This window comes from Schistocerca americana, chromosome 5 (genome assembly GCF_021461395.2).
Source record: "Schistocerca americana isolate TAMUIC-IGC-003095 chromosome 5, iqSchAmer2.1, whole genome shotgun sequence".
Classification (NCBI taxonomy): Eukaryota; Metazoa; Arthropoda; class Insecta; order Orthoptera; family Acrididae; genus Schistocerca; species Schistocerca americana.
The window spans coordinates 534,526,457-534,598,545 of record NC_060123.1 but is presented as its reverse complement, the minus strand read 5'-3'; the positions used below and the strand labels follow the sequence as shown (position 1 = coordinate 534,598,545).

The window sequence follows — 72,089 nt, the reverse complement described above, 5'->3', positions numbered from 1 at the left end:
GTAAGATCTGAACTAATTAACAAAACAAGTTAGCTCAAGATAGGCTAACAATTGGTCTTGACTAAAACAGAGATGGGTGATAGTTGATAATGCTATTGGATATATAGATATTTTAAATCTATCGTTGGCCTTGCTGACTACAGACAGAGAGTAACCAGTTTTCGTCGTGTTTCTGAAAATCTAAACATCCTTCAGTTTCACTACACAGCAGCTAGGTCGTGTGTAATTCTATTTAGATTATAGGGCGGGAGAAGGGGCAGTAAGTGTAATATCCCTAGCAGAATTTGGTGATAAACAGCAATTATTAACGTATCCAACAAAATGTATATTCCTAGGAAATTGTCGCTCACAATTAGATTATCTCTGAAGCGAATCTGATGCTGCACTTTCATCTCCTCGTACCTGAATAATGTGGTAACGTAGTATCCCACACTTTGTGAATCCCAACTCATTCTTAGATAAAGTTGCAGCTGTGAACTGTGGATCTGCAGCCATCCATTTTACAAATAATTGTCAGTTCTGTAATCTGACACGGTTGCTTTCTGGCCCCAGAGATAGTTCTGGATAAAGTGAGTGCTCGTGCAGACATACACGTAAGAGTTTGGTTCATGCTTTCAGGAGCTGTAATGGATTGTACACTTATTTCAGTATCACCTTCCAGTCGTCACCTTCCAATCTCCATGGTCCTAGGGCGACCTATGCGAGATCTGTCGGGACCGCTTGTTCTTGCCGTGAATGATTCCCTGTTGCAGGTCGCTGGAATAGCCTGCTGCACATTTTAACAGATGAAATGAGGCGTTGAGGAGAATGTTGGTGTCGAATGAACTTGTCACTCTGCAGCGGAGTGTGCGCTGATGTGAAACTTCCTGGCAGATTAAAACTGTGTGCGGGACCGAGACTCGAACACTGAAACTTTGCCTTTCGCGGGCAAGTGCTCTACCAACTGAGCTACTCAAGCATGACTCACGGCCCGTCCTCCCAGCTTCACTTCCAATAGTACCTCGTCCCTACCTTCTAAATTTCACAGAAGCTCTCCTGCGAAACTTACAGAACTAGCACTCCTGAAAGAAAGGATATTGCGGAGACATGGCTTAGCCACAGCCTGGGTAATGTTTCCAGAATGAAATTTTCACTTTGCAGCGGAGTGTGCTCTGATATGAAACTTCCTGGCAGATTAAAACTGTAGGTACTGACGGAAGTGAAGCTGTGAGAACGGGTCTTGTGTCGTGCTTGGGTAGCTCAGATGGTAGAGCACTTGATTGCAAAAGGCAAAGGTCCCGAGTTCGAGTCTCGGTCCGGCACACAGTTTTAATCCGCCAGGAAGTTTCAATGCTGGTGTACAGGACTACTGTCTATGGATCAACATCTTTGGCTAAATGTTAGCAGGGTACTTGTACCATGTCTGCCGTTTGCCGCAAGAAGTAATAGGACTCCTATTCAGTTCCCTGTTTACGTTACCCATACAAAACGGAATTCATAATTTTATTACTTCGGCAAATCCTCAGAACAATATATACGAAACAGCAGATGTAAGAGACATAACATGCTACATGCGGCCACACTGATCCAGTTCACATTTGCAGTTCGTCAGCTAACAAAGCAGTTCGTATCCAACTCAGTTGCCTCCGAATTCGCTTCTTCGTCAGCTGACTTCATCTTCATACACCACCGTAATAATTAGCCACTGCTTACGAGCTTTTAGCAGACTGTTCGGTGACAAGTGTCAAGTTGTTGTCCAGTGACCGTTCTGAATAACAGTCAAATTTGGAAGGCGCACTAAATAATTTTTAGATTGTCTTCAGTGTGTTAATCAACGTGTTGGACTTTCAATATGGAGCCATATACACAATGTGATGAAAAGGATACGGACACCTGGCTGAAAATTACTTACAAGTTCGTGGCGCCCTCCATCTGTAATGCTGGAATTCAATATGGTGTTGGCCCAACCTTAACCTTGATGACAGCTTCCACTCTCCAGGCATACGTTCAGTCAGGTGCTGTATGGTTTTTTGCGGAATGGCAGCTATTTCTTCACGGAGTGCTGCACTGAGGAGACGTATCGGTAGGTGAGACCTGGCACGAAGTCGGCGTTCCAAAACATCCCAAAGGTTTTCTATAGGATTCAGGTCAGGACTCTGTGCGGATCAGTCCATAACAGAGGTGTTATTGTCGTGTAATCACTCCGCCACAGGCCGTGCATTATGAACAGGTGCTCGATCGTGTTGTGAGATGCAATCGCCATCCTCGAATTGCTCTTCAACAGTGGGAAGCGAGAAGGTGCTTAAAACATTAATGTAGGCCGGTGCTGTGATAGTGCCACCCAAAACAACAAGGGGTTCAAGCCCCTCCATGAAAAACACGACGACACCATTAATCCACCGCCTCCGAATTTTGCTGTTGGGACTACACACGCTGGCGGACGACGTTCACCGGGCATTCGCCATACCCACACCCTGCCATCGGATCGCCACATTGTGTACCGTGATTCGTCGCTCCACACAACGTTTTTCCACTGTTCAGTCCTCCAATGTTTACGCTCCTTACAACAAGCGAGGCGTCGTTTGGCATTTGCCGGCGTGATGTTGGGTTTATGAGTAGCTGCTCGACCATGAAATCTAAGTTTTCTCGCCTCCCGCCTAACTGTCATAGTGAATTGCCCTCTCTGGTTGTTGACTGGATAGCCACGGAATTGCTATTTATTTATTTAATGGGATAATAATAATTATTAAAAAGTGGCAATTTTATTTAAGCACTGTTTTTACTCTTTCGATTGTCACTTGATTACAGTTATCAAGTCTGAAAAAGTAAAGTCCTTGTGCTACCCATAAGAATGTCTTTACACAGTCTAGTTACATAATAATAAATAACTGAATGATTGTACATATCAAATGAAGTACATAATTGTAGTCATTTACAATATAAAAGCAAATCCTAAGTCATATATTTTCTCGAAAAGGTGCTCCTGTACTTACAAGGAATTGTGCAGTGATAAACACAAGTCTGTATATGTTTGTCTGTGTAATGATCTGTTCAGTCATGGAAAACATCTTGTTCGACCTGGTTTAGAGCTCATGCAAGTCCGAACACTAACTTACGGTGGAAAATTTGTTAAATCTATACGTAACTCGCGTAAACTTTACATGTTGTAAGTGTATCCTGTACACAGTCTGAAAGAAAAAAAAAAAAAAAAGAATATAACCTGCTCACCCTAGTGAGTTCAAAATAGTTAACAATCAACAAAATGAAACGTTTATTTTCTATAGTCACTATATCCTACTGTTGTGTGAAATATGCAGATCTGTTCACTGTTCGTAGTTTCACACGCGTAAGTTCCTGAAAGTTTACTAAATCTCAATAAGTTTGTATTATGTTTGATTAAGTGTCTTAGGGTGGAATCATCTTGAAGCAATTCCTCTTCTCCTTGCTGCATCTCGGCGTCCTCTTCTTCGTCGAACTGGAGCTGAAATTTTCTTACAACTAATAGGTATTCTGAGAGTCTAGGTCTCAATAATTCCCCATTCCAGCATTCGTCTAATTTCTTTTGTTACTGCTTCACTTTTCACCCTAGGTATTGAGTACGTTTGATGACAGTAAATTTCATGGGGAGACACTTGCATGTCGTACACGTAACCTTTAATTAGTCCAGGTTTTTTCAAAAATACTTTACGATAATTAGTAAGTGTGTCTAATAACTGCTTTTGTTGCAGACTGTCAAGACCAGAGGATTGTTGCACTTTTTCTACTAGTTCAGAGAGGTCGATATTCTCCTCGTCCTTCACGTCTTCCATGACCGGGAATGTACTGCAACTCAAACTATCTTGAAGCCGCCATAAATGTGCGCCAATCGGTTCTATCTTTAAAATTTGACAATATTTGCCATGCAATTCTTTGGTCTTTACCAAGTCTAACCTGACTCTCGTGTCACCGAAACACATGCTACATTCACCCTTTGCGAGATCGATTATAGTTTCCGTCTCTCGCAAAATATCTAATCCGAGGAGACAGTTCATGGCTAAATTCTTTACAATAAGGAAGGTGCACTCTTTGGCTCCCATTCCAAAATTAATACAAATCCGTGTCTGTTCCCGAACTAGTTGGGCTTTCTGACTAATGGCTCCTGTAACTCGACAATTAGTGACTGGAAAAACCGGAATCTTTCTAATCTTCTTTAAGTGAAGAAAGAACGATTCGTTCAGCACAGAAACAGATGCTCCAGTATCAAAAATCACCGTTGTTTGAATACCATAAATATCACAAACTATAGCTGCTTGTACAATTTCCCGTTCAAACAAATTACACTTCTTCAGAAAATCTTGACATAATTCCTCTGGTATATCGACTCCGTCATTATATCTTAACATCTGCATAGTTGAACTACGTTGCTGAGCAACATCAACAGAATTATTCGCCGGCCGAAGTGGCCGTGCGGTTAAAGGCGCTGCAGTCTGGAACCGCAAGACCGCTACGGTCGCAGGTTCGAATCCTGCCTCGAGCATGGATGTTTGTGATGTCCTTAGGTTAGTTAGGTTTAACTAGTTCTAAGTTCTAGGGGACTAATGACCTCAGCAGTTGAGTCCCATAGTGCTCAGAGCCATTTGAACCAGAATTATTCCTACACACTGCATCTATTGCGTCGTTCGACTCGATCGCTGCTGATTCTATGCGACACACATTGTCATTGTTACTACAGCTGGTTGTCTGCACGCTTGGTTGCTCGTTATTACTAACATCATTCATGCAAGTGCCCCCTAGACACCCTGCGACTGACACACGGGAACAGAATGTCGTCGCATCTAGTTTGACTGACCGGTACCGGTTGATGGTTGCGGTTCACTTACCTCAATGATCTTGATATTTTGATTCGGTGGTTGCCATGGCTGCGCATTCATATGCTGCTGCATGTTATTTGACATATTTGTATTGTACGGGGGTTGTACATGATTGTTGTTGTGATATTGCGGTGGCCTAGGCTGCTGCCGTTGCTGTTGTGCATAATTCTGTGTTGATCAGTTATGTGGTGGTTGCATGTTTTGCTGATTATTTGAAAAATTACCGTTATTGTAATTGGCGTTAGCTCTAAAATCTCGTTTTCGTTTCTTTGAAAAGTTTCCGTTATTGTTTTGTCCACTATTGTTCTGTGGATGATAATTGTTATTCGGTGCACTACCGTACTGTCCATTTGTTTTCATATTATGGTTCTGCCATCCTGAGTAAGTCGGACTATTCCAATGATTTTGATTCCCATAGTAGGTGTTTCTATTACTATTGTTCTTGTGGTTTCGCCTGTTGCCATTACCATTACCATTATTCGACGAATTATTCCCATAATGGTGTCTGTCCTCTTCGATAACCAAATCTAAAGAGTCCAGTACAGATAGAAAATGTTCCACGTTGTCTTCAGGAATGTGAAACAATTTCTCCTTTAGATCACGCGGTAACTTCTCCTTTAATATCTTTAAAACATCACACTCAGGAATTGGTGTGGATAAATATTTCACTTTGTCCAGATACTTTTCGAAATATTTCTGCAAAGTATCGCCTTTTCTATTAAATGGTTCAGCACTATAAACTTCTTTTCTTAATCGTTCTTGCACTCCACGCGACCAATACTTGTTTAGAAAAGCTTGTTCAAATTCATCGAAGGAGCTGCACTGTTCAGCTTTCTGTGTCGCGAACAACGCTGGCTCACCTTGAGTATGGGTAATGGTAAAGGCATTTTTCTCCCTTTGGTTCCAACTTTTTGGCATTATTCTGCGGATTCCTTCGATAAACACAATTGGATGGGGTCCGTTCTTATCATTGGTAAACTTCTGAAACTGTGAATTCTTTACTAAAGCATCCTGAGTCAGCAATGATTGTGTATGGCCTTGATAAACGGATGTTACTCCACGTGTTGGATTGAAATTATTGCCCGTCTGCCCCCTACTGTCAGTTAAAGGCGTTTCATAATGATCAGGGTGTGTTTCTGTGATACTGACACACTCCGGTGAACTGTTAAGAGATGTTTGCATACGAGTTTCATTAAGCACTTTCTGAACGTTTTGTAATTCAGTCTGGAGTTCATGAATCTTTGTGTTGTTTTTATGTATCAGTTGTGTTACTGCTCGTTGTAACATCACAGTTAGTTCCTTCTGTATAACAGTACTAATTTGTTTGTCTTTGTCATTTAGCCATGTGTGAATGTGGTCACAACGCGTTCTTCTTGTTCTTTGCATTTTTGTTCTATTACGTTTTGGTTATCAACCGTAAGGTTTTCTATACGTGTACTAATGTTGCGTATTTCTGCTTCCAAAGAAGTGTGTGTTTGTTGTAATTTGTCCACATCCTGGGTTACTTGCTTTACATTCTGTGGTAAGTCATGGTATGTTTGTTGCGTACTTGAAATGATGTTCTGTATAGCAGACAACTGAGCATCTATTTGCTGTCGCAGCTGGCGATCGTGTTCTTTTAACCGGTTTTCAAGCTTTTGATCTATCTCTTTTGAGAACTGTGAAAAGCTTAACTGCGTACGCTCGTCTAATTGACTGATGCGTCCATCCAAGGTCCTAATCCGTTCATCTACTCTGTTAATACGTTTATCTAAATTATTATTAATCTCAGTCGGAAGCTGTTTAGCAGTTTCTTGTTCACGCTGTATCTGTGATTGTTCCTGGAATTTAAATATTTATTCCATTTTCATCATTAAGAGAGAAAATGGATCCATTACTGTTTGTGTTGGCTCTACCGGTGGTAAATCGACTGTAACTGGTGTTTCTGGTGGTTCTGCTTCAGTATGCACTTGAACTACTGTCTGTATTCTGCCTGAGTGTTCTACAGCAGATGGATCACTGACTTTAATATTAGTGTCCTGTTCTATATCCTGTGTCTGATCTGAAAAAATTTATCAATTTCTACGTCACTAGTTATTACTTCCTCCTCTGAATGTTCTACAGTTACTTCCTGCTGTGTAGCTTTTCTTACACGTCGCACTGTTTTCGCCATGTTTGCAAATGTCTGGGTGCAAGTCTAATCGGGAAAACGTCACACGCAACGCGTCAATTATTCCGTCACACAAAACATAAAATAATAACTACACTGCACCAGATAGGAATCAGTACTGTAAATGTTCACTTTCGTTTGATTATAATTCAATTCCAATCTCGTTCAGTTAACCTCTACTGAAAACACTTGATGCTGTATTTTAATGATCCTTCTCGCAGTTATTTAAATATAATTGACTCTTATAACTTCCTAAGAGAATACACTCAAAATTTTATAATGAAAACACACATTTGCACACACATATAAGCTAGTCCTGTCAATCGGTTGCCACTATTACTCTCTCTGATTATTGATTGGATAGCCACTGGATTGCTATTTATTGATTAATGGGATAATAATTATTAGATTGGATAGCCGCTGAATTGCTATTCATTAAATAATGGAATAATAATAACTATTAAAAGGTGGCAATTTTATTTAAGCACTGTTTTTACTCTTTCGATTGTTGCGAGTCAGCGATAGTGCAATGCTGCTCGCTTTGGAGAATACACATTTTATAAAAATTATTTGGTCCAGGAAACACTTTTGCGATCACGGTTGCGATTTAGACGGTATTCGCTTAATTTTACTGATTAAAAGTTATCGTTTCCGAAAGACGCAGGTTCGATTAAAGCTGTGTGCACTTTAGCGCGTATAATGAAAATATTCGTAACACGTCGCGTAACAAAGAGAAACATGCGAATCACAACCGTGATCAAACGAAGAAAATATATGATAACATAAATGTTCTTCGCTGTTATTCAGGACAGGCTCAGATTAGACCTTGCAATTTTTAGTTGTAGGAAATCACAAGTCGCTACACTTCAGAGATATTTGTTTTGAATAACTTGTATTTACCTTCTCTCTCTCTCTCCTTTTTACAGCCTTTATACCTTCACATCGGTTAAGGAACTTTTCCTTCTCTACCGACCAGTACGAGAACAAAATTCAGACTCAACAAAATGTCTTACATCGAATTATTACATGCTTAACCCTTAACAATCATATATAGTTTCGTAGTACAAACAATGCTAATTTATTCCGTGCACTAGAAAGTATTTGACACACTGAGCACAAAAATTAAAATAATAAAATTATACTTACATTTTTAATATCATGAATACTTCTTTAAATCATGAAAATAAGGTTTGACATCGTCGTAATATTAATTTTCATCGTTGTAGCACTACAATAGTACTTGCATTGGAAGCTGATGCAGTTTGGAATTTCTGTGTGATGGTCTGGATAGGTGCCTGCCTATTAACCATTACGACCCTCTTGTACTTAGGCGGTCTCTCTCAGCCAACAGACGAGATCGGCCTTTACGCTTTTGTGCTGTACGCGTCCCTTCACGTTTCCATTTCATTATCACATCGGAAGCAGTGGGCCTTGGGACGTTTAGGAGTGTGGAAATCTCGCGTACAGACGTATGACACAAGTGACACCCAATGATCTGACCACGTTCGAAGTCCTTGAGTTCCGCGGAGCGCTCCATTCTACTCTCTCACGATCTCTAATGACTACTGAGGTCGCTAATGTGGATTACCTGTCAGTAGGTGACAGCACAATGCACCTAATATGAAAAACGTATTTATTTGGGGGTGCCTGGATGCTTTTGATCACATAGCGTATCTGGCAACGGTGAGTAATATTTTTGCACAGAAAGTTAATATACGTTCGTTAATTGGCTCATTTCGTGCGGACCATCTCATCTAGTGTGCTGTGTTTACATAAAGGTTTTTATTTTTTACTCCTTTTTCTCAAATATTGGCTTGTAGGACGTGCCTATACAGCCATCTCAACAATGAAAAATACGACAGTGTGATTTGACAATTCATGACATTCATTAAGATAAAGCAGTACTCTGGTATTGGTTATAACGGTTGTAGACAACACAACACCCGGACAACGAGCGGAGAAATGCTCCGGCACGGCCGGGAGTACAACCAGGACCCCTTCACTTAGTAGTCTGTCGCGATGACCCTGCAGCTAGCGGGGCGGAAACTACGTAGAGTTGTGTAGCGTACAGGCCAGACACCATGCACAGCAACTAAATATACATAGCTGAAAATTCGTTTACTGCTACTAGTGATGTTGGACATAACAGCTTTCTGATGAATACTACAGTTCTGTTTATTTCATCACGACGAGTTTGTTACAAAGATGACCTCGCTTCAAGCGGTCTTGGAAATATGTAGATAATAAACCGACGGGGCAGCAGCGAATATGAAAACGTTCTGTCCTCTCCACTTGGAAAATCAGTTATAATTTGCATGTATAATGAGAACTGTTGGAGAAGTTTCTAGCTACGAGAAGTATTCATTGCTTCTAGATACCTTGAAAGCAACAAGACTGAACATAAAAGAAATCCGTCCAAGTGGTGGGATGGCTAAGTTTTTTTGTAGCGACCCTGCAACTAAACAAACTCTGTTAGTCAAGTTATTCTGTTACAAGTATTGGCCTATTGCAAATTTTGCTGCACGGACATAACATATTAGGTCATGTATGACGCCATCTTTAAAAGATTAATCTACATCAGTTTTAGCGTCATTCTTAATGCGATTCTTGTATTCGTATACTTCGTGCAGTACAAGGTAAAGGCATAACGATGACGGTATTACGCTGTCTGATCAAAAGTATTTGGGCACATCTGCCTAATGTGGAATTGACCAGTAGATGTGACGTCAGGCGGAGCCGTGTCAGTACAAAACGAGGCGGGGAGTGTTGTGTTGCCATTAGAGAAGCCGTAACAGAATGCTTCTATCAGGAGAGTGCAGTGACAAGAAAACGTGGACATCCAGTCATTGGATGTCAGATCACTGACAAATCCATCAGCAACCCACTGAAAACTGTCCAAGTCGAATGTTGGTGACGTGATTGTGTTTTGGAAACGCATGGGAAGAGCCAAAGCAATAGTAAGACCTCACGTAGTGCCGAATAGACACAGTCAAAGTTTTGTCAAATGCCTTTGTAAAAATTCGTAGGAAATCAGCACGTTGACTCAGCGCAGGGAGTTAAAAAGAATGCAGTACAATGGTCAACCAGCTGCTCATAAACGACACAATACTTTAGTCAATACTAAGTGCGCTTGAGATGGTGTAAGGAGCGATAGTAGTGGATATCAAAACCTTCTTTGGTTTCAGTTCCTGAGGAAGAAAATGCTGCTATTTCTCAACAGAGATTCGAACACCTAGTTTAAAGCGTCCCAAAAAGTGTTGAAGCCGTCATAAAAGTGACTGGTGGACACACTCCTTACTAATGTTCACTAATAAATGCCCGGACACCTTAGATCAGACAATGTATGTTACGTAGTTTTTGAAATATCTGTACCCGAAGTATTTTACAGTCATATCTCACGTCGGGAACGCTAAGTCTTCGTTCGAGACCACGTTTTATTTATTAAGGGCTTATCTTTGCGCCTGCCAACTCTTCCTTGAACGTTTAACAATTACGTCATTAATTCAAATGGCACTTATATGCTGTAAACTATAAAAAAATAAATAAATAAATAAAATAAAATATTAATTATTGTATATGTATGATAGTGATTGAATGTAATTAATATTTGCTTATCTGAATCGTGCACGTTTAATTATTTGGTATTAGACGCTTGACAATGGCTTTTTCGTAAATGCAATGTTATTCGTAGTTGACCGTGAAATGTGATTCAAATAATCGGACTTCGTATTTAAATCGTTTCCAAAGACTGCTGCGGTAGGTGCGGACTCAAATCTAAATCTCAGTATTAGAATAATTTGCCAGCCATGTCAATACGTCGTACAGAGGTGACTGTCTACTAAACATAAAAAGTTTACACAGTTAATTAAATCAGATATATTCAACGAAAAAGCCTACAGTTAAATAACTCTACTTACTTTCACAAATATAAATTCTTTACAGAATCGAGTGCCTAGTAAGATTGCAACTCGCAGTGTTCTTATATAACATCAAATATGGCGGTGTGCCAGTTAATAAAATAGACGTGCTTCACGCACCAGTTACTGTACATGACCTCATTCTTGTTAATGAAACATAAGAGTGTCATAATTGTATTTTGTTTTACCAGCGGCATAGCGCTGCAGTTCTGTGCCATAGGCTTTATTTATTTGTCAGAGATTAATTATTTAATTAAGATTTCGCGTTTCCGAGGAAACTCACGCACGGCATGCAAATGTGCCTTTATAAAACCTAGAATACGCCCTAACATAAACCTCACATCTCCACAGCATTACGTTGCCACCATTATATCAGGCAGCACATTCTTCCTAAATTTTTTTGATTTACCATTCCTTGTCTCCGTGATCCGTTCACTCAGCCTCTGATCTGCAGATATCAAAGACACATTCATCCACAAATATAACACATAGTCATCATAAAAATCTAAACTAAACTCCGTTCGAACAAGCCATGAAGGCCCAAAGATACCTATCGGTCGCCGTGTCATCCTCAGCGGATACGGAGGGGCATGTGGCAGCACACCGCTCTCCCGTTCTTATATCAGTTTACGAGACCAGAGATGCTACTTCTCAATCAAGTAGCTCCTCAGTTTGCCTCACAAGGGATACTTCTGAACTGCCTTTCCCCACATTGTCCTCAAAAAGGTCAGTTCCTACTTCAAATAAAACAAGGCGATGACATCTCCTTATTGTAATATGGCTAGCTTATCTGTGGAGGCGAAGAAGTTCCATCGTAATTTCTCTATAGGAATGTGATGCTGCAAACAGTGGTCTGGTGTGCCTAATACCTCCACTCCTTTCCAATCCAGATCACTTCCATGACTAAGAATGGGTTATATGGACATGTACACATAATCGCTTTTATAAAAAGAATGGAAAAGAAAATTGAGGATCTGTTAGGTGACGGTCAGTTTGGCGTTAGGAAAGGTAGAGGCACCAGAGAGACAGTTCTGACGATATGTCGATCAGCAGAGAGCCTCTGACAATGTCAAATGGTGCCACATGTTCGAAATTATGAGGGAAATAGGAATAAGCTAAACGAAAAGAGGATTAAGATACAATATGTACAAGAAGCAAGGGGGAACAGTAACAGTTGAAGATCAAGAACCAAGTGCTTGGATTAAAAAGGAATGTAGTCTTCGCCACTGTTGTACAGTCTACACATCGAAGAAACAGTGAGGAAAAATAAAAGAAAGGTTCAAGAGAGGAATTAAAAGACAAAGCTAAAGGATATCAGTAATAAGATTCGCTAATAACATTAATATCCTGTGAAAGTAAAGAAGAACTACAGCATTTACTGAATGGAATGAATGGTGTAATGACTGCACAATACGGATTAAAGACAAGTTGTGAGAAGTAACGGAAATGAGAACAGCGAGAAACTTGACATCAGAATTGGTGACCACGAAGTAGATAAAGTTAAGGAATTCTACTCCCTACGCAGCAAAATAATAACGAACGGAGCAAGGAGGACATCAAAAGTATACTAGCACTGGCAAAAACGGCATCTGGGCAAGAAAAATATGTTAGTATCAACCACCGGCATTAATCTGAGGAAGATGTTTCTGGGAAGTTAGGAGCACAGCATTGTATGCTAGTGCAATATGGACTGTGGGAAAACTGAGCAGAAGAGAATCAAAGCATTAGATGTGTGGTGTGACTGAAGAATGTTGAAAGTTAGATCAGTTGCTAAGAAAAGGAATGAGGAGGTTCTCTGCAGAATTGGCGAGGAAAGGAATATATCGAAAACACTGAAAAGAAGAAGTGACAGGATGATAGGACATCTGCTACGACATCCCGGAATAACTTCCCTGGTACCAGAGGGATATCCAGCAAATAACTGAGGACGTAGGTTGCAATTGCTACTCTTGGATTAAGAGGTTGGCACAGGAGAATATTTAATGGCGGGCTGCATCAAACTAGTTAGAAGTCTGATGACTCAAAATTAAGAGAGAGAGAGAGAGAGAGAGAGAGAGAGAGAGAGAGAGAGAGAGAGAGAGAGCGAGAGACAGCAGGGAACTTTAAATAATCTAGAAGGGTTATACAGTGTCCTTATTGAAACACATGCGCTATGTTTACCTGAGTCGGAAAGAAGAATGTCTTTTTCTGTCGTGCTTAAAGAAGGATGATTACTGAGCAACTGTATTTTTCGGGTAAAATGTCGTAACAACAGTGACCTATCCGAGCACCTTACATGTCGCATGGTGTGATTGATTGACGGAAATGCTGTCTCCATTTTGAGGGAACATGTTATCGAGGAGCCAAACCAGCAAGAGGATTCGACAATATGAGTTACACTTGTGAATTCGAATGTGTGTGGTACTCTCTAACCAGAAAGAACGGCCATTAGTCGTCTGAAACATACCATTTTACGTACTGCTCAACTGTCGCCGAACTAGCCAAGTCTAAAGGCTCCGAAATTTCGTATACTCTACTATCAACTTGAGACATTACTACTGATATCCTCATAAGGCAATTCATCGTGTTTGCCGATAGTATTACCATAAATCAATTAGTTTCCTAGAAATCTGATAAAACTTATACAAGCCTTCTTATTTATTTAGAGAGACTAGAGGTCTTTCGGTATGACAGTACGGAAAAATCAGTTTCTGAGCACATTTCGTTACCTCGTGACAGTCTGTCTTCCGCCAGTAACTTGTGGAAGTAGTAAACCAGTACACACACTGTCGCTTTATTCGATTAAGAGGATCAATCGTCACACCATTCTTCCAGAAATTGTAGTCTTGATGACGTAAGGAACTGTGTCGGGAATTACAGCGCGCTGAATGCTCATCCACAATGATGGTCGTGTCCAGCTGTTGTTTGTCCCTGTTTGCCCAGAGGTCGCCTGAAGCAGAGCGGTCTGATCGGCAGTGCTCTCACAGCTGCGAGGAGCCTTGGCTGAAGATAGTTTGTGAAGATCTACCAGGAAGGACAACAGGAGACCTACATAGAGGGCTGTCAACAGTATGGACAGAGCTGAAAGCTTACATAGTTCATGCTCAGGCTCCACAAGGCTTCAAACAGCAAGCTTTCGACAGATTCGGGAATAAAATGTTAGAGTAGTTCACGTGACGTGTAAAGTGGGTTAATGATGTCACATTTGTACCAAATTTCACCACAATTCTGCCTAACGCTATCGTGAACGTGTCAGACGGTAGGGAGTTCGTGAAAGCTCATCGTACCCACATTTCTCTCCTCCTTTTGGTGCCTTTGCGGTGGGAGTCAGGACCGCGACGCGCAACGTCGTAATAGTGCTGTTTTTTATGAGTGGCCTAGAAAAAGTTTTCAGACAGAATGGAAACAACAAGGCTTCACGAGGTGGCATAAAGGGCACCAATGCAACGATCCCTTTCCCTGGTTCGGTGATTTCCACACATTTCGCGACCGTAAACGACAGTTCGAAGTGTGATGAGCAAAAGGACGACGTTCTTGACTTCTTTCGACATGGTTAACATCTCCGGGGAAACCCAACCTTTCTCGACGGCCATCATGGGGCTGCAACTCCACTGAATGTGATCTCACCTCTTCAGGGTACTGTGAGACCTCAGTATTCGATCTCGTGTTCTGGGTGAAGCCACTAGGGATCGGCCGAAACCATTCGACGAAATTTGGACGCTATCCGAAGCAGCAAAGTATCCTTGAAAACCTATAAAAATCTGCTAGGCGCATGCTGGTATTCCACTGGCCTTGGAGGTATTTCTAGTGTTTGCCTACCTGCATGCGCCTCGGACTACTTCGCTGATTTCTCTGTAAAGGCATGTTTTTAAAATTCTCATTAAATGTAGTCGGGTGCCGCTGAGAGTTTTGCCGAACTGGGAAGGGGTGGGGGATCTTAGAGGGACCCTTTGCGTTTTGTTCCTTCATGTGTCAATATCGCACCTCCCCGCTTTACCCCTCCTTGTGATAACGCAACGGGAGTGCGTGAAAAAGGAGCACTGAAGAAGCATAAAGACCCTTCTTCGAATAGTTTAGAACGGTCGCTAGTGTCTCCATCGTACACACGAGAGCAAAAATTTCGGTAACACTGCACTCCAGAGGAGTGTGATCAAGTTCATTGGGGATGAAGTTCCACAGTATCCACAGAAAAGGGTTGAAACATCCGAGGGTGTCAGCAGTGTCAAAAGTTGCTCATTCCACAGCCAACTGTCGTTTTCGACCATGAAATGTGTGAGAATCAAGATCCTAAGGAAAGAAGTTGGTTCATTTACGCCCTTTATGTGGCCTACTGAGGCTTCCTCGTTTCGTTCTTGAGCAGTGGTTCGGCTGAAACCTTTGCCTCGGCAGTGCATAAGAAAACCGTGTTGTTTCAACGGAGGACGTCGCGGTCGTTACCTCCACAGCAGAGGCGACAAAAGAAGTGGTGAAATGTGGGTAGGAGGGGCTGTGTCGGCCTTCCCATTGCGTGACACGTCCACGGTGGAGCTGGGCTGAACTGTGGTGACATTTCGTGCCAATGTGACATCATTAATCCACTTGACAGGTCACATGAACTTCTGAGCTCTGATCACTTTTCCGCATGTGTCTGAAGCGTCGTCGCCCGCATCTCGTGGTCGTGCGGTAGCGTTCTCGCTTCCCACGCCCGGGTTCCCGGGTTCGATTCCCGGCGGGGTCAGGGATTTTCTCTGCCTCGTGATGGCTGGGTGTTGTGTGCTGTCCTTAGGTTAGTTAGGTTTAAGTAGTTCTAAGTTCTAGGGGACTGATGACCATAGATGTTAAGTCCCATAGTGCTCAGAGCCATTTGAACCATTTTGAAGCGTCGTCCAACTTGGGAGTGACGTCACAGGTCGCCACGCTTTTTCATCATTACAGAAGAAGATTGTAGGCACTTTCGAGCCAAATTTCAGGCTTATGCGTCGGAACTGACACAATTATTGGGTTTCCAAAAAATTATCATTTAATTCCGAAGTGTAGATTCTCTGAGTCGTTAGAAGGTTTTTAATTGTGGTGTCTGTGAGACAAATGGACCTGCTGGCAGACTTTGGCGAGAGATCTGTAGTGCACTTACCTGGCTCTGGTCAAGCTGCTATCGGCGTGGAGGAAGACGCGCTGCAGACGGCTAGGAGCATGTGCGCCTGGGACCGTCGCGGATGCAATAGGAGGTGCGTCTATCTTTGGCAGCGGCCGACTCTGGGTGTAGAGCGACGCAGAAACAGCTGACACTCAGACGACAATCAGAAAATGTCCGTTCTGCGTCTGGACGAGGTCATACGCTTGATTAGCTACCTCATATTATTCTTCTGGTCAATCAAATGGTTCAAATGGCTCTGAGCACTATGGGACTCAACTTCTGAGGTCATTAGTCCCCTAGAACTTAGAACTAGTTAAACCTAACTAACCTAAGGACATCACACACATCCATGCCCGAGGCAGGATTCGAACCTGAGACCGTAGTGGTCTCGCGGTTCCAGACTGCAGTGCCTAGAACCGGCTCTCTGGTCAAACATATTATTGTTCCACATTCTTGTTAAATATTTTGTACTCACCACGTTTCTTACGCAAGGAGAGAAACACCACAGACTAACTTTATTGTAGCTGAAATTCCCTTTCTGGGAAAAGTGCATGTGCTGTGCTCTGTCGACTCATCCCGCTCCCCACCCCCTTCCCTCGCCACACCCTCTCACCAACCGGCGTCAAATTTCATTCCATATTGATAATGTGTGGCTGAATCGGAAATCGGTGCCACACTTCTAAGTACAGAGGGCCCCACCGATATTCTAAAAGGTATTCATAAGAAGCGTATCTCTACCTGAAAAAACTGCACTCTGAGAACCTCTTTGAATCAACAGCTTCTCCTATACTCCTTAGACAGACCGCTCGCAAAGTACCAAGAATATTTACTCTCCTGGTGTACAATGTGGACTGCATGGATGCCATGAAAGTCTGTTGCTTCTGGGTGGAAAGCTGCGGTGCGGCCGGACGCTTATCTTACACCAGGCGGAGACCAGACATCCGACTCGGCCAGGCATCTTCCTGACATCCATTGTGTACCGGTAGCGTTACGTCTAAAAGCGAATGTATAGTATGTTCCTTCATCAATCTCCCTTGTTCTTGGGAAGTTACATTTGTTTCAAGAAACAGGAGTTTTACTTGAATGACAATGATAGTTAGCTATTAAGTTCACGTGTGTTTCCGCGTGTTTTTATTATGCTCAACTACTCTGATTTGCTGGATTGTGTTATTAAGTTTAAAAAATTCGTAAATAATATAATCGATCAAATCAGAACACGTGATGAACCGAGGTGACTGAAATGTTGATCATTTCTGCAGAACGTACTAACGTACGTGTCCTGTGAATATGAACGTCCCATCTGTAGTCGTACAAGCTGTTCTGTTTTTTCTTAACATGAGTGTACAGTAAAATATTTGTGATGCAGCAATCGTTGTGAGTGGTAAGTACCCGGGGTTGTAAGGGAGTAATTTTTTATGAAGTTTAACAATATTTATTAATGAGTATTTGTCCACCCTCCATCTTTTGAAAAGCTTTAACTCTGTTTTTGACGCATTCAGTGAGGTGCATTTGTGAAGAAAAACAGCAAGGGCGGAAACCACAGAAGGTTCAAAAGTTGGCTTCTAGGGTGTGGAGCGGTGTCGAATTTCGAACTCATCCCAAAGGCGTCCGCCCCTTAAGGTAGGACTCTGGGCACACCAGGCCGTTTCAGAAATGTTATTTCCTGCAGACTATTGCCTCTTGGAAGCGTTCCTCTAGCGTACGCTGTACATAATGCAGGGAAAAGTGTTCATATATTTACGCACTTAACGTCTTCTTAAGTGCAATAATGGGGCCATAATTTGGTCTTGAAAACACCCCCATACCTTAACACCAACTAATCCGTACTTCATTGTTCGAACGACACCAGGTATACGCCAAGTAAAACCCATTACATCCGATTTCAATAGAGTATAGCGTCCTTCACTATTCCAAATCACTCTTTTCGGCGCAACTCAGCATCAACAAACAAAAAGAATAAATTCATAAGTTGATGTATAAGTGGAACAGAACCTGAGAGTTTTCGGTTATACGAGCACAGTAAGGTGGATGAGGGAGGTGAAATCCAGACTTTTTTAAAAATATGGACAGGGGAAAGAAATTAGAGCCGAACTAAGTGTTTTCAGCATCACAACACACTCTAACATATCTGTTTTCTTTGACCAGTGTAAGTATTTAGGATACTGTCACACGAATCGCTCTGACGTATAAATTATTCATAGCTATGGTGTGTGTTGCAACGCCAATTGAAGAAAATCCCCGTACACACGGGCGGAACTTTGAATTACTCCAATAACTTAATTCGTTCATGTTGCAATATGCAGGAATATTTTAATACTTGCAATATCTCCGGCCGAGAATGACCGTATATTAAAGAAATGCCTTATTTAAAACTGATTTCAGTTTCCTGTCGAATGGAAAAATCTGCACCTAGTAAAAGTCTTTTGAATTTATAAAATGAAGTAATACAATATTTTTAAAGGCAGTACAGAATAATCAGAACACTGATGTAAACGACTGTTTCCTAAAGTAAATGATCTTTCTCTCATTACACGTTTCTTCGTAGTTTCAGTTTTTAGGATTAACGTGTAATACGCCCAACTGATGACATGTAATCATCTTACAGGCGTTATTATAACGGTGACAGTAGACACACAGTTTCCGGCATTTAATAAAAGACAAAACAGGGATATACGTAAGATGATATTTATTCTGACATCTCGACGCAACAGTATTTTCATGGTTAAAATTATATAAAAAAGTAATAAATTAATATTATTATTACATGTAGTTTTCGATTAAAACTGGACAACGCAGATAAACCAACAATCTCAAATATTCATGTAAACAAGCAAACGGAACAAATATTGCAGATCTAGCAGACATCTTCTTAATGCAGTCCTTGATAAACCTAGACAGAACAACCAGCATGTCCAGGGTAATCACACACCCTCAGCTCGGCGTTGTACTGCAGACCAGCTGGGCACGGGATCAACCAGGCTACACCGTTCTCGTCGCACTTGTAGAAGCTGTTACAGTCACTGGGGTTAGGCAGCTGGGTGACGTCGTCTGGATTCCAAGGTGGACAGGTGGGAGCATCTCCGTCTGGTTGCTGTGGGCTTTCACCGTTACTAGAGTCAGCATTTCCGTTGTTCTGGTCGCCATCAGAGGATTCGTCACCAGATGGGTTACTTGGAGAAGCTGATGATGAGCAGCCAGCACTTTCAGGATAATCACAGACTCTCAGCTTGGCATTGTATTCAAGACCAGCTGGGCACGGTATGAGCCAAGCCACACCATTCTCGTCACACTTGTAGAAGGAGCTGCAATCACTGGGATTAAGAAGCTGGGTGACGTCCTCTGGATTCCATGCTGGGCAACTGGGAGCATCTCCAGTTGGCGGTTGTGGATTTATGTCACTGCCTCCCTCTGAATTTCCGTCATCCTGCTCTCCCTCGGAAGGAGTATCATCAGGAGGGTTGCTTGGTGAGGACGACGTCGAGCAACCAGCATTTTCTGGGTAGTCACACACCCTCAGCTCTGCATTGTACTCTAGGCCGGCTGGGCATGGAATAAGCCAGGCAACGCCGTTCTCGTCACACTTGTAGAAGCTGCTGCAGTCCTTCGGATTGGGAAGCTGAGTGACGTTCTGTGGATTCCATGGTGGGCAAGTGGGGACGTCGTCAGATGGTGGCGCAGGTGAAAATCCACTGTCGTTTGAGCCACCGCCAGTTTCACTGCCATCGCCTGATCCTCCACCAGTTCCATTGTCGTCATCAGCAGGATCAGACGAGGATGAGGAGCAGCCAGCTCGGTCTGGGTAGTCGCACACCCTCAGCTTTGGATTGAACTCGAGGTTTGCTGGGCATGGGATGACAGTTGCAACGCCTGATGGCTCGCACTGCAAGAAACTCCTGCAGTTGTTCGGGTTCGGGAAAGGGCCCGACGCTCCCTGGCATGTTGCACTCACCTGAAAGAAATTTGTTTTCAGCGTGCTCAGCTCATTAAGCAGATAGCAGTGCTTTTAATAATTCTTCTATTTCATTGTTAATTAGGTATGGAAATAGTTTATGTGCACACGGAGCGACATTGCGTGTTGCTAAAAAGTAATTACGAAATTTAATATATTGGATTTTCTTCCGTTTACGACCTATTGTTATTGGTATGCACCTCATATGTAAGCCTATACCTAGATCTTAGTTTTTGCCTGAGACTGTAGTAGTCACATAGAGGATATAATCTAGTGGCTCACATAAAATCTTGTAGTGAAGTACCTGCTCGAATTGAGGCATGTCCATTAGTAAGGCAAATGAATGATTTCCACTGCGTTATCGAGATCGAAGCGATCGATTTAGATAACACACAACTGTGATACTTTTCCGTTTCACGGACTCACCAGCATAGTTTATGATTCTTAGTTTCGTATGTAGCTGATTCAAAATATGTATAAGGCTTCTAATTTACGACCAAGGACAGGCAGACTACCTGTGTCCCTAACAAGAGACTATATTTTGTTCTTTCTTTCAGTTAATAGCTGCATGTTTCATTAAAAATGTTGAACGTTTAGGACTCGAAAATCTTTCCAGCAATGGAGGATGTATAAAGCTTGCGCCGTGGGGGGGGGGGGGCATACGCAGAAACCGCGCTGTCGTTTTCCCATTGCGAAAACGGTGTGATTTGCTTTATGTCCAGTAGTGCGTGGTCATAGACTAATGTCCAAGAGTGGAAATATTACAGGAACGGGTAAGTTTGTAAACAGTTCGTTTGCCGTCATTGTTACAGTGCATGACAAAACGGCGCTATTCAAAACCGACGCCGACGCAACAGGCGTGATCGACGGCTGTGGAAGTGTGTACTAGCGAGAAGACGGGCGAGCGTTAAGCGACTTCCCACCCAGATGACCATAGGGCTAAGAACACTGTCTCCTCAGCGACCGTTCAGCGAACATTACTGCGTGTGGGGCTCCGCAGCAGGCTCCTAGTCCTTGCACCGACGCTGACTACTGTTCTTCGACGACGAAGAAATTTGAACGCCTCTACGGCAAGTGGATGTCCACTGAGTGGTGTCATGTGACCTCAGGGGAATCACTTCTTAAGTTCAGTCGGACAGATGGCCGTTCGATCGTCGTAAGGGTCTAATCCGGGGGAGAGAGCGCTATGGTCTTCGGATGTATTCGTCACATTCCCTGGGTGATCACCTCATTCAGGAAGACACGATGGATCAAAGTAAGCACGCATCCACCCTTGGAACCATTTCGTCTCCTACATGCAGCTTGGTTTTCCTCTGCACGATGTTATCTACCAGCAGTCCAGTGCAACGTGCTACACTGCTCGTAGTGTACGTGAGTGACTCGAACAGCACCAGATGAATTTGCCATACTCTTGGCTACCAAACTACCTGGATTTAAACCCAATTGAGATTCTGTGGGACCACTTCGATCGGCTGTTCACGCTGTGAATCTTCAACCTAGAAACCTTGCGTAGCTAGTCACGGCACTCGAGTCTGCAAGGCTCGGCATCCCTGTTGGTACTTTCCCAAACCTCATTGACTTTCTTCCTGTACGTCACCGAGCCGCCCGGTTTGCAAGAGGTTGTTCATTCAGGCTTTTGACAGGTAGTGACAGAGCTGTATATTTTAAACAATGAGTCTTACTAAGTGATGGTTGTTTTGCTTACTAGATGATATTCAGCTACTAGAAAAGTAATCTTTACATAACCAACTCCACTATGTACTGTGAGTATTGCTGGTGAACACTTACCACAGTCATTTTGCGGATGGAAGCTCCACTGCCGCTTCCAATCAAAGTCGCCAGTACGGCAGTCACAAGGAGTGTCAGTCCTGGAAGAATGGCAAAATTATCGCCGCTTCAGTGTAACGACATACCACAGTACTCGTTATAAACTATCAATTTGCCCTCTTAGTAGATAGAAACAATTAATAGCGATCCCTGGGCTGTTCACAAGTTTCATTCACTCGAATAGATAAGATTCATTCCGATTTTGCCACTTGTTGCTCTGAAACTTCATTCTATTATCGCTTTATAGAAAACTGAACAACTGACATCACTCATGGTAAGAAAATTTATACGTAGTAGTATTGATCACAGAGTTTCAGATAGTGGTTTGACATTGTTGCAATTTGGGTACTAGTTGTTATCAACTGGATGTTAAAATATCAAAGGCCTATGCTGAAAAACGAATTCACTCTAACTTCATGGTTTCAGGTGTAATGTCAGCTTGGATGTCTGTTGTAAAGAATAAAAGTCAAGCATTTTCTACGTAAGTGAGATTTTAGAAAGTACACTCTGCCATCAATCGATGATTTGTTTCAGGTCTGTAAAAATGTAAAATGTCTTCATACAAAAGTACCTCACTATGGAAGTCAAAAATGTCAGGTGCTAAAATATTTGGCATTGGCTAAAGGGAAATGTCAGATAATAGAGCACGTCAGAAGTAAAGTTAATTTTCGTAAAGGAATTCTTCCTTGTGACTGCACATCACATCAGAAGATTAGCGTTTAGTGTCAGTGGTGAAGTTAATAGAGCACATTATCGGGTACAACAACGATCAGGAGGGAAATAGACCTTGTTCACTAAAAAGGAACTATCCTGACATTCCCATCAGATTTAGGGAAGCAAAAGGAAACAAATCATATCGGCCAGAGAGAGATTTGGATTTCACTTCTCCCATATGAGAGTCCAGTGTATCAACGACTGTGACAGAACAATGTGCGAGACGTAATTGAAGCTTGTCTTCTAAAAAAGAGATTCAAGTGAACGAAAGGTGTACGTCCGTACGCAGTAAGAGCTGTAGCACTTACCTGTCATGTTCTTCGCCAGACGCTGTGCACACTTGATGCCCTAGGCTTACATTAGTACCTCTTATACACAACATCGCTACTAACGTGTGCGAACGTCAATCAGAACAGTACGAGCGTCAGCAGTACCGATAAAAACAGGATGTGCTGCACGTCACAGTGCTCTCGAGCTGTACATGTCTTATCTGATACCGATAATCACTGTTTGACGACATTCGAACACCTGTAACTCGATTATCACTTGTTACGACCACTTCGATTTTTATTTGTCGCTCATGGCTACTTAAGGAAGATATAACGTCCTTCCTTTCTTCAGTGGCTGGAAAAATCTGCCAATAATTCGACATTGTACGATTCAGTACAGTAGGAGATATTTGGGGGCAAATGCTATTGACATGGTTCATATGTTGAGGGTATGCATGATGTGTAGTAAAATGTCTGTATAAAATTTTAAATGATCTAGAACAGTGGTAGTCAAACTCATCCCTAAAGCTCATTACTGGGCATTCGAGTTTTCATGGCGGGCGGTAGCACGTACAGCTTCTAAAAATTTTCAGTAGGTTTTGAGAAATTAGTATTTGGTAACTATTATTATTGTGTATTTTAACTTGCTATAACTCTGCTATATAAATTTTTAAAGCAAAGTTACTTCCCTACTTTATAAATCACCATTACTTTGGAACTGCTGGGAGGCTAGATAATTTTACTACTAACGGAGGTATAAAAGTGGACGGTGGGTAAAAAAGGTTGACTGCGCATGATGTAGAACATAGTTATATTTTCTAAAGTCAAAAAATATGAGCACTATCCATAATATATCATGAAGAAGATAGGGTCTCACTGATAGGTCGAACGCCTTCCTATGCGTCTGGTAACAGTACGAGTAAGGGCTTCGGACCCGGTGACTTCTCCGTATTTATCTTCCAAACCATTTGTTTCATCTGACCCGAGGAACATAAAATTCTGGTGTTCAACAGTATTAATTTCAAAGTTACTACGCTTCTACGCTAACCGGTTTCGACTTACAAGGCCAACATCCTTCTTTAACGACAGTCAGTTAAAGTCAGTCGAAAACAGGTTAAAGAAATAAGTCAATAATGTACAACATTCACAGTTTCTGTGGTTTTCCTTCGTCGTTGTTCTACCAAGAAGAGACGTAAGGATCAGTTAAAATTAATGAAATACAATGACATAAGACTACGACTATATCTTCTAAATACCTGAAATTTCATATAACTAACATCATCATTTATAAAAATAATTGACCAGACCGTGATTCTAAGTATGATTTCCTGCTTTTCGTCTGCGTCAACAAATTGACTCACTCCCAACCGTTGAATATCGGAGTCTTAGAGCCGTTTCTCTGCATATACAGGGTGTATCATAATTAATGGCATAAGAGCATACAGTTGAAAGTACATGATACTAGAAGCAAAAAAGTCTTAGTAAACATAGGGTCGAAAATGCATACCTTAAGAGCTACAAGACATTTTTCGTCATCAATGCTATGAAACAAATCTCTTCTACTGCAAGCTCTTTGCTTTCGATATTTTGGTAAGTGGCAGTATGGACCAAAACAAGAAAAAATGTGCAGTAAACATGTGCTCTATAATACATACCTTAAAATTTCTGAGCATTTGTTCATTAGAAGAGTTATGTTTCATGTTAGCGAAGATGTAAAAGTGCTCATAGCTCTTAACGCATGCTTTTTACAGCACATGTTTACTGGACATTTTTTCTTGTTTTGGTCCATACTGCCACTTCCCAAAATATCGAAAGCAAAGAGCTTGCAGTAGAAGAGATTTGTTTCACAGTATGAAAGATGAAAACTTGCCCATAGCTCTTAAGGTATGCATTTTCGACCCTATGTTTACAGACACTTTTTTGCTTCTAGTATCGTGTACTTTCAACTGTATGCATTCATGCCATTACTTATGATACACCCTGTATACAGGGTGTTACAAAAAGGTACGGCCAAATTTTCAGGAAACATTCCTCACACACAAAGAAAGAAAATATGTTATATGGACATGAGTCTGGAAACGCTTACTTTCCATGTTAGAGCTCATTTTATTACTTCTCTTCAAATCACATTAATCATGGAATGGAAACACATAGCAACAGAACGTACCAGCGTGACTTCAAACACTTTGTTACAGGAAATGTTCAAAATGTCCTCCGTTAGCGAGGATACATGCATCCACCCTCCGTCGCAAGGCATCCCTGATGCGCTGATGCAGCCGTGGAGAATGGCGTATTGTATCACAGCCGTCCACAATAAGAGCACGAAGAGTCTCTACATTTGGTACCGGGGTTGCGTAGACAAGAGCTTTCAAATGCCCCCATAAATGAAAGTCAAGAGGGTTGAGGTCAGGAGAGCGTGGAGGCCATGGAATTGGTCCGCCTCTACCAATCCGTCGGTCACCGAATCTGTTGTTGAGAAGCGTACGAACACTTCGACTGCAATGTGCAGGAGCTCGATCGTGCATGAACCACATGTTGTGTCGTACTTGTAAAGGCACATGTTCTAGCAGCACAGGTAGAGTATCCCATATGAAATCATGATAACGTGCTCCATTGAGCGTAGGTGGAAGAACATGGGGCCCAATCAAGACATCACCAACAATGCCTGTCCAAACGTTCACAGAAATGTCGCATGTCAACACAAGCACCGAAGTCAACATTACCTTCCTTCAAGAGGGTCAACTGGCGGTGAATCGAGGAAGTACAGTACATACTGACGAAATTAAAATGAGCTCTAACATGTAAATTAAGCGTTTCCGGACACATGTCCACATAACATCTTTTCTTTATTTGTGTGTGAGGAATGTTTCCTGAAAGTTTGGCCGTACCTTTTTGTAACACCCTGTATATGTGTGTGTGCGCGCGCGCGTGTGTGTGTGTGTGTGTGTGTGTGTGTGTGTGTGTGTGTGTTTGTTTGTGTGCTTGTGTGGGTCCGTGTGTGGCGGGTCACAAAAATTGAAATAACATCATTAACTGATACACGGTTAGCTATTTATAGATTAACACTGCTTTAGTTTTTAGAAGGATCAGGTAACGCATTTATATGGAGCAAAAGTGTTTGCGAGCATAATTGATAGATCTTTGGTGGGCTTACTTGAATTTCTCCTGTCCGGAAACTTTTTCGTTTAGTATTTCAGGACTGTCTGCTTAGTCTGTGAAGCCCCATTTAATTAGATTTCTTTTGAATGTTTCTGTCGCGTTTCTGATACGATTCAGTGTTCTACGAATATTCCAGATTGATATATTGGAACCGGACATCTCTTGTGAGGCTACGTAATTCTCCGGGAGGTTGATTCAGATCAATACTACGATATCTCTTGCGGGATTGAAGTCTGCCAGCTCAGCATGAAGTACCGAATAGCGGCTGGCGCTCATCGAAAGTCTGTTCAAACTTTTCTCTATGCTCGTATACAATTCTCGCGATTCCGAATCTGAGAACTCAGCCTCATCGAATAGCTTCCCAAGCATGTAGTCTGCGGTTAGTCTACGTGTGCCATTTAGACATGTATTGATTTCTTCGGTATTTATGGACCATACCATACGGGCATGCATATCCCGCTGTGTAAAAGCAAAGATGATTGCCCAGTTGTTCTTAATACAGGTGGTCTAATTCTCCATTTACTATTCGCTAATTTTCTCAAAATATTGTTCCTGGCGGCAACCTTTCGGTGGGTCTTCTCGCAATGATATATGCATGTCAGTGATCCGTCCAGCACGATACCCAGGTATGTTGTTTTGTCTATATATTCCAGTTTACTATCACTCCAGGAGACGCTCAGCTTTCTGTTTACTCCTTTTGAGCGGAGTTTAAAAGGACTGACTTGTTTTTTCAGGGAGATTTATTTGAGATAGTTCTCTTAGTGATGTTTAACGAGTTTTCCAGTTTTCCTTCTAATTCCCCAGAGCTCTTTTCCTGTGCAGTAACAGCCAGATCACAGATGTACAAGAAATAGGTAGTATGAGGTGATGTTGGTTACTTATTTGTTTACAGATAAAATAAAGGGAGGGTCACGATACTACAATGGTTAAGACCAATCTTTGGCCGACACTATCGACTTTTTCTGTATCCAGGGTTACATAAATCTGTTTTGTGACAGACATTTAGTTATTTTTGTGACCATCCATAAATGTGTTTTAGCGGTTTTTCATGGATATTCGGAGGTTGATGGTATCATATGCAGAATTTACGGCTACCTGAGCTAGACTTGTAATTTTTTGTTTGTTTTCAAATTGTACCTCTATGTGATCTGTAAGGGGCTGGATATTAACCTTTTTCTATTAGTCTCCATTACCATGTTTAGATAGCATTCTTTTGTTTCTTAACGTTTAGACACTAACGTAAATTTAACATCTCGCATTTTACATGGGCGTCAAAGAGTAAGTAGAAATCGTCGACAGATAGAAGCTAGCTGTTACATACAAATAAAACTCTCCATCTTTTAAGTGGTTTACCGAAATCCAGTTCATTATTTTTTTTGTTTATGTAAATCAGAGATTTGTACTTCTAAATACCGTGTTTCACATTTCACATGAATTAGCATGTTAGTAACGTGTCATGAAAAGTTTTCGCGGATTGCGAATACGGTACCACCACAGCTGTACAATTCACTGGAACGAATGAAAATTTGTGCCAGACCGAGACTCGAAGCCGGATTTCCCGCTTTAAAGGAGGGGTCGTCTTAACCACTTCGGATATCTCAGCAAGCTTAAGGGGCAGGCTCATACTTTGACAGTTCGATGTTACAGTACAAAAGCATGGCAACCGATGGAATGTACGATTTGTTCCGATCAGTGCTTTCTGAGGGCTTGGGTCGATGTGTCTCTAATTCGGGTGTACGTGGCACAATAATATCTTTCAGAATAAACTATATACAAGGTGTGCGAGCAGAAAAATTAGTTAAAAACGTCATTCTAACACCAGAATTTGCCGTATGGAAACAATGGAAGAGCAAGTGTAGCAGAAAGGAAATTACAGTAAGCACTTACCTGCGTATCAATTTTAATTAATTTTATTCAATTAATATTTAGCTGTGTATTTCACATTTAAACACCGGACGATTACGAATAGGGAAATGAGTTAATGCAAGAAAATTGCGAACACTGGCCCAGCAAACAAATAATAAGTGATCCTCATATGACCTGAACGTACTCGTATAACTCTGTTTCCAGCTCGCCCGCAAATTCCTGTCACTTGCACCGTTCGCCATGTTACAATTAGGGATAACGCTGGGGCCTGTACTGATTAGGGACCACTTACGTATTTAGGATTATAAACTTCATGTCACTGATTTTACTGGTCTCAGAAGAAGAAGAAGAAGACAATCTGATCTGGACTACGCCGCAATACTTCATTTGGAAACGTCAACATTGCTTTAAAAATTTCTTTCTTCAAATCAGCTACGAATTTTAAAATCTGTCTTGTAATTGGTTCACACAGATGGTAACATATAATTTATTGATCGCAATTTAATTATATTTATTTCTGGATTCCACAAGTGTATCCTGCACGAAGTTATCTAGTAATTTACAACATTATCCTTACAATACTTTGTCTGTCATCATAGTCCTTTAGTCAAAACTGGTGGCATGTGATATTATAGAGTTTACTAATGTCGGTACTTAATGCTTTGTTGGGAGGAATATGATATTCTACTTGTAGTACACTTTAGCATGACATTGAGTAACAACATGGATTTTAGTAGGAATGTGTTGCGACTTGGCAAGACAGCCCAGTCACTATGAGAGGAAGCTGAAAGGCACGCGCTTAAGCTCACGCAGGCTGGCGCGAGGTCTGTAACATTACAAGGAAATGAGAACTTAGACAAACGGACGCAGTTGCTGTAATACTTAACTTTAATCCATAATTGTAGAACATCGCTCTTATTGATACATTAATATAAGCTCAATATAACTGGTAATGGCGCCTTGCTAGGTCGTAACAAATGACGTAGCTGAAGGCTATGCTAACTATCGTCTCGGCAAATGAGAGCGTATTTGTCAGTGAACCATTGCTATTAACGTCGGCTGTACAACTGGGGCGAGTGCTAGTAAGTCTCTCTAGACCTGCCGTGTGGTGGCGCTCGGTCTGCAGTCACTGACAGTGGCGACACGCGGGTCCGACGTATACTAACGGACCGCGGCCGATTTAAAGGCTACCACCTAGCAAGTGTGGTGTCTGGCGGTGACACCACAGAATGTATCACTTCAGACACCAATTGTGTAAAGTGAGACCTGAGTTTCTACTGGCGTATACAATTTTCTAACAACTTGCGGGAATTCAGCCAGGTAATATTTACAACGACCAGCGATATTTCGGCGGGAGTACACCCCGCCATTTTCAAGGCACAGACTGCAACGGACAGGTGATGTATGGGCAAATTTTAAACCTTGGTTCTTGGAGTAATTCAGGAAAGATAACACACGCCCACACTGAACACTAGTGCTACCAAAGATGACCAAAGTCAGAGGTACCGATAGTGAAAGACAACGAACTAGCAAGTGACGTAACATTGACTCTGTCCCACTATTTTTTGACGAGAGAGAGAGAGCAGGATTCCAAGCAGAGTTTAAACAAAACCCTCCATCCCTGTTTACAAGATTGCTTTCTAATTTAATCTCAACAGCCTCCTTAATAACACTGTCCCAATAGCTCGACGTGCATGCAACTATCTCGGTATTGTTTTATAACATAGGGTGACCAGTATCCAAAAAGTGTTCGGCAATAGCAGATCTACTTGGCTGCTGTAATCGTGTGTGCCGTTTACGTTCAGTACATCGGTCCTCCACGGCTCCGATAGTCTGACCAATATATGCCATGCCCCGGAATGGGATATACACCAAACTTACGCAAACCAAGGTCACCCTTAACAGAACCCAAAAGCACTCTAATTTTAGATGGAGGTCGGAAAAAACATTTCACATCGTATTGCCGTAAAATACGACCGATCTTGTTCCCTTTACATCGCCTGTCCGTTGCAGTTTCTGCCTTGAAAATGGCCGGGTGGACATCCACCGAAATATCGGCGGTCAGTGTGAATATTACCTAGCTGAATTTCCGTAAGTTGTTTGAAAATTTTAGACTCCAAGAGAAACTCAGGTCTCACATTCTTTGCTTCCACGGGGAGGAAATGTATAGGCGTTTACGAAAGTTGGATAAGACTAGTAGCTGTCATGTTAAACTGCAAGGTGCTTCGTCGTTTTAACTGAGGTGTCTTGATGAAACTACTTCCTGACGCTGAAGAGGAGGTTAGGAGGGATGCATGCCGTGTGCTGACTAGGGCTCGTCCACCTAAGAATAATGTAACAGCAGCAGAGAGGGCTGCATTTACGCTCTCTCACAATTGATCCTGATATAGTTATTTTCACCTACAGACAAGTGAAATTCCACCGCTGTTTTAAACAAACAGGAATATGTACTAAAGATAAACGTTTATTATCTGACTCAGCTATCGAAGAATCGATACTGACCCCATGAAAAGTGTTGAGAGAAAGACCAACGCCTCCTGAAGAAAAGTGGTTTGTCACAGGACACTATAAAGGGGTATAAGGCCTTCCGAAGGTACACAAGGAAGGGGTACCTTTTCGCCGTATAGTCAGCAATATCGGCCCTCCGACATATCGTGTAGCCAAGCATCTTGCTTCTCTGTTAAGTCCAGAAGTTGGTCCGTGTGAATATTGTGGTGTCACCGCCAGACACCACACTTGCTAGGTGGTAGCCTTTAAATCGGCCGCGGTCCGTTAGTATACGTCGGACCCGCGTGTCGCCACTATCAGTGATTACAGACCGAGCGCCGCCACAAGGCAGGTCTAGAGAGACTTCCTAGCACTCGCCCAGTTGTACAACCGACTTTGCTAGCGATGGTTCACTGACAAAATACGCTCTCATTTGCCGAGACGGTAGTTAGCATAGCCTTCAGCTACGTCATTTGCTACGACCTAGCAAGGCGCCATTATCACCATTATCAGTTGCTATTGATCTTGTGATGCATGTACCGTCAGACCGACGTTCACCATTAATGGATTAAAGTTAAGTATTCCACCAGCTCCGTCCGTTTTACTAAAGTCTAATATCCCTGTCCTGTTCCAGACCTCACGCCAGCCTGCGTGAGCTAAAACGCGTGCCTTTCGGCTTCCTCTAGTATTCCTTGGTTGGCTCTCCTGCCAATCCACAACAAATATCATATCAGGAACTCAGCTGATTTCTTACGCCGTTTGGAGGGAATGCGGTTGAATGTCTCTGATATTTAAGTAAATTTCGTGTGGTCTCTCTTTTCGCTCGTGTTCCTCTGTCTGATTGGTTGCGGTTAATTGAGGTTAGGTTTGGTGTGGAATCAACTAATCTCTTTCGGCATGTGTTGACATCTATTTACTTTTTATTCAATGAACAGTATTACGAGCAAACGGACGGAGCTGCGATGGGTAGTCCGTTGTCTCTTGTGATTGCAAATTTGTTTATGGAAGACCTTGAGGAACGTGCATTGGCGCCTTTGAAACCCACCTCTTTCTTCAGATATGTTATGATACTTTGGTTATTTGACGTTATGTTAGGGATAATTTGAATGCCTTCTTAGAACATCTGAACTCGATCCACTGGAAAATTTGTGTGACGACGGAGATGGAAGAGGATGGTTGCCATCCCTTTCTTGGCGTTGTAGTTATGAGGAAGGCTGATGGATCATCGGGACATGCAGTTTACTGGAAACGTACTTAGAATGTCTTGTATTTACAGGCTGATAGTTGTCACCATCCAGTTCAGATTGAAGGGGGTCTTCGTACCTTGGTAGACAGGGCACATGTCATTTCCTGCACTGAGACTTTTCCTGGTGAGCTGGCCCATCATGAAGCTACATTTCGTCAAAATGATTATACTGAAAGACAGACTGAAGGTGCGTTGCGCTATCGACCAACCGTGCATCGGGTGACTGATGACTATACTGAGTCGACAACTAAGTCTTCTGCCTTTTTGCCTTACATAGGAGGCACTTTCAACCTCTGACTTTGGTCATCTTTGGTGGCAGTACTGTTGGATGTGTGTGTTATCTTTCCTGAATTACTCCAAGAGCCGAGATTTTAAATTTGCCTGTACATCGCCTGTCCGTTGCAGTTCGTACCTTGAAAAAGGCAGGGTGTATTCAAGCCGAAATATCAGCGGTCGCTGTAAATATTACCTGGCTGAATTCCCGTAAGTTATTTAACAATTCGGTAAAATTTATTTTCTTTAAAATTGTGAAATGGACGATCTTGCACATTTTCATTGCAGTATGTATTAATGAGTGCTTAATTAATTCATTCGTAAATGTTATTGTTTATTGTGGCGTGGCCCCACGAAATTATTAACTTCCTTCAAGAGGAGCATGAAAAGTTTGCGGCACTTCATTTTTGGGATTGCAGAATCTTAAATGTTTGTATAACACAGTAACCAAATTATAGATTTCTACAGCACTGTTTGTACGACAACAAGGCAGTCTGCTGATGCACCCATTCCTATAAAATTCGTTCATTGTTTTTTTAGTTTGCTAAGGTAGTGTTATCCAGCAAATGGTCCATGTTTTTTGGGGGGCATTTCATAAGCATGATAGCAACTTGCACAACAGATTCAGTCGAATTAAGTGAAGGAGTACACAAAACATAAATAATTATTTGAACGACATTATACCATTATAGAGAGTAATTCAATGCATGTACGGAATCACTAAATTCAGACATTCTATGATAGACCTCTGCTCAGATTTAACTTTTCCTGAAGTTCAAGAAAATCCAAGTACTTACAAGATACAAAGATTCTGATAAAACGCAGTCGCACCTGCATCTATTCATAACATTTATCTGATATATGTACTGAAGCCGTTAACGCATCAAGTAAGTGGTTTCCAGGAACAGTATCAGTGAAAGGCCATGTGAGTACGCAGCGCCAACAACACGAGAAGATCACCTGCAAGTCTACTACGTTAGTGATAGACTCTTGCTGACGTGTGGTCTGTCTAGAACTTAAGTATAATTAAGGAGTCATTATTTAAAATGTTTCTAGTCATACGGAACTTCAACCCAGAAACGAAATGAACTCTGAAAAGGTTGAAAAATGCTGACGATCAAGCAAAGAAAGAAGAAATGTTTTAGAAATGTGATGAAATACATATTTTGAAAACTTCAGGCACTAAATGCAAGTGGATTACAGTATTCATAACATGCCTGTATGCCATCTCAGTCAGAGCAAATTACTGTCACAATAGTCAGATCTAATCTCCTCAATGAAATTACTGGCTTATCGCCGGCTTTTCACCTTGTGTATTTCTCTTTTCGTACAGTATCTGATCAAAAGTATCAGGACACATACTAGTGGGCGCTAACATGAGATGTGCCCACCCTCCACACTTATGACGAACTCTTCTGGGGACACTCTCAATGAGACGTCTGTATATCTGTGACGAAACAGTAACTCATTCTTCAAAAGACCGGCCACTAGTGAAGGTAATGACGTCAGACGCTAAGGTCTGCAGAAAAGTCAACGTTCAACTGGTACCGAAGTGTTACATCGGGTTCAGGTTGCGACTCTTGGCATAACAGTCTATTTCAGGTACTTTCCACAAACCATATCCTCACAGATGCTGATGTATGTCAGGGTACATTGTCATGCTCGTATAAGCAAATCATTGCCTCCGAACTGCTGCTCTCGCGTACTCAGAACACAGTGGTGTCAAGCCTCCTCAAATCCTTCCGCATTTAGTGGTTTCTTAAGCGCAATACTTCACAGTTGGCACAATACATGATAAATGGTAAGAGTCTTCAAGCATTAGCCAAATCTAAATGCTTCCATAGTATTGCCACACGTTATAGTGTCATTTATCTATCCAAAGCACTCATTTTCATTCATTTGGTGTCCAGTGGAGTCGATCTTTCACACATGCTGAGTATCTTCGCATGACTACAGAAGTGTGTGGAGCTGCTCGCAGAGCTGCTTGGTCTTGGTTTAGGGATGATTATGCCTTCGCGTTTAATCTTCACCTGTCCCATCCTTGTCAAACTACACCTCTAAGTATTTAAATGCTTTCATATATATATAAATAACTTATGTAATTTTTGTAGTTCTTAAATTTTAATAGCATGATATGTCCAACTGCCTTCATCTACAGATGAATAAATTTACTACCACTGATTACCTAACTGACAGCCGACATGCGCGACCTTAAAACGGATTAAACGTATATGATCGATTTGTTACTCAGGTGAGATCTAATGACTTCTCCACGTTCGCTGACATCCACACTGAACAACCCATAGTCACTCTATAAAATAAATAAATAAATAAAATAAAATAAAATATTGATTATTAATTATGTATGATAGTGATCGGTTGTAATTAATATTTGCTTATCTGGAACGTGGACGTTTAATTATTTGGTATCAGACGCTTGGCGATGGCTTTTTCGTAAATGCAATGTTATTCGTAGTTGACCGTGAAATAAGACTCAAATAATCGGACTTCGTATTTAAATCGTTTCCAAAGATTGCTGCGGTGGGTGCGGACTCAAAATCTAAATCTCATTATTAGAATAATTTGCCAGCCATGTCAATACGTCGTACAGAGGTGACTGTCTACTAAACATAAAGTTTACACAGTTAGTTAAAGCAGATATATTCAACGAATGAGCCGACAGTTAAATAATTCTACTTACTTTCATAAATATAAATTCTTTACAGAATCGAGTGCCTAGTAAGACTGCAACTCGCAGTGTTCTTATATAACATCAAATATGGCCGTGTACGAATTAATAAAACATACGTGCTTCCCGCACCAGTTACTGTACATGACCTCATTCTTGTTAATGAAACATAAGAGTGTCATAATTGTATTTTATTTTATCAGTGGCATAGCCCTGCAGTTCTGTGCAATAGGCTTTATTTATTTGTCAGAGATTAACTATTTAATTAAGATTTCGCGTTTCCGAGGAAACTCACGCACGGCATGCAAATGTGCCTTTATATTGCCCCCTGAATTGCGAGGCGAAAGGACACACCTGCAGGCGAGCAGTTCACCTAAAGGCACAAGAAAATCTAAGTTATCCACAACTATTTACATGACATACATTATACAGTATATTATATACAAAATTTGAATGACGCGCGTGCGGCGTAAAAGTTCTTATGTTGGCACAATAGAGTGCGCGCATGGGCAGAAGCGTCTATGTGACTCCGGCACTGCCGTTATATCGTAAATTTACATCACGCGCCACAGTATTACAGTTCATATTGTTCGTGTGCCTTTATGTGCCTTTATAACTCCTGACGACACAATACTCGCCATCTCCTTCTATTCTAGCGGGCCCGCCTTTGATGGCATATTGTGGGTGATTCCACAGTGGCGTCCAGACACTTCTGAACACATAGTATGTACTCAGGGGGAAAGGTAACACAATAGTTATTGTGCTAGTCGTGCTTTCTGTATCAATTGTGTGAAAATATTCGCAGTATCACTGAAATCCAGGCTCGTCTCAGTTTTACAAAATCGATTAACGCGTTATGGTGCTACTGAAAAGTATATAGCTGATTTCCTTCTTGTTTCTAGTCAGGTTCAACATTGTCTTCGGTGCATAAGTCGCCGATGGGATTTTAACTCTTATTCACCCAACCTTTGTCCATACTTTGTATTTTGTGATATTTCCTTGATACCTAGTTTAATCTGTAACGTGCTTTAAAAAAAATATCTTTTGATTACGTTGAATGAATGCCTGATCTGAGAAATGGCTACAAAACTCGACCTATGGTGTAGCGTGTTGTAACTGCAAGTGGTGTGCTTACTCTGTGTTATTGTTAGCAAAGCTTTATACGAACTGATTGGGTAATGCAACTCCCAATACCAATAGGGAAATACAGGAACTGAATTCTGTGTCCCTGTTCAAAACTGATAACTTTGGTTCTTCTGCGCCTAACAAATACATTAAATTGCCTTACTTCTAAAGCAGCAACGGTGGAACGCCATACATTCTTGTCTCTGATAAAAATATATAAATATGCTAGCTACAGGCTCAAATCTTAACCATTGTAGAAGGGAGATATCTAACTAGTCTTTACATCAAATCAGTTTATGTACATTCTGGGGTTACTCAACAACTGACAATTATCAGCCATCTCATCTATACTAACGCGCTAGCAAAACAGAACTCATAATTATTTAACATCTTTACCTTGCTCGCATGAAGACTTCCGCTTCCATGTTCAACAATATTGACGTACCTACATTAATCTAACACTAGCTGGCTTCACGCAGCACACCACAAAAACTGCCTACTCGATCGTATTTCGCTCACAGACAGCTACCTGGAACTGTGCGCCCAGCGCTCTCTTACTCCAACACTAGTATCTCAGACCAGAAGCAGTATCTTTGGCTCTGCGGTCGTGCACAGTCAATGATCCGCATTATTAAGCCTATTGGACACACATCGTTTATAATATACTAGTTTCATTTTAGTTTACATTAATATTATTGTCATATTCGGGTGCCACATTGAGGTGTACGCCGGTAGACCCCTTTCACAACCCTCCAACGGGGTTTAACAAATATGGCAAATATTTGGAAGTACCATGTACAAGAGATTTGCAGTACATTTATCTCATTACTGATAAGTAGAAATCTTGAGTAATATACAGTCACAGTGTAGTCCTAAGGACTATTACAAAGTAACATATCATGCCTGTACAAAAAAATCCAACTGTATAACGTCATTAAATTTGAAATAATTGATACTGATCAGGTGCGCTAGTATGAATCATATTCTGGTTTATGATGAGTAAATTGTGTTGTGAACAAGGCTGCTGACAAATAAATCATGTAAAAAAAAAAACGTATACAATGTAATCGTTAAGATAATGGTATAGGATTGGGCAATGGAAAGCAAGATCATGGCTGAATCCTATGAGCATGCTGAAGTGACTGCATCATAAAGTCGGTTTCTTTTTCCTTTGTGCTGGTTCGACAACATAGTAGTGACCAATGTGGGTTGGATCCTGTATACCAAGACATCTGAACTCCTTATTATGTTCCTCAGCCATATGCAGAGATACAGTAGGTACTCGGCAACAAATTACCAACAACCATAATTGGCGATTATTATAATGTCTGTAATGTGATGACCAGCATCATCACTGCTCCTCATAGTAGACATTCTTCTGGGATCCAAATACACATATAGTCAGTTATGTTGAAGTATGAGTACTTGTAATAAATTGCTCCAATACCATGAACAAAGGTAGGAGGCCAGATAATGGAAAGTATGAAAAAGTAGCAAAGGTAAGTTAGTGGAACACGACCATTTTTACTTATGTCAAAATCAAGCACTCTATCTCATCAGAAAAGGTTCAGTATCCCAATGATATTACAGACTGGTTGATGCAACAATTCTTTACATCAGAATGAGTAGGCGAAATTGAATGTGATCTCTGAATGAGACAAAATCAATGAGCATGGCACTGGGCTGCCATTAGACATAGAATGACCTAACATGACAGAGAACATCACTACTTCATAACATTATACTGTGGCTCCCAGTGGCCTTGTACATACGATATTGAGACATAAATACTTAAGAGAACCTAACAGTAAAATCAAGAACTGAATGGCTCCAGGTTGCTTTATACTTGGAATACATGCATATCTTAGTATTTAAAACAACTGCATAGAAAATATCAGTTGGAGGCTCCAAGTGTCCTTCCTCGATACATTTATGCTTTTCTCAATGGCTGTAAAGTGATTGAGGATCCAGGTGGCCTAGTACACGCAATAAATGCTGACCTTAATAGCTACAGATGTGACAGAAATTACATTTGTGACTCTAAGGTCCTAGTTTTAAGCGAAATAAATGCTGACCTTAGTAATTAAAGATGTGATAGAAATCTTCTTTGTGGCTCACAGCAGCCTAGTTTAACACGAAATAAATGCTGACCTTAATAGCTAAAAATGTCGCACAAATCATCTTTATGGCACAATGTGGCTTAGGTTTGCATGAAACAAATGCTGACCTTAATAGCTAAAGATGTGATGGAAAACATCTTTCTGGCTCAAAGTGGCCTAGTTTTATATAGCATAAGCATCAAAACTTAGAAAGTATCATAAAATATAATTTACCTATAATTTTATATGGCACTCAGTGGCGTAAGCGTAATTCATAATGAGAAAATCAAACTTAATATATCTTTTACAAAAACAAAGTGCTTAAAGAGGAGTGTTATAACAAAAGTATGTGTCTGTATGGCCTGTATGAGTACATATTAGACAAACAGCACCATAAAATCAAAGTGTGGCATTGTATGAGTACAGACACAATATTTATAGGTTGGACAGCACTCTCGGGACTTCATAAATTTCAGTTTACTAAATGATCTACATGTCTAACAATGCACACATCTACAGGGACGGATATGGGAATGACTGATAATACCTTTACCTGTGTAGAAAATCATTAACAGTCGATCGTCATTTGTCTTTGGTCAAGATCTGCTATGGCCAAAGCAAAGAAGAAATATAATTATAGTACATGCAAGCACAAAGACAGGAATACTAGGGCAATGTAGATTACTGACAAGGTAAATGTATCATACTACTGTAAATCAAGAGACAAATATGCAGAGATGCGAATGAATTGCCGAAATAGTGGAACCTGGAGATGTGATTATTAGCCTAGAAAAAAATCATGCATGCTAACATAAGAAGGCAGTATCATATGCAGTCTCATAAGGAACGTTAAAAAAATGTTTTTAGGTGCAAAGCTTCTGTGACAGTCTCCCACAGACACCTCCAGTCATGTGGACAAGGTGGGACAGATTTTCCTAAAAAGTACACAACACAGACGAATACATATTAACATTATACAGTATCATCAATATATTCCTCATTATTGGAGTGCAGCTGAGGGCATAAAGGCCGGCCTCTGTAACCGAACGGTTCTAGGCACTTCAGTCCGAAAACGCGATGCTGCTACGGTCGCAGGTTCGAATCCTGCCTCGGGTATGGATGTTAGTGATGTCCTTAGGTTAGTTGAGTTTAACTAGTTCTAAGTCTAGAGGACCTCAGATGTTAAGTCCCATAGTGCTTAGAGCCATTTGAGGCATTTGAAGGCTTGAATACTCATTAAACATCAACGTTCCCTCATTATTGTAAAAAAATGGTGCAGCTCAGGGCATGAACACTCATTAAATATTCTAACAATACTCCTATTCCTAACACAAATTGCAGATGAAAGAGAATATCATTAATCCTAAGTTACAATTGAAAGAAAACAGCCGTCAGTCACTACTTTTAACGAATGAACCGGGTTTCAACACTGCTAGGAGTGTCTTCCTTAGAATTTAAATCAAAGAATGGTCTATAACATGGTCAAAGAATTATGACTAAAAACGTGTGATACAGAGTATAAATGCAGAATCATCGCGAAAGACTGGCAGTACTTATATGTCCTTTATAAAATAATACATATGCCAAAAGGGAATTAGTCACAAAGATAAAAAAAATGTGTGTGAAATCTTATGGGACTTAACTGCTAAGGTCAGCAGTCCCTAAGCTTACACACTACTTAACCTAAATTATCCTGTGGACGAACATACACACCCGTGCCCGAGGGAGGACTCGAACCTCCGCCGGGACCAGCCGCACAGTCCATGACCGCAGGGCATCAGACCGCTCGGCTAATCCCGCGCGGCTTACAAAGATATTTAAGATAAAAATTAGTGATGGCGAGGCCTTAGTGGCTTAAATATCTTTGTGACTCGAAGGATTCTATCCTCAGTTCGGACCTTCAAAGCTGTAGAATAGCATGTGGTTTCTCCAAAGACTAAGGGAAGAAAACCCTGCAGAAAAAGTCAGCTCAGCCCTCTGCCTTGCAGGATTAATGGTGCTAGGAGATGTCGGAACTCCAAAATAAACACTGGTGAGGCAGGTAAGGCTCCTAAGCTGTGGCGAAAAAAGCCAGACTTGGGAAAGGGAAATCCTGGAAACAAGCCCTCCGACAGCCAGGCGAGCGACCTACTGGAGGTGTGGTTTCACTGCTCAGTACCAGTACTGTTCCTCGGAAAGGACGGACTGCAAGTATGACGACCAAGGCTAGGAACAGATCTGAGAGACGGGAAAATAAAAATATTCTAAAAATTGGAACACGGAATATAAAACACTCAATACGTAGTATCTAAGAGGTAGAAAAGAATGACAAATGACAGAAGGAATATGACAAGTACCTAGACATTTAGCCTGCCTGGTTGGCCGGTCCCCGGCACGAATCCGCTTGGCGGATTTGTGTCCAGGTCCGGTGAACCGGCCAGTCTGTGGTTGCTTTTTAGGCGGTTTTCCATCTGCCTCGGGGAATGCGGGCTGGTTCCCCTTATTCCGCCTCACTTACACTATGTCGGCGATTGCTGCTCAAACAAGTTCTCCACGTACGAATACACCACCATTACTCTACCACGCAAGCATATGGGTTAGTTACACTCATCTGGTGTGAGACGTTCCCTGGGGGGGCGGGGGGGGGGGGAGGGGGGGTCTACCGGCGGCCCAACCGCCCAATAACCGTGGGATCGGTGTGGGGTGGCGGAGGGGTGGACTGCAGTAGTCGTCGTGGGCTTGTAGACCACTGCGGGTGCGGCGTGGACAGAGCCTCTCCGTCGTTTCTAGGTCCCCGGTTAAGCTACAATACAATAAAATACTTAGACATTTACAGCGGAGTTGAGAAGTAGACGAGAGGTGAAGCAGGAGAATAGTGTTACTAAAACTGAAACTGGCTCATCACAAAGTGAGCATATCTGTGTGTACAGCCCAGAGGACAGTAAACGTAGAACAGAAAGAGAGACCTTCTATGAGCAGCTACAAGAAGTTACAATTCTGATGCCTTCAAATGAACTTGCAGTCATAACGACGGATTTTAATGCTCACATTGGAAATAGTGCCAATCCTCACCAACGATTTAATGAAGATTTCTGAATGATAGTGGTGAGATTATGATCAATCTATGCTCAAGCAACACACTGAGAACAAATGATACTTTCTATGAGCACAAAGAGCAATATAAATATACTTTTCAGAAAAAAAGGTTATAAATCTACAATAGAATACATTGTTACAAAGAGGGACTTCCGTCCTCATTCAGCGCAAGCTGTTGCACTTAAAAGTTACCAACGTAGGGAGTGATCACAGCCTCTTCATAGCAAAAATCAGATTGCATGTAGGCAGGAACACGATCGCTAAACTACCCATTTTTTGTTGCTAATATTGTTGTTGTTGTGGTCTTCAGTCCTGAGACTGGTTTGATGCAGCTCTCCATGCTACTCTATCCTGTGCAAGCTTTTTCATCTCCCAGTACCTACTGCAACCTACATCCTTCTGAATCTGCTTAGTGTATTCATCTCTTGGTCTCCCTCTACGATTTTTACCCTCCACGCTGCCCTCCAATACTAAATTGGTGATCCCTTGATGCCTCAGAACATGTCCTACCAACCGATCCCTTCTTCTGGTCAAGTTGTGCCACAAACTTCTCTTCTCCCCAATCCTATTCAATACTTCCTCATTACTTATGTGATCTACCCATCTAATCTTCAGCATTCTTCTGTAGCACCACATTTCGAAAGCTTCTATTCTCTTCTTGTCCAAACTATTTATCGTCCACGTTTCACTTCCATACATGGCTACACTCCATACGAATACTTTCAGAAATGACTTCCTGACACTTAAATCAATACTGGATGTTAACAAATTTCTCTTCTTCAGAAACGCTTTCCTTGCCATTGCCAGCCTACATTTTATATCTTCTCTACTTCGACCATCATCAGTTATTTTGCTCCCCAAATAGCAAAACTCCTTTACTACTTTAAGTGCCTCATTTCCTAATCTAATTCCCTCAGCATCACCCGACTTAATTAGACTACATTCCATTATCCTTGTTTTGCTTTTGTTGATGTTCATCTTATATCCTCCTTTCAAGACACTGTCCATTCCATTCAACTGCTCTTCCAAGTCCTTTGCTGTCTCGGACAGAATTACAATGTTATCGGCGAACCTCAAAGTTTTTATTTCTTCTCCATGAATTTTAATACCTACTCCGAATTTTTCTTTTGTTTCCTTTACTGCTTGCTCAATATACAGATTGAACAACATCGGGGAGAGGCTACAACCCTGTCTTACTCCCTTCCCAACCACTGCTTCCCTTTCATGTCCCTCGACTCTTATAACTGCCATCTGGTTTCTGTACAAATTGTAAATAGCTTTTCGCTCCCTGTATTTTACCCCTGCCACCTTTAGAATTTGAAAGAGAGTATTCCAGTCAACATTGTCAACAACATAGTCTACAAATGCTAGAAACGTAGGTTTGCCTTTCCTTAATCTTTCTTCTAAGATAAGTCGTAAGGTCAGTATTGCCTCACGTGTTCCAGTGTTTCTACGGAATCCAAACTGATCTTCCCCGAGGTTGGCTTCTACTGGTTTTTCCATTCGTCTGTAAAGAATTCGTGTTAGTATTTTGCAGCTGTGACTTATTAAGCTGATAGTTCGGTAATTTTCACATCTGTCAACACCTGCTTTCTTTGGGATTGGAATTATTATATTCTTCTTGAAGTCTGAGGGTATTTCGCCTGTTTCATACATCTTGCTCACCAGATGGTAGAGTTTTGTCAGGACTGGCTCTCCCACGGCCGTCAGTAGTTCCAATGGAATATTGTCTACTCCGGGGGCCTTGTTTCGACTCAGGTCTTTCAGTGCTCTGTCAAACTCTTCACGCAGTATCATATCTCCCATTTCATCTTCATCTACATCCTCTTCCATTTCCATAATATTGTCCTCAAGTACATCGCCTTTGTATAGACCCTCTATATACTCCTTCCACCTTTCTGCTTTCCCTTCTTTGCTTAGAACTGGGTTTCCATCTGAGCTCTTGATATTCATACAAGTCGTTCTCTTATCTCCAAAGGTCTCTTTAATTTTCCTGTAGGCGGTATCTATCTTACCCCTAGTGAGATAGGCCTCTACATCCTTACATTTGTCCTCTAGCCATCCCTGCTTAGCCATTTTGCACTTCCTGACGATCTCATTTTTGAGACGTTTGTATTCCTTTTTGCCTGTTTCACTTACTGCATTTTTATATTTTCTCCTTTCATCAATTAAATTCAATATTTCTTCTGTTACCCAAGGATTTCTACTAGCCCTCGTCTTTTTACCTACTTGATCCTCTGCTGCCTTCACTACTTCATCCCTCAAAGCTACCCATTCTTCTTCTACTGTATTTATTTCCCCCATTCCTGTCAATTGCTCCCTTATGCTCTCCCTGAATCTCTGTACAACCTCTGGTTCTTTCAGTTTATCCAGGTCCCATCTCCTTAAATTCCCACCTTTTTGCAGTTTCTTCAGTTTTAATCTACAGGTCATAACCAATAGATTGTGGTAAGAGTCCACATCTGCCCCTGGAAATGTCTTACAATTTAAAACCTGGTTCCTAAATCTCTGTCTTACCATTATATAATCTATCTGATACCTTTTAGTATCTCCAGGGTTCTTCCATGTATACAACCTTCTTTCATGATTCTTAAACCAAGTGTTAGTTATGATTATGTTGTGCTCTGTGCAAAATCCTACCAGGCGGCTTCCTCTTTCATTTCTGTCCCCCAATCCATATTCACCTACTATGTTTCCTTCTCTCCCTTTTCCTACACTCGAATTCCAGTCACCCATGACTATTAAATTTTCGTCTCCCTTCACAATCTGAATAATTTCTTTTATTTCATCATACATTTCTTCAATTTCTTCGTCATCTGCAGAGCTAGTTGGCATATAAACTTGTACTACTGTAGTAGGCGTGGGCTTCGTATCTATCTTGGCCACAATAATGCGTTCACTATGCTGTTTGTAGTAGCTTACCCGCATTCCTATTTTCCTATTCATTATTAAACCTACTCCTGCATTACCCCTATTTGATTTTGTGTTTATAACCCTGTAGTCACCTGACCAGAAGTCTTGTTCCTCCTGCCACCGAGCTTCACTAATTCCCACTATATCTAACTTCAACCTACCCATTTCCCTTTTTAAATTTTCTAACCTACCTGCCCGATTAAGGGATCTGACATTCCACGCTCCGATCCGTAGAACGCCAGTTTTCTTTCTCCTGATAACGACATCCTCTTGAGTAGTCCCCGCCCGGAGATCCGAATGGGGGACTATTTTACCTCCGGAATATTTTACCCAAGAGGACGCCATCATCATGTAATCATACAGTAAAGCTGCATGCCCTCGGGAAAAATTACGGCTGTAGTTTCCCCTTGCTTTCAGCCGTTCGCAGTACCAGCACGGCAAGGCCGTTTTGGTTATTGTTACAAGGCCAGATCAGTCAATCATCCAGACTGTTGCCCTTGCAACTACTGAAAAGGCTGCTGCCCCTCTTCAGGAACCACACGTTTGTCTGGCCTCTCAACAGATACCCCTCCGTTGCTAATATTAGTACAGAATAATTATGGAAAGAATCTAAAAAAAGTTTTATACCAGAAACTATTAGCGGAGAAACGGAAATAGAAAGCCACAAATGCACAGGATAACGTAGACCAAGTCTGGGAAAGAAGTATTGAAGCTACAGCTCAAGAAGCAATAGATACATGATTTATAAAGCAAGAGAGGAAATCACAGGGAACACCACGGTTTCACAATCATTTTAAAGCAATGTGTAAAAAACGAGGTTTGCCTATCTGAAATGCAACACACGCAAAACACACGAGTCTTATGAGGATTACAAAAGAAATCTAACGCGACAAAGTAACTGCTGAATAGTTTTAAACAGGAATCCTCGGAACTGTTTCTAAAAATCTTGAACATGACTACCATTGGCTGCAGAAACAAATTAGGAAAATGATAGAACAGCGGAGAAACAGTTAAATGAAAATTTGAAAGTGAGCAACATAAATCAGGAATTATGGGTGAAATATTTAACACAGCTAAATAAGGTAAAAAAAAAAATCACCGAAAAACGAAGAGATGAGAGATGAGAGATCAGTACATATGTAAATGACCCTCTCCCTCTTCCACATGCAGAGGTAGAAAAGCTGTAAATCTCTTAAAAAGTAGAATGTCTCAAGTGGGAGATAGGATTCCCAATGAATTATTGAAGTATGGAGGATTTTCACTAACTGGACAATTAGCCAAGTTGGTCAACAATGTTATAACCGGAATTAAAATACCAAATGAATGGAGAACTGGTGTTACAATTCTCATGTACAAATAAAGGGAATAAGTAATACCCATCCAACTACAAAGAATTAGATCTACTGAGATCAGTTAAACTCATAGCAAAAATAATAAGGAATAAAATCAATAGCATACACTCCTTTCAAAGGAGCAGTAGGGGTTTAGATCCGGTAGGTTACGTACAGATGCAGTATTCATTCTGTGGCAAGTTCTAGAGAAGTCAGTTGAATACAAGAAACGAATTTAACTTCATTTTACTGATTCGCAGAAGCCTTTCGATAGGATTCAGTTAATAAATGTTTTAACCCTGCTCCACATTATGGGGATTTCCAGCTTAATAAAAACAATTAAAGACATTTATTCCAACAAGTAAGTCCAGGCGTAAACTGGTTCCACCTTAACTACTTTCGTTGTAGTTAATAGCAGTATTAGACAAGGCGACGTTTTGAGCCTCTCACTTTTTAATATAGTAATGGACGAGTTTATAAAGACGGTATTGGTTGGTAGTGGTTATAGAATGGGCGACGAGGAAATAAAAGTCATATGTTATGACGACGATGCAGTTCTGCTGGCAGACAGTGAAGGTAACCTGAGAATCATTTATACATGTTTAATGTGGCAGCCAAAATGCCAAATATGGTCTTTCCACTAAAAAAAACCAGTTGCAAGTGTACATCTGTGAATACAGTTAAATGAAAACTCGAAGTGGATGGGAAAATTATTCGACAAGTAATAACATTTAAATATTTTGATTTAAATATTTTGGTATTGAACTGTCCAGCAATGCCAGTACCGAAAAGGAAGTTGGAGACCAGGCAGCAAAAAAAAAAAAAAAAAAAAAAAAAAAAAAAAAAAAAAAAAAAAAAAAAAAAAACCTGTTTGTTTAAGTGATAGTATTTGTAAAATCAGCCAAATAGGAAAAGATGCAAAGCTAAAAATGTACAAAACAGTACTGAGACCAGACCTGCTGTGACATACGCAGCTGGGGCAAGACTGAAAACATCAAAAACAAGAAGACTTTTGGAAACTACGGAAATGAAAATACTGCGAAGCATTACAGGGAAGACTTCGAGAGACAGAGAGAGAAGTGAAAGCATTAGGAAAATATGTAAGGAGGACTCCATTAATGGGTGTGTACAAGAGAGAAAGCATGAATGGAATCAACACTTAGACAGGTTGGATAAACCCTAGTTACTGAAAATCGGAAGACATAAATCAGCTGGTAAAAGAAATATTGGCAGTCTACTCATAACACCGCTGCATCCAAGCCCATGGTCGAAAGTTGAAGGTCTTTCTGATCACTGTCAGCCAAGCTCCAACACCCACCATAGCAATCACTCTCCTATGTCTTTATAGATAGGAGAAAGGTGTTTCAGCGAGACAATATGGAAAAATTATGTTTTGAGCATGTTCTTTTTAGTGATAGTCTGTCGTTCGCCAGTAATATGTGAAAGCTGTGAAGCACAAAATCTTCTCCCGTTTTGCTGGATGCAGAGAACCAGTTGTCATAAAATTCCCGTTGATATTGTAGTCTTTCTAAGGTAATAGCAGCATCCAATGCCTCCATTAGGCGGAGGATGGCACGGCGTCATGTCTGTACCAATGGGCCTTCCTCGGCCTGTGGATGGAGCTTATTTTAAGTTACAAACGTGTACAGGTTGGGCCGTATCTCAGCTGTCAGAAATGAGTTTGATGCAATAATGCCGGGTGCGCAGCGGTTCACTGAAGTCCAAGGTGGTTTGCACTTATTTTATAACAGTGAAATATGGTAGATGTGGTAAAAAATTATTGCAGAAATGATTTACACTGGAAAAAATTACTTGCAATTTTGTCCACCACGTGCAGATCTGGGGTTGTACAGTTTTTCTCCGACGTCTCAGGTGCTCATATTGAACAAACTGTGCATCGGAAGTTAATAAAAAAATCAACACAATGCTTTCTCCCTTGTTTGACATTTTATGCCCACTGCCGTTCCTAATCCATTACATATGCAAAAGTTTCTATAGGTATTTCTTGCATTTCTTGCAGTCAAAGCACCAAATTTGCACATGGTGGTCAAAATTGGAAACTTTCTTTGTTTCCAGCGTTAATCGATTTCGCATTAACGTGTTAGAATATGTACTAAGTTTCGCTGCCGTACGAAAATTGCAGCGCCCACAATGGACCTGTGTGAGTAGCTGCTCTTTATTTATAATAACCAGTTTCATAACAAATGAAAATAAAAGTTTACTGTCAACTCAGAAATACATGTAGAGATCAATGTAGCTACAAAAGATGCTCAAAGACTTTTCCATCCTGTTCAAAGCAAACAGTGCATCTTTTCAAAACTGTTTTACAAATTCCGTCGCAAATCTTTTGGGTCTGTAAGTTTTCCAAATTCCATCTGGATTCTTTACTTCAAATGCTGATCACCACCTATCTTGACGGAGAGAACCTCATTTTTACCATAATGACTGACTAACACTGCACTAGGCAAAACAAAGTCTAACGAGCGCTAGTGAAAACATAATTACGGTCCAGCAATCATCAACTAGTCACTGGTATGCTTTGAAACACTTGTTTAAATCAGATTATCATTTTCTTTGGATTTCTTAGTAATCCATCTTCAGATGGCGCTTACATATTTCATTACTTCCTTCTGGGGCTTTTTTTATTGCAATTGTAATTGATTCTGTGCACTAAAATAAAAAGTATTTCGTAAGCTCAAGCTTCCGCAGTCATTGTGACTTAACAAAATTCTTCCGGTTATGTGACCTCGCTGTCAATATATAAAATTATCCGACGTTTCGGCCTCTGTTGCAAATGGCCTTCCTCAGAGTGTTTTGCTTATACTAAGCAAAAAACGTTTTCGTCCAAAATTCGATAACCATATAATATATGTCTTTTCCCTTTGGTTTATGTCCTTTACACAAGTACGCATAAAGTAATTTATAATTAATGAAACAGGAAAAGTGGTGATAAGTTACGTGATGTGTATTTCTCTGCAACCATTTCTGCGATTATGTTATACATTATAAAATTAACGCTTGTTTGTACATGCACTAAGTGAAGTGCTGTTAAATTCACTGGATACTACGGCAGCATACACACTGAACATTTACAAAACATTATCCACCTTCATATAACCAACAGAAACAATAGCTTCATAGACGTAATGTGAAACTGTGCACGCTGTATAGAGTTTATGGGAGCAGTAAAATATGTCTTTTGAAGAGATGTGAAATTCAAAGACCGGAAACAGGAGGAGAATTACGCATCATAAATTCTAACTTTGCTTTCCACTGTATGTGAACTAGCTAATGAAATATTACAAATGTTGTATTGTGACCAGATAAAGACTCTGTACAACGAATAATATCTGCGTTGGAGAAGGGCAATAGATGAGTAACGCTGTATTAAGTACACAGTAACAATAAAACTTGTGTCTCTGCTTTTGATATCACGATACAAAAGTAAGTATTATATAAGAATCGACAGTTGCATACTCTAAACAGTAATTTATTTTATTGATTGTTGTTGTTGTTGTGATCTTCAGTCCTGAGACTGGTTTGATGCAGCTCTCCATGCTACTCTATCCTGTGCAAGCTTCTTCATCTCCCAGTACCTACTGCAACCTACATCCTTCTGAATCTGCTTGGTGTATTCATCTCTTGGTCTCCCTCTACGATTTTTACCCTCCTCGCTGCCCTCCAATGCTAAATTTGTGATCCCTTGATGCCTCAAAACATGTCCTACCAACCGATCCCTTCTTCTAGTCAAGTTGTGGCACAAACTTCTCTTCTCCCCAATCCTATTCAATACCTCCTCATTAGTTACGTGATCTACCCACCTTATCTTCAGCATTCTTCTGTAGCACCACATTTCGAAAGCTTCTATTCTCTTCGTGTCCAAACTAGTTATCGTCCATGTTTCACTTCCATACATGGCTACACTCCATACAAATACTTTCAGAAACGACTTCCTGACACTTAAATCTATACTCGATGTTAACAAATTTCTCATCTTCAGAAACGATTTCCTTGCCATTGTCAGTCTACATTTTATTTCCTCTCTACTTCGACCATCATCAGTTATTTTACTCCCTAAATACCATAACTCCTTTACTACTTTAAGTGTCTCATTTCCTAATCTAATTCCCTCAGCATCACCCGATTTAATTTGACTACATTCCATTATCCTTGTTTTGCTTTTGTTGATGTTCATCTTATATCCTCCTTTCAAGACACTGTCCATTCCGTTCAACTGCTCTTCCAATTCCTTTGCTGTCTCTGACAGAATTACAATGTCATCGGCGAACCTCAAAGTTTTTACTTCTTCTCCATGAATTTTAATACCTACTCCGAATTTTTCTTTTTTTTCCTTTACTGCTTGCTCAATATACAGATTGAATAACATCGGGGACAGGCTACAACCCTGTCTCACTCCTTTCCCAACCACTGCTTCCATTTCTTGCCCCTCGACTCTTATAACTGCCATCTGGTTTCTGTACAAATTGTAAATAGCCTTTCGCTCCCTGTATTTTACCCCTGCCACCTTCAGAATTTGAAAGAGAGTATTCCAGTTAACATTGTCAAAAGCTTTCTCTAAGTCTACAAATGCTAGAAACGTAGGTTTGCCTTTTCTTAATCTTTCTTCTAAGATAAGTCGTAAGGTTGGTATTGCCTCAAGTGTTCCAACATTTCTACGGAATCCAAACTGATCTTCCCCGAGGTCCGCTTCTACCAGTTTCTCCATTCGTCTGTAAAGAATTCGCGTTAGTATTTTGCAGCTGTGACTTATTAAACTGCTTTCTTTGGGATTGGAATTATTATATTCTTCTTGTAGTCTGAGGGTGTTTCGCCTGTCTCATACATCTTGCTCACCAGATGGTAGAGTTTTGTCATGACTGGCTCTCCCAAGGCCATCAGTAGTTCTAATGGAATGTTGTCTATTCCCGGGGCCTTGTTTCGACTCAGGCCTTTCAGTGCTCTGTCAAACTCTTCACGCAATATCGTATCTCCCATTTCGTCTTCATCTACATCCTCTTCCATTTCCATAATATTGTCCTCAAGTACATCGCACTTGTATAAACCCTCTATATACTCCTTCCACCTTTCTGCCTTCCCTTCTTTGCTTAGAACTGGGGTGCCATCTGAGCTCTTGATATTCATACAAGTGGTTCTCTTCTCTCCAAAGGTCTCTTTAATTTTCCTGTAGGCAGTATCTATCTTACCCCTAGTGAGGCAAGCGTCTACATCCTTACATTTGTCCTCTAGCCATCCCTGCTTAGCCATTTTGCACTTCCTGTCGATCTCATTTTTCAGACGTTTGTATTCCTTTTTGCCTGCTTCATTTACAGCATTTTTATATTTTCTCCTTTCATCAATTAAATTCAATATTTCTTCTGTTACCCAAGGATTTCTATTAGCACTCGTCTTTTTACCTACTTGATCGTCTGCTGCCTTCACTACTTCATCCCTCAGAGCTACCCATTCTTCTTCTACTGTATTCCTTTCCCCCATTCCTGTCAATTGTTCCCTTATGCTCTTCCTCAAACTCTCTACAACCTCTGGTTCTTTCAGTTTATCCAGGTCCCATCTCCTTAAATTCCCACCTTTTTGCAGTTTCTTCAGTTTCAATCTGTAGTTCATAACCAATAGATTGTGGTCAGAGTCCACGTCTGCCCCTGGACATGTCTTACAATTTAAAACCTGGTTCCTAAATCTCTGTCTTACCATTATATAATCTATTTGATACCTTTTAGTATCTCCAGGATTCTTCCAGGTATACAACCTTCTTTTATGATTCTTGAACCAAGTGTTAGCTTTGATTAGGTTATGCTCTGTGCAAAACTCTACAAGGCGGCTTCCTCTTTCATTTCTTTCCCCCAATCCATAGTCACCTACTATGTTTCCATCTCTCCCTTTTCCTACTGACGAATTCCAGTCACCAATGACTATTAAATTTTCGTCTCCCTTCACTACCTGAATAATTTCTTCATCATCTGCAGAGCTAGTTGGCATATAAACTTGTACTACTGTAGTAGGCATGGGCTTTGTGTCTGTCTTGGCCACATTAATGCGTTCACTATGCTGTTTGTAGTAGCTTACTAGCACACCTATTTTTTTTATTCATTATTAAACCTACTCGTCTATTACCCCTATTTGATTTTGTATTTATAACCCTGTAATCGCCTGACCACAAGTCTTGTTCCTCCTGCCACCGAACTTCACTAATTCCCACTATATCTAACTTTGACCTATCCATTTCCCTTTTTAAATTTTCTAACCTACCTGCCCGATTAAGGGATCTGACATTCCACGCTCCTATCCGTAGAACGCCAGTTTTCTTTCTCCTGATAACGACATCCTCTTGAGTAGTCCCCGCCCGGAGATCCGAATGGGGGACTATTTTACCTCCGGAATATTTTACCCAAGAGGACGCCATCATCATTTAATCATACAGTAAAGCTGCATGTCCTCGGGAAAAATTACGGCTGTAGTTTCCCCTTGCTTTCAGCCGTTCGCAGTACCAGCACAGCAAGGCCGTTTTGGTTAATGTTACAAGGCCAGATCAGTCAATCATCCAGACTGTTGCCCCTGCAACTACTGAAAAGGCTGCTGCCCCTCTTCAGGAACCACACGTTTGTCTGGCCTCTCAACAGATACCCCTCCGTTGTGGTTGCACCTACGATACGGCCATCTGTATCGCTGAGGCACGCAAGCCTCCCCACCAACGGAAAGGTCCATGGCTCTTGGGGGGGTTTTATTGATTAGCCAGTTAAAATGTAAGAGCTTGCACACTGAAGGTAATCAGCACTGAACACAGACATCAGAAGACCAACCCTCCGTACATTACACAACTACAGCATATGTGATACTTCAGGTTTCTTCGGCATGATTGAACGGCGGTGTGATTCTGGACACACACCCGTATAGTTATTTCCATTTCATACAAAATATTTCGACAATCGACTCATCCGCGCTATATGCAGATTCTTGTGAGTGGGTTGACATTACGACATGGCCACAAGGAGAATCAATAGTTACGAAAACGTCTGAGCGCCAGAAAGCAAAATCGACTGCTTGCACAGAAATTTCAGACAAGTTTCAGGGAGCCGTAGTGTAATTTATGTCACTACCGCACACCTGAGGAAGGATACAGTGAAGATCCTTGATAAAGGGATAAATACCGCAACCATTCCAATAGCCGATTACATCAGCAACCGTGGACATGGTGAAGCTTCTTTCCCTGTCTAAAGGAGCAGAAGAGGTTGAGTGCGAAACATTTACAGCACTCTCCAAAGCAGAACGAGTGGCATACACAAACCTGAGGAAGGACAAGAAACTGTTATTCCGCCAGCCGACAAGGACAACGCTATGGTTCTAACTTCGCGTTTGGACTGTAATAAGAAGATTTTCAATCTTTTGAATGAGTGTGGACACAGACGAATAGGTGTCGAACCTACAAATATAATGGAGAAGAAAATGATAACTCTTCTCAGTGAATAAGCCTTGCCACGAAACGTCACTAAGGCTCTTAAAACAAGAGCAGTGGTACCACCGTGACTCTAAGGCATTAGTAAGATACACAGGGAAAGAATTCCTCGAAGAGCCATAGTTTGTAGTATCAGCGCACCTACATACCAGCTGGCGGAATCTCTGAAGCACATTTTCAGAGAATATCTGGGGAAATGCGAACGCCAAGTTCGGAAATCACTGACTTTGTACACTAGCTCATTCAACTGCTGCTCCTGGATACGGATATTACGGTCAGTTTCCAATATTATTATGTCTCACTTTCTGTTTCCTTGGTAGTAGCTGCGGCAAAGTTCTATGAATGTTTGTCAGCTTCCTGTTCAATGGGAAATGTTAGGAACAAACCAATGCCGTGATGATGGGTAGCCCATTATCGCATGTTGAGCGAACCTTTACACGGAACACTTTGAAGCAGTGGCTCAAGAATACAAAGATTTGAAACCGATGATTTTCATCGGTACTTGGGCGACGTGGTTGACGTTTGGCGCAAACAGCGAAAATACTTGAATAGTTCCTGAAACATTTGAACTTTGCCCATCGTAAGATAATATTATCGATGGAACTCGGAAAGAGGGTCAGCTACCTTTCGTAGTATTGTTAGTTAAGAGAAGAATGGATGTGTCAAAAAAAAAAAAAAAAAAAAAAGGTTCAAATGGCTCTGAGCAATATGGGACTTAACTTCTGTGGTCATCAGTCCCCTAGAACATAGAACTACTTAAACCTAACTAACCTAAGGACATCACACACATCCATGCCCGAGGCAGGATTCGAACCTGCGACCGTAGCAGTCCCGCGGTTCCGGACTGCGCGCCTAGAACCACTAGACCACCGCGGCCGGCTATGGATGTGTCCCTGTGCCGCAGTGTGCATAGAAGACTTAAGTAAACTGACCGACATCTCCACACCTTGCTCCTTTATCATCAGTCCCAAACAAATTTCGTGCTGAAGACTCCGGTTCTTAAAGCTCGAACACTTTCAGAGAAGTAGAGCTTGTCCAAAGACTTACAGCACTTATGATCACCGTTACAAAGGAATACGTACTCTGATCGAGAAATTAAACGGGAACTGCAGTTACAATCAAGAACTCTTCAGAAAAGATTGAGAATGACCCAATATCTGGAAAGATCGCTGTACTGCCAGGGAAACGTGACATCCAATATATTTCGATCACTTGAACTAAGAATAAAATGTCTTCTTTGTGATCATAAAGGTGATGTATTTTCCAGGAAGCTGAATGTGTACCGCATTCCATGCTAATGTCATTGGCCAGACTATCAGAACACTCGCGAAAAGCCGCAAGGACCACTAGGGATACACCCGACTAAAATAACCAAGCAAATCAGATGTTGCCGAACGCTGCCTCGAACGTAATGACAAAAGCAAGTACGAAAAGGCTATTATTTGGGGTAAACACAAGTACATCTCAGAAAGCTGATATACGAAGACAGAGGTTCTGTGCAAACAATATTTGGCGGTCATGCAATCAATTTAATTACAGCTCGCCGAGCACTACATCCACCAGAGATGGAAAACGTTGAGAGGACTTGCGTTTCACGGAATATCAGCTGGTGCTGTAAAGACAAAACAGCATCAAAATACGTATTTGGCGTCGGGAATCAAGCTCAGCTATAAACAGCGGCGCGTGACCAACAAAGTTCACACTGCTGATGCAGTCAGGCATCGGGTTTACGTAACAGGAAAACTCGCACCTGAAGATGACAGCTGCGTCAGTCGCCGAAATATTCTGCTTAAAATGGAAACAAAAACGAGACAGTACACCCCGGAGCATTCAACGTGGGTTATGTCTACTTTCGACCAGCTAACGCTAATTTTAAGTAACGAGGTGATGAGAATGTGAAGGTAACATAACATTCAACAAAATATTCCTGTTACAGAAAGTGATCCCAAATTATGCCAATGTCGACTGGCAAATAAAAGCAGCTAAATTAGCAAAAAAAAAAAAAAAGAGGAACTATTAGGTTAAAAGTGAAATCAAATTACGGTACACGAAAGTATAGGAAAGCTAAATAAACCAAGGTACGAGGTTCATTTATATTTAGGAAATAGACCCTAATCTCCACAGGTCACAAACATAACCCATATACAGACTGAGCTCTTACAAAAGAACAACAGAAAATCGTCTCAAGGCATAAGACGAAGGCTGTATCCCTCGTTAACTTCAAAGTAAATGAGCTTATTCTGACGAATATAACCCTTTAAACAAATCCCTCAAGCATAATATTGCTCTAAAAATCAGCAGCAAGAGCACAAAGACAAATAACAGTTAAAATACTTATAAGTGACACCGTCACACTAGAGCCTAGTAAGAAAAACGTGTTGACAAATAAAGCCTACAAACTGGTTACTAAATCTATGTTTTCAGGAAACACTAAAATTGGCAATGAACACAAAACTTTGAAATACATCAACAATAAATTAAGTGTTCACTATGCTCTGACATTGAAGCCTGCTAAAGGAAATTGTGTATTCATTATGTATAAAACAGAATACATTGAAAACATTTTAGAGTCTTTTCAGACTAGTAACTTCACACAACTTGAAGCAGATCAAACCCACATCAAAATTCCAAGCAGCCTTACAGCTGCCAATTCCTCTTAAATAAATGTGAAACTCAGGACTGCATGATGATGAATCCAACTGCATCAAAACTTCATTCAAAACCAGGGAGTCACAGAGGAAACTGTCTCATATAACCTGCAGTAAGCTCATGAAACCGCGCACCACACAGAATAAGTACAAAATGAGAAGACATTCTTACTACAATTTTGAAAACATTATACAATCTAAAGTACATCATAAAACGCAGTTCTTATAGAACATTAAAGACAGCCACATACTACCAACAGCTTGATTTGCTCATTACATACTGTTCACATTCACTCTAGCTGTTGACATAATAAAAAACAACCTCTTAAAACGGAAAAACATTCATCCTTCCTGAAATATATTGGATAACGCACTCTCAAACTTGTAGTGTCTGATAATTATTTCACATTCAATAATAAAGTCTACTGACAAAACGGAGTGCATGCATTGGGAAGCAGTATTGTTGGACTGTTGACTGGTATTTAACTATCCGAAGCAAAAATTCTTCTCATCCAGTAATTAAACAAGCAGTAAAATATTTCAGTACTGGTTGATGTTTATAACTGTGAAGATAAAGGTACAAACATTTACATCAGAGTCACAATCAGACATGAAACAAACAATAACATTAAAATTCCAGGCCTTAAAATATCCGACGTTAGTTAGAAATATTTCGGAGCCCAACAACCGAAGATGTTACGATGAGTAACACATCCTTCCACCTGGGCCAGTACAAGATGCATAACTTTAGTTCAGTGCTTCACTGTATACGTAAACTCGCATGTCGTACCATCATATCTACTACAATTGTTGCTACAATATTTGCCACCGAAAAGAAAATTATTAGATTTAATCGCACATAATTATACTTCTCTTTCCAATCTTAAATTAATTTCATAACGATAACAGAAGACATGGTTTACTCATCCACATATCCCACAAAGCGTATGGCAACTTCACACTATATCCTCCTTGAAACTATTGTTTTTGTAACATACATGAAGCATCGCCATGTTTTCTAAATGCTGACTATGTGTGCTGCCGTAAAAAGTTGAATGGTGTATGTTCAACCCATGTCCAGTGGCGTTTAATAGCGCTCACATAGAACCTGAGCAAGAATATGTTAACTCTAAAATGCTTCGACAGATGACAAAACAGTTGAAAGTGCCATTTGCACTCCTGCAATTGGCGCAGTCACAGGTAGTGTCTAATTTGTCTACCATTTGATTAATGAATTAGAATGTAACATATTGTGTTTTCTTTCACTATTTTGGCCTTTTTACCGTGTAAGGGAGCGAGCGCCGTGGCGACTGGGGTCCGACTTCTATGTAACACAGACTGGCCGCTGCTGCTTCAAAGATGTCAAACAGGAAGAGCTCCACTACGCAGCGGAGACGCTGTTTTTCTTTTTGACAATAAATTATTGATACCTGTTTTCCTGTACTGAGAAGGTTATCACAAGAGACGGGAATGCTACACATTATAAATCGTTAATAAATGTAGCAATACGAATTAAAACATCCAAAATAGGCAACAGAGGAGAAACCTTACTTTATGCTTATTTATTTACTAGACTGCACTATTCGTACAATCAAACAGTCAGCACATATCTATTAAAATCGGATTTTGATAAGTTATCAAAGTAACTTTAAGGTTTAAAACAAAATTCTAATTGTATTTCACAGGAAAATGAAAATGATTCTTGAAAATCTATACATTACAATGAAGTATTCGCTTATCGACTGCACATGACTAGTAAATGCTATTGTAAATTTCCTAGAATCGAGTTGAGTCTCCTATCAGATAATCCAATTTTCCTCTCAAAACGTGACCTCTTAACATCTACACTAGTAACTGGGGCTAATTTCAAGCACTTAAGAATTGTTGTGTCCAATTACATTGCAACAGAATTGTCACCTTGTGGTATTTTGTAAATATTTATAAGTTTGTCATATTCGAGATATTTCGAAAGCACTAGTTTAAACTTTTCGTTAAGTAATATACCTCATTTCCCGGGCACGCTCTCCAATCTTTGCACTGTGTCATTCACAGTTTTCACAACTTCATCAAAGGCTGTCTTGTTTCTTGCATCTACATCTACATGGATACTCTGCAAATCACATTTAAATGCCTGGCACAGGTTTCATCGAACCACCTTCACAATTCTCTGTTATTCCAATCTCGTCAAGCGCGCGGAAAGAACGAACGACTATATCTTTCCGTACGAACTCTGATTTTCCTTATTTTATCTTGGTGACCGTTTCTCCCTACGTAGGTTGGCGTCAACAAAATATTTTCGAATTCGGAGGAGAAAGTTGACGATTGGAATTTCGTGAGATGATTCTTCCGCATCGGAAAACGCCTTTGTTTTAATAATGTCCATCCCAAATTTTGCACAATGTAAGTGACACTCTCTTCCCTATTTCGCGATTTATACAAAACGTGCTGCCCTTCTTTGAACTTTTTTGATGTACTCCTTCACCCCTATCTGACGAGAATCCCATACCACGCAGCAGTATTCTAAAAGAGGACAGACTAACTTAGGGTAGGCAGTCTCCTTAGTAGATCTGCTACATTTTCTAAGTGTCTTGCCAATAAAACGCAGTCTTTGGTTGCCCTTCTCACAACATTTTCTTTGTGTTCCTCCCGGTTTAAGTTGTTCGTAATTGTAATTCCTAAGTATTGAATATAAGGCCTTTAGATAGATAGTGTAACCGAAGTTTAACTGATTCTTTTTAGTACTCATGTGGATGACGTCACGTTATTTAGGGTCAATTGCCAATTTTCGCACAATACAGATACTTTTTCTAAATAGTTTTGCGATTTGTTTTGATATTCTGGTGACTTTAATAGTCGGTAAACGTCATCTGCAAACAACCTAAGACGGCTGCTCAGATTGTCTCTCAAATCGTTTATATAGATAAGGAAGAGCAAAAGGCCTATAATACAACCTTGGGGAACGCCAGAAATCACTTCTGTTTTACTCGGTGACTTTCCGCTAATTACTACGAACTGTGACCTCTCTCACAGGAAATCACGAATCCAGTCACATAACTGAGGCCACATTCCATAAGCACGCAATTTCAGTAGAAGCCGCTCGTGTGGAACTATGTCAAAAGCCTTCAGGAAGTCCATAAATACGGAATAAAATTGAAATCCCTTGTCGATAACACTGAACACATCATGTGAGTATAAAGCGAGTTGTGTTTGACTATGTGTCAACAGACCGTTTTCTTCGAGGTAATTCTGAATGTTGTAACACAGTATATGTTCCAAAATTCTGCTGCACATCGATGATAATGTTATGTTCATGTAATTTGTCGGATTACTCTTACAGCCTTTCTTGAATATTGGTGTGACTGTGCTACTCTCCATTCTCTGGGTGTGGATCTTTCGTCGAGCGAACGGTTGTATTTGATTGTTAAGTATGGAGCTATTGCATCAGCATACTCTGAAAGGAGCCTGATTGGTATACAGTTTGGACCAGAAGACTAGACTAGATATCTACTTCTATGCTACCCATGTTGACAGCTGTTCTCGATTCGAATTCTGGAATATTTACTTCGTCTTCTTTTGTGAAGCCACCTCGGAAGGCTGCGATTAGTAATTCTGCTTTGGCAGTACTCTCTGTGATAGTACCTCCAATGCTATCGCACAGAGAAGGCGTTGATTGTGCCTGCCGCTATCATATTTCAAATACAACCAGAATCTCTTTGGATTTCCTGACAGGTTTCAAGACAAAATTTCGTTGTGGATACTATCATAAGCTTCTCGCATTGAGGTCCGTGCTAAATTTCGAGCTTCTGTAAAAGATCCCAATTTACCCTTTTGTGTCTGTTTGAATTAGGCATGTTTATCCGTTGTTTCTGCGTGTTCTGACCCGTTTTGTGTACCAAGGAGGATCAGTTTCGTCGTTTCATTAATTTATTTGTTATAAATCTCTTAGTTTCTGCTGATACTATTTCTTTCAATTCACGCCACATCTGGTATACACTTATATTGTTAAACTGGAAGGAGTGGAAATAGTCTCTCAGGAAGGCGTCAAAAGAATTTTTATCTGTTTTTTGAACAGGTGTACGGGGTGGTCCATTGATCGTACCAGGCCAAATATCTCACGAAATAAGCATCAAACGAAAGAACTACAAAGAACGAAACTTGTCTCGCTTGAAGGGGGAAACCAGATGGCGCTATTGTTGGCCCGCTAGATGGCGCTGCCATAGGTCGAACGGATATTAACTGCGTTTTTTAAATAAGAACCCCCATTTTTTATTACATGTTAGTGTAGTACGTAAGAAATATGAATGTTTTAGTTGGACCACATTTTAGCTTTGTGATAGATGGCGCTGTAAGAGTCACAAACATGTGGCTCACAAGTTTAGATGAACAGTTGGTAACAGGAAGGTTTTTTAAATTAAACTACAGAACGTAGGTACGTTTGAAAATTTTATTTCGGTTGTCCCAATGTGCTACATGTACCTTTGTGAGCTTACAATTTCTGAGAACGCATGCTGTTACAGCGTGATTACCTGTAAATACCACACTAGTGCAATAAATGCTCAAAATGTCCGCCAATCTCAATGCTTTTGGTAATACGTGTAACGACATTCCTCTCAACAGCGAGTAGTTCGTCTTCCGTAATGTTCGCACATGCTTTGACAATGCGCTGACGCATGTTGTCAGGCGTTGTCGGTGAATCACGATGGCAAATATCCTTCAACTTTCCCTACTGAAAGAATTCCGCGGACGTCAGATCCGGTGAACGTGCGGGCCATGGTATGGTGCTTCGACGACCAATCCACCTGTCATGAAATATGCTATTCAATACCGCTTCAACCGCACGTGAGCTATGTGCCGGAAACCTATCATATTGGAAGTACATCGCCATTCTGTCATGCAGTGAAACATCTTGTAGTAACATCGGTAGAACATTACGTACGAAATCAGCATACATTGCACCGTTTAGACTGCCATCGATAAAATGGGGGCCAATTATTCTTCCTCCGATAATGCCGCACCATACATTAACCCGCCGAGGTCACCGATGTTCCACTTGTCGCTGCCAACGTGGAATTTTCGTTGCCCAATAGTGCATATTATGCCGATTTACGTTACCGCTGTTGGTGAATGACGCTTCGTCGCTAAACAGAACGCTTGCAAAAAATCTGTCACCATCCCGTAATTTCTCTTGTGCCCAGTGGCATAACCCTACTGGACGTTAAAAGTCGTCGCCATGCAATTCTTGGTGCATGGAAATATGGTACCGGTGCAATCGATGTTGATGTAGCATTCTCAACATCGACGTTTTTGGGATTCCCGATTCTCCCCCAATTTGTCTGCTACTGATGTGCGAATTAGCCGCGACAGCAGCTAAATCACCTACTTGGGCATCATCATTTGTTGCAGGTCGTGGTTAACTTTTCACATGTGGCTGAACACTTTCTGATTCATTACATATCATTACCATTCGGCCAACGCTCCGGACACTTGGATGATGTCGTCCAAGATACCGAGCAGCTTACAGAGCACTTGCCCGTTGGGCATTTTGATCACAATAGCCATACACAGACACGATATCGATCTTTTTCGCAATTCTTAAACGGCCCATTTTAACACGCATAGTGTATCACGAAGCAAATACCGTCGGCACTGGCCGAATGTTACGTGATACCACGTACTTATACGTTTGTGACTATTACAGCGCCATCTATCACAAAGCGAAAAAAGTGGTCCAACTAAAACATTCATATTTCTTTACGTACTACACAATATTTAATAAAAAGGGGGTTTCTATTTTAAAAAAACGCAGCTGATATCTGCTTGACCTATGGCAGCGCCATCTAGCGGGTCAACCATAACGCCATCTGGTTTCCCCCTTCAAGCTAGACGAGTTTCGTTCTTTGTAGGTTTTTCGTTTGATGCTTATTTCGTGAGATATTTGGCCCGGTCACTACCAATGGACCACCCTGTATATTTCGTTTATTTCTGGAGTATTTGGGGGTTACAATATTCAGTCTCGCTACGACAACCCTGTGTTCGCTAATCCCTGTATCCTTGTTGATGCTCGTTATTAACTCAGAATTATTTGTTGCTAGGAGTTCAAGCGTGTTTTCACAACTAGTACGTCACGTCTGACAGGAAACCGAACTCGGCCGCAATGAATGTTAATTCACTTCCCATTTCTGAAGATTTGGCAAGTTCCTTTGCCGCTACAATAGAAGATGAGACTTTCTCTTGAGTGATGACTACCATGGTTACACTCAGAAAATTTGAAGCGTATTTAACTGCTGCAGAAACATGTGTCCTCCATATTGTTATGATTGTTTGAGTGCAATGCCCTTACAAGTCAAAATCGTTCATGGGGCTTTTACGAAGGTCTTAATACGGGAAAACAGTTTATCGATATCCAAAGCAAGATTCGTATGTCTTCCGAGACCTTGTGAAGACGATGCGTCATGCAGGTCGCTTGTAATATGTATGGATATAACTGTTTAAAGTTAACGCAGGCTTTTTCATGTATGGTGCAGCGTCTCAGGTGAAAATATAAGCATTGTCCCTTTTAATATACTCAGGCCACAGTAACTGAAATGAATCGGCCATTAATGGACAATAACCGAATTGATAACTTTCTCCAGACACCCATTTGCAGCCGGCCGGAGTGGCCGAGCGGTTCTAGGCACTACAGTCTGAAACCACACGACCGCTACGGTCACAGGTTCGAATCCTGCATCGGGCATGGATGTATATGATGTCCTTAGGTTAGTTAGGTTTAAGTAGTTCTAAGTTCTAGGGGACTGATGACCTCAGCAGTTAAGTCCCATCGTGCTCAGAGCCACTTGAACCATTTTGAACTCATTTGCAAGCGGGAATGCTCTTATTGTTCCATATTCTGATGGGTTTAACTGTGCCACAGTAACATTGGTGATAAATTGACCCATATGATCACTTGACACATATACTTAAATCCAGTTGTTTCTATTTTTTAATTCGTCTGTAATGTGTTGTTGTTGTGTTCTTCAGTCCAGAGACTGGTTTGATGCAGCTGTCCATGCTACTCCATACTGTGCAAGCTTCTTCACCTCCAAGTAACTACTGCACCCTTCCTTCGTCTGAATCTGCATAGTGTATTCATCTCTTGATGTCCCTCTACGAGTTGTACTCTCCACGCTTCCCTCCTACATTAAATTGGTGATCTCTAGATGCCTCATAACGTGTCCTAATAACCTATTCCTTCTTCTAGTCAAGCTGTGCCACAAATTCCTCTTCTACCCGATTCCATTCAGCGCTTCCTCATTAGTTACGTGATCTTCAGCATTCTTCTGTAGCACTACATTTCGAAAGCTTCTATTCTCTTCTTGTCTAAACTGTTTATCGTCCATGTTTCACATCTATACATGGCTACACTCCATACAAATACTTTTAGAAAAGGCTTCCTGACACTTAAATCTATACTCGATGTTAACAAATTTCTCTTCTTCAGAAACGCTTTTCATGCCATTGCTAGTCTTCAATTTAAATCCTCTCTACTTCTACCATCATATTTTGTTCCCCAAATAGCAGAACTCATCTACTGCTTTAAGTGTCTCATTTCCTGGCAGAGTTTACGTCGAGCATGGCGGTGGTGGTATGGGAAGACACATCGTAGTATTCCATGTGTCCCATGGTTACTCTGTAAAGTCGCATTACTGCAAGAATTATGAGACCGTTTTGGCAGATCGCGTCCATCCCATAATACAAAGGCTTTTCCCCAGTGATGACGCTGTGTGCCAAGACCAAAGGGCCGCCTATTCACGCAGTCCGAATTATCCATGACTGCTTTTGTAGCACAAGAATGAATTGAGGCATATTCCTTGGCAGTCACCAGATACCAGTATTATTATATTATTGAGTCCTTGTGGCCAACTTTGGGTGCCTGATCACTATTCACTTCTAGCATCGTCACCTAAACTTGTCACTATTTTGCAGGACCTCTGTTTATCGATGCCGAAACGACTGGAAGCTAGTTTGAAAGACAACGTTTTTCCTACGCCGTTTTAAGCATTGTAATGTGTTGTGTTCTTGGTGTTTCGACATTTTTCTTCAATCTCTGTAGGTGCTGTGGTGTTTCAGTTAAGAATCTTAATTTCTGAAAACAGATGTCTACATAACGACCGCGGGTGAACACCACAAAATATTCTCACCGCTCGCTTCTGTGCATTCAATACTTTCTAAGTCATGAGTTACCGCAGAAAAGTATTGCATAAGATATTACTGAAGCGAAATATACAGTATGTCTCAGGAGGTTGACTCGTTTCTCTCCAGGGGAAGCAATTAGACGAAGAGTATAAGCAGTTGACCTTCATTGTTCGTGCAGCTCGCTAATATGATCCTCCCAACCAAGTTTTCATCAGTAAGTGCACCCAGAGAAATAGAGCATTGTGACCTGTTTATTGAATCGTGTTAACGCTGTGCGTTGGTTGTAGGAATATCTCGGTTTGTTATACAGAACTGATTATGATCCGTTTGCTCAAATTTAACGGGAAGTACACAATCATAGAATCTCTAGAATGTGTATTGGACCTTAGGGTAAATGCTGACCAGCCATTGAATAAGCCCTCATCAGATGGGTCGAAGTTCACCGTTACTACAAGAAATTCGTTCGTTCACGCCATAATAGCCCTAAATACATTTGTTGTTGTTGTGGCCTTCAGTCCTGAGACTGGTTTGATGCAGCTCTCCATGCTACTCTATCCTGTACAAGCCTCTTCATCTCCCAGTACCTACCGCAACCTACATCCTTCTGAATCTGATTAATGTATTCATCTCTTGGTCTCCCACTACGATTTTTACCCTCCACGCTGCCCTCCAATACTAAATTGGTGATCCCTTGATGCCTCAGAACATGTCCTACCAACCGATCCCTTCTTCTGGTCAAGTTGTGCCACAAACTTCTTTTCTCTCCTATCCTATTCAATACTTCCTCATTAGTTATGTGATCTACCCATCTAATCTTCAGCATTCTTCTGTAGCACCACATTTCGAAAGCTTCTAATCTCTTCTTGTCCAAACCATTTATCGTCCATGTTTCACTTCCATATATGGCTACACTCCATACAAATACTTTCAGAAACAACTTCCTGACATTTAAATCTATACTCGATGTTAACAAATTTCTCTTCTTCAGAAACCCATTCCTTGCAATTGCTAGTCTACATTTTGTATCCTCTCTACTTCGACGATCATCAGTAATTTTACTCCCCAAATAGCAAAACTCCTGTACAACTTTCAGTGTCTCATTTCCTAATCTAATTCCCTCAGCATCACCCGACTTAATTCGACTACACTGCATTATTCTCGTTTTGCTTTTGTGGATGTTCATCTTATATCATCCTTTCAAGACACTATCCATTCCGTTCAACTGCTCTTCCAAGTCCTTTGCTGTCTCAGATATAATTACAATGTCATCGGCGAACCTCAAAGTTTTTATTTCTTCCCCATGGATTTTAACACCTACTCCGAATTTTTCTTTTGTTTCCTTCACTGCTTGCTCAATATACAGATTGAATAAGATCGGGGATAGGCTACAGCCCTGTCTCACTCCCTTCCCAACCACTGCTTCCCTTTCATGCCCCTCGATTCTTATAACTGCCATCTGCTTTCTGTACAAATTGTAAATAGCCTTTCGCTCCCTGTGTTTTACCCCTGCCACCTTCAGAATTTGAAAGAGAGTATTCCAGTGAACATTGTCAAAAGCTTTCTCTAAGTCTACAAATGCTAGAAACGTAGGTTTGCCCTTCCTTAATCTAGCTTCTAAGATGAGTCGTAGGGTCAGTGTTGGTTCACGTGTTCCAACATTTCTACGGAATCCAAACTGATCTTCCCTAGGTCGGCTTCTACTAGTTTTTCCATTCGTCTGTAAGGAATTCGCGTTGGTATTTTGCAGCTGTGTCTTATTAAACTGATAGTTCGGTAATTTTCACATCTGTCAACACCTGATTTCTTTCGGATTGGAATTATTATATTCTTCTTGAAGTATGAGGGCATTTCGCCTGTTTCATACATCTTGCTCACCAGATGGTAGAGTTTTGTCAGGACTGGCTCTCCCAAGGCCCTCAGTAGTTCCAATGTAATGTTGTCTACTCCGGGGGCCTTGTTTCGACTCAGGTCTTTCAGTGCTCTGTCGAACTCTTCACGCAGTATCGTATTTCCGATTTCATCTTCATCTACATCTTCTTTCATTTCCATAATATTGTCCTCAAGTACATCGCCCTTGTATAGACCTTCTATATACTCCTTCAACCTTATTGCTTTCCCTTCTTTGCTTAGAACTGGGTTTCCCTCTGAGCTCTTGATGTTCATGCAAGTGGTTCTCTTATCTCAAAAGGTCTCTTTAATTTTTCTGTAGGCATTATCTATATTACTCCTAGTGAGATAAGTCTCCACGTCCTTACATTTGTCCTCTAGCCATCCCTGCTTAGCCATTTTGCACTTCCTGTCGATCTCATTTTTGAGACGTTTGTATTCCTTGTTGCCTGCTTCATTTACAGCATTTTTATATTTTCTCCTTTCATCAATTAAATTCAATATATCTTCTGTTACCCAAGGATATCTACTAGCCCTCGTGTTTTTACCTACTTGATCCTTTGCTGCCATCACTACTTGATCCCTCAAAGCTACCCATTCTTCTTCTGCTGTATTTCTTTCCCCCATTCCTGTCAATTGTTCCCTTATGCTCTCCCTGAAACTCTGAACAACCTCTGGTTCTTTCAGTTTATTCAGGTCCCATCTCCTTAAATTCCGACCTTTTTGCAGTTTCTTCAGTAATAATCTACAGGTCATAACCAATACATTGTGGTCAGAGTCCACATCTGCCCCTGGAAATGTCTTAGAATTTAAAACCTGGTTCCTAAATCTCTGTCTTACCATTAGATAATCTATCTGCAACCTGTCAGTATCTCCAGGCTTCTTCCATGTATACTGCCTTCTTTTATGATTCTTGAACCAAGTATTAGCTATGATTAAGTTGTGCTCTGTACAAAATTCTGCAAGGCGGCTTCCTCTTTCATTTCTTAGCCCCAATCCATATTCACCTACTACGTTTCCTTCTCTCCCTTTTCGTACTACCGAATTCCAGTCACCCATGACTATTAAATTTTCGTCACCCTTCACTATCTAAATAATTTCTTTTATTTCATCATACATTTCTTCAATTTCTTCGTCATCTGCAGAGCTAGTTGGCATATAAACTTGTGCTACTGTAGTAGGCGTGGGCTTCGTATCTGTCTTGGCCACAATAATGCGTTCACTATGCTGTTTGTAGTAGCTTACCCGCATTCCTATTTTCCTATTCATTATTAAATCTACTCCTTCATTACCCCTATTTGATTTTGTGTTTATAACCCTGTAGTCACCTGACCAGAAGCCTTGTTCCTTCTGCCACCGAACGTCACAAATTCCCACTATATCTAACTTCAACCTATCCATTTCCCTTTTTAAATTTTCTAACCTACCTGCCCGATTAAGGGGTCTGACATTCCACGCTCCGATCCGTAGAACGCCAGTTTTCTTTCTCCTGATAACGATATCCTCTTGAGTAGTCCCCGCCCGGAGATCCGAATGGTGGACTGTTTTACCTCCGGAATATTTTACCCAAGAGGACGCCATCATCATTTAACCATACAGTAAAGCTGCATGCCCTCGGGAAAATTTACGGCTGTAGTTTCCCCTTGCTTTCAGCCGTTCGCAGTACCAGCACACCAAGGTCTTTTTGGTTAGTGTTACAAGGCCAGATCAGTCAAACATCCGGACAGTTGCCCTTGCAACTACTGAAAAGGCTGCTGCCTACATTTATAAGAATGATATTTCCGGACGTAAAAGACTATGTTTTTCAGCAACTATTCTGATGAATACTTCCCTAAAAAAATCTATCAACAAGGAAAATAATGCAGAAAAAAGGACATTGGAATTTATAAAACGAAACTGAATTTATTGACAGTGTAGAATAAACAAAAAGGTAGGTGACGTATATTATGAGTTAAAAAAAACTTAAATCATTTTAGACCATAATTTTCGTTGTAGTTAGAGTTCCTAGACTGAATGTTCCAATACGTCAAACAGATGACATGTATTCCTACGAGTGTTACTCTAAATGGCTAGAGTATACATACAATAGTTATGTCAGCATTTGTGCCACTGAACCAAAAATAAAACACAAAGTTACGTGGTGCACATTTTATTCTGAAATATAAAAACCAACAGTCTTTCTGTGCATAAAATTATAATAACTTGATAAATAAATATTATTCTTTACCAAGACTGCGTCGTGTGACATCACACAATAAATACTTCGGATTAAGGATGGATAGCACAGATATAACATCCATTCTTAAATATTTATGTAAACACTACTTCATTAATGCAGATCTAGCTATCTTCTAAATGTAGTCCTCGATAAACTTAGACAGAACAACCAGCATGTCCAGCGTAATCACACACCCTCAGCTCGGCGTTGTACTGCAGGCCCGCTGGACACGGTATCAACCAAGCAACACCGTTCTCGTCGCACTTGTAGAAGCTGTTACAGTCACTGGGGTTAGGCAGCTGGGTGACGTCATCTGGATTCCAAGGTGGACAGGTGGGAGCATCTTTGGCTGGTTGCTGTGGGCTTTCACCGTTACCAGAGTCAGCATTTCCATTGTTCTGATCACTGTCAGAGGATACGCCGCCAGATGGGTTACTTGGAGCAGCTGATGACGAACAACCAGCGTTCTGAGGGTAATCACAGACTCTCAGTTTAGCGTTGTACTCAAGTCCAGGTGGGCACGCTATGAGCCAAGCCACACCATTCTCGTCGCACTTGTAGAAGGAGCTGCAGTCACTGGGATTTGGAAGCTGGGTGACGTCCTCCGGATTCCATGCTGGACAAGTAGGAACATCCCCAGTTGGTGGTTGTGGTTTTGCGTCACTGCCTCCCTCTGAATTTCCGTCATCCTGCTCTCCCTCGGAAGGGGTATCATCAGATGGGTTGCTTGCCAATGACGAAGTAGAGCAACGAGCATTTTCTGGGTAGTCACACACCCTTAGCTCTGCATTGTACTCTAGGCCGGCTGGGCATGGAATAAGCCAGGCAACGCCGTTCTCGTCACACTTGAAGAAGCTGCTGCAGTCCTTTGGATTGGGAAGCTGGGTGACATCTTCCGGATTCCATGATGGGCAAGTGGGGAAGTCGTCGGAAGGTGGCGGGGGTGCAATTCCACCATCGCCCGAACCTCCACCTGTTTCATTGCCATCACCTGATCCACCACCATTTCCGTTGTTGTCTTCAGCAGGATCAGACGAGGATGAGGAGCAGCCAGCTCGGTCTGGGAAGTCGCACACCCTCAGCTTTGGATTGAACTCGAGGTTTGCTGGGCACGGGATGACCGTCGCGACACCTGACGGCTCGCACTGAAGGAAACTTCTGCAGCTGTTTGGATTCGGAAATGGACCGGATGCTCCCTGACATGTTGCACTCATCTGGAAGAAATTTAATGGTTATCTGCGCGCTCTGCTCATAATTCATATGCTCTAATTTACAGTACATGCATGTAAATCAATCGTGGAGATGATTTATCTGATTACTGAACGCCATTGAATATTGATAAAAAGTTCTTGAAATATTAAAATCAGTTTTAATCATGTTTTAGTTTTCAGTTGCAGTTTCACATCTCCCATACAGTAGAACTAGTTTCTATCGGTAGAGGCGGGTAATTTCCTGAACAACCGATGGTGTCCCTATTGGTACTACAATGATTTTTATGTCCAGTTCCGATACAGACATTGTTGCTGACACAATTTCAGGAACCTGAAGATGAGACAGATCGTACTGGATAGTACTGAATAAAAATGAAAAATTGTATAACTGAGACTGAAAAGTAAACGATTTATTTGGAAAGTTTGTAATATCACTACAGTTTCTGTCGTGACGAAAATGCCGGATACAGTGAACTTTAATATACTTAGCATTCTCCGATTTGTAGCATCTGATTATTTGAGAGTTTGACCTAGGGAAATCTGAATGTGAGAAATGAACTAATTTCAATTTACGTGACGATCAAGCTTTATTTTTATAATAAAGTAAAGATAGCTGTGGGTGGTGAAGTCAATGCCAAATGTCATACCTCCAGTACCTTAAAGGAGCCTACATTAGCCCATCGGTTATTAGATTCCAATGTACTGTCTTCCCCCAAAAAGATGTGGATAGACCGTATAACACAGTATTCTCTTCGTATGTGTTATCTGATGGCTGATATAAAATTGTAAAGAAGTCTGTATTCTCGAAATGACGCATTCACTTTTCCTGAACGTAGGTATCATGCCTTGCAAGAAGCATGTGTCAGAGAAAATATATCGTTCACAGAGAAAGAACGCTATGCCCCAGTTTCGAAGGCGAATAACATATTAACACTTCAATATCGATAACACAAGTCCATATGTAATTCACTTTCTAGTGTGATACTTTGCCACTTCACGCCTGTAACCGACCACTAGGGTTACTATGATTATGAATCTTATTTCAGTATCCAACAACAATTAAAAAACCCGTGAGGTGTCTGTTATGAAAACGTTAACCAGACAAAGGGCTACGTTTTTCCACATTGTTGCCCTAATTAGTGGCTATATGTATCAAAAGATTTTTCGAATGGGTTAGGAATCAATTTCGGAAAACGTTTTCTTTTATTATTTGTGTTGTGTGCATAGAAATTTGAGAGGAACTGAGTGAATGTCAATCCTTAATAAGAGATGCTTCACTCGGTTACTAGATGAAACGGTTATCTAATCAGGTATTAGACAAGCCGTCATAGCGTGACGGAATACGCTATACACTCTGGTTATTGGTAGTGAACACTTACCACAATCGCTTTGCGGATGGAAGCTGCACTGCTGCATCCGATCAACGTCACCAGCACAGCTTTCACAAGAAGTGTCGGTCCTGAAAGAGAAACAAATTTCTTATCTCTGCAATAGTACTGATACAACAAGTATACATAGGATTTTAAACAAAAAGGCATTACAGACGTTACAGGACTCGATTTTTCCTTATTGCAATGCTCTAACCCTAACTGCTCACTCCTGAATATAAACTGCACATCTGCTTTATCATTAGGCAGAAATAATGATATATAAGTCAACGCCTCTTCATATTTTTCATTCAGTCTAATTGAATGGGATTCACTCCGATCTCGACTGTCAAACTATATTTCGTAATCACTTCATAGAAAGATCAGCAGTTGACATCACTCATTATAAGTTAATTACTATGTACGAGTATTAAGAAGTGTATCTCTGAGAGTGAACAGACGGTGTTGTTAGTCTAGTGGCAGCCTTTGTGAGCTGTACGTCAAAACCTCAAAGGTCCATGACACAAAGTCTAGTCCTTCTTGTCCTCATGATGTCAGGTTTAATCTCAGCTTTGATGTCCACTATATACAATAAATGTCACATGTGTTTCAGATAGGTAATATTCTAGGATATACAGCATTCCATTAATGAATCAATTGTTCTTTATCTATTTAAATCATCGGAATAGTATTAATTACACAAGTACACATTTCGTTTGTATCTAGTGTGTCAAGCGGGGTTAAAATCTCTTATCTTGTATAACGGGATATATAAGACAATATTGTACGCGAGAAGTAAAGTTGATTTTCAGATAAAGGATACGTTCTTATGACTGTACATCACAAAATTCAATACAACACATTTTCGGATAGAGATTCAAGGGAGAAGGAACTCCGCAATGTCTAATGTAATGAAAATATCCTAGCATTACTATTAGATACAGGAACGTGAAGGAAACACTAAGTCACTTTGGCCTGATGAAGCTTTGAATTTTCTTTCTCCCAAGTGGAAGTGCAGTGTCAGTGACTGTGACACTTACAATTTTCTATATGCAATGTAATTCGTAACAGGGACGTGTCTTCTACAGTAGAAATTCTAGTAAAGCGAATGTATAGACATATCTGCAATATGAGCCGAGAAACTTACGCGTCATGTTGCTCTGCAGATGCTTTTCACAAAACTTGCCTTCATCTTACATTCCAACGACTTATATACATGTCACTTGTGACGCATCCTAACGTCAATCACAACAGTACGAACGTCAGCAGCACTGATATCAAACAAATGTACTATTGTTGCATGACAGAATATCTCTTATCATGTCTTACCTGACGCAAGTAATCCCTGTTTGACGACATGCGAACACGTGTAACTTGACAGTAACTTGTTCAGAGCACTTAAGCGCTTGATATGGCGCACGAGGATGTTTGAGCAAGATATTAATGACATCTCTTCATTCAGCAAATGGGAAATACTTGCAATAGGTCACCAATGAATTTTGCTGGTCAGTGGGAGATACTTGGGGGAGAAATGGTTGTGTTACGGTCTCGGAATACTTGGCGGAGTGTTATGTTCTCAGATGCTGAGGGAGGTTAATTAAGACTTGTAGTAACATATCTGTCTACAGTACTGAAATACCTAGAACAAATTTACAAGTGCAAAAGCGTTAAAATTAGTAAGATATTAGTAATAGGAAAGCGTGAGTTCTTCTACGTGCTACATGACAATTGAAAATTACAAAGAATTCGGCTGTATATCTGGTAAACCGTAAAATATGTTTTCATGGTACTTATGAAGTCAATATCTCTCGCTTAAAGTAAAGTTTAAAATGATGTCACATTTATTTTTGCTTGCGTCCGATTCAGCTATTTTGTCTTTTACGAAAGACACAAAGCTTTGGGAGTCCGACAGTTTCAATTTATTTTGTCAACCAGTTTTCAGCTTACGGGGCCATCAGCTGTCTTTAACTGTAGGCAGTTAACGAAATATCTTGGTACACCAACCTCATAATAATAAAAGAAAACCACAAGATTCAGCATGTTTATATTTAATTTATTTCGTTAATTATAAACATGGTCAATCTTGTGATTTTCTTTTATTATTATGAA

At 40.9% G+C, this 72,089-nt stretch overlaps 1 protein-coding gene across 1 annotated transcript; it reads right to left on the bottom strand.

Annotated features, from left to right (window-relative positions):
• Positions 1 to 18,877: 18,877 nt before the first annotated feature.
• On the bottom strand, positions 18,878 to 71,134 carry LOC124616499 (chondroitin proteoglycan-2-like). The gene is made up of 4 exons (XM_047144810.1): positions 71,128 to 71,134; positions 69,993 to 70,072; positions 67,597 to 68,616; positions 18,878 to 19,936 (listed from the first exon to the last, which is right to left on the bottom strand). Exons 1-4 carry the CDS (start codon positions 71,132 to 71,134, stop codon positions 18,878 to 18,880), a joined length of 2,166 nt encoding a protein of 721 aa, XP_047000766.1.
• Positions 71,135 to 72,089: the final 955 nt, after the last annotated feature.

What these genes read in the sequence shown, in the direction of transcription:
- LOC124616499 (XM_047144810.1), bottom strand. An exon ending in CCATCCGCAAAGCGATTGTG is followed by an intron (nt 68,617 to 69,992) that starts GTAAGTGTTCAC and finishes AATTTCTTCCAG; the next exon opens with ATGAGTGCAACATGTCAGGG. An exon ending in AGTACAACGCCGAGCTGAGG is followed by an intron (nt 19,937 to 67,596) that starts GTGTGTGATTAC and finishes AATTTCTTTCAG; the next exon opens with GTGAGTGCAACATGCCAGGG.